At 37.9% G+C, this 72,089-nt stretch overlaps 3 protein-coding genes across 3 annotated transcripts; 1 reads left to right on the forward strand and 2 right to left on the reverse strand.

Moving 5' to 3' along the window:
* Positions 1 to 2,736: 2,736 nt before the first annotated feature.
* LOC139724094 (uncharacterized) lies at positions 2,737 to 30,905 on the forward strand. The gene is made up of 10 exons (XM_071635293.1): positions 2,737 to 2,796; positions 11,877 to 12,032; positions 13,087 to 13,166; positions 21,301 to 21,533; positions 21,878 to 22,091; positions 22,491 to 22,560; positions 24,596 to 24,709; positions 25,257 to 25,325; positions 26,781 to 26,879; positions 30,483 to 30,905. The coding sequence occupies exons 1-10, from the start codon at positions 2,758 to 2,760 to the stop codon at positions 30,609 to 30,611; spliced, it is 1,203 nt and encodes a 400-aa protein (XP_071491394.1). The 5' UTR covers positions 2,737 to 2,757; the 3' UTR covers positions 30,612 to 30,905.
* An 8,424-nt stretch (positions 30,906 to 39,329) lies between these two features.
* Positions 39,330 to 42,082, reverse strand: LOC139724095 (ubiquitin thioesterase OTU1-like). Its single transcript, XM_071635294.1, has 2 exons — positions 42,053 to 42,082; positions 39,330 to 40,323 (listed from the first exon to the last, which is right to left on the reverse strand). Exon 2 carries the CDS (start codon positions 40,284 to 40,286, stop codon positions 39,330 to 39,332), a length of 957 nt encoding a protein of 318 aa, XP_071491395.1. The 5' UTR covers positions 40,287 to 40,323; positions 42,053 to 42,082.
* Positions 42,083 to 44,999: 2,917 nt separating this feature from the next.
* On the reverse strand, positions 45,000 to 70,385 carry LOC139724096 (protein DD3-3-like). Its single transcript, XM_071635295.1, has 13 exons — positions 70,234 to 70,385; positions 68,962 to 69,039; positions 58,098 to 58,275; positions 55,244 to 55,426; positions 54,363 to 54,552; positions 52,484 to 52,647; positions 51,732 to 51,975; positions 51,309 to 51,371; positions 50,439 to 50,596; positions 49,835 to 49,978; positions 48,697 to 48,768; positions 48,003 to 48,174; positions 45,000 to 47,307 (listed from the first exon to the last, which is right to left on the reverse strand). Exons 1-13 carry the CDS (start codon positions 70,381 to 70,383, stop codon positions 47,109 to 47,111), a joined length of 1,995 nt encoding a protein of 664 aa, XP_071491396.1. The 5' UTR covers positions 70,384 to 70,385; the 3' UTR covers positions 45,000 to 47,108.
* Between the last annotated feature and the right edge of the window lie 1,704 nt (positions 70,386 to 72,089).

Here is a 72,089-nt window from a genome sequence, read left to right on the forward strand (position 1 = left end):
GCCATGGCAATAGCAAATTATAGCCCTTTAAGTGCGGTAATGGACTAACAAATTCGACTTAATTTGCCATTTTTTGTTCAATTAGAAATTACCAGATATATGGAACACATAAAAAATTGATATTCAAAGTGCAAGATACATTTTTAAAGAGTAAAGTGTGGTGTCATGGTAACAGCACATTTTTGATGGCCTCGAAATGAGGAATGCCATGCAGGGTCATGAAATTCTTTTCCAATTTGTGCACATTCAATCAGTACATATGGTAAGTGTTATGATATTTTTTTGAGGTCAAATAGGCTTTAATGGAAAACACCAGTACTTTAAGAGGGGGTATAAATCATCTTGACAATGACATTTCTGGTTTTTGTTTATACTCTGGTCTTTAAAGTGCTATTCAGCAAAATTTGAGGTTGTTCTATCTAGATACCAGGATGAGCTCACATCAAACTGGGGCATATAAAATAAGACAAGGTGGAATTTAAAATGCACCTTTGTTTATGCCCTGATAAATGAAATGTGATGAAAATTAGTCATGTCCAGACCCAAAATATGTTGTGAAGAAAGGTGTGACATTGTTTTCTGTGATGAAACTAAGGTTTAGAGAGATCTGGCTGGTTTGATGGACTTTAACGTGGCCTTAGGATAGTGTTACACCGTAACTAATGTGTAGTGAACTATCTGTAACGTCAAACAGTTTTCGCAGGTTTATATATCTTTGGCAAAGACAAAATTTTAAGTACCGTACCATACAGATTTTTTTTTTTTATTATGACCATAATCTTATTTTAAGAAAAAAAAAGTACCTGTGAGTTTGACAGAGAGAGACAATGTAAAATAAAAGTACCTGTGAGTTTGACAGAGAGAGACAATGTAACCTGTATCATGCATATGTAACAAAATGAAATTAAGAATTATACATTTCTGTTTTTCTGACACAACTCTGTCCAGGGCATTAGAATGATGTTCTATGCAGGCCTGGGATGCCCCCCCCCCCCCTCCAACATCCCTCCTTTTTTTTTTCTTAAAAAGGATTAGTTCAGATCATATCAACTACTTCAGAAAAACACTGTCAGAAATCACCGGTATTATAAGTTACAAGTGTTCAAGTGTAAGTTCAAAGATTTTTTTTTTCTTCAAAATAGTATCTTCGGCAAAGACCGAGAGAGAAGTGCGTAGAAAAAAAAATAGAGGATTACATATTTGAAGTTTTCAGACAAGCTAAGACAGCCAGTACCTCATCATGTACTCCCTGTTCTTTTCTTTTTTTTTTTTTTTTTTTTAATGAATGCAAGACATGCAGGGCAATTCTTCTTCTTCTTTTTTTGGCAAAAACAGAAATAAACAAACCAACCACAAAAAAAGTAAAAGAAAAAGAGTGAAAAATTTTATTTCCTTTTTTTGTCACTATCTTTTTTTCCCCATTATTTGTTGACAGTACAGTACAGTACTGGTCCCCATAGTACTGAATCAATATGGAGTCAGGTTCTCCATAGCTTGTTGGTAGTGTCTGTGGTAGTGTACAGAGAATTTGGGCTTGCAAGATAAGACTGGTCGTCATGTTGTTGATGGCTAATACTTATGAATCAATACAGTGCTGGTAAAATTTCAGACACTTTTCAAACCATTTAGTCAGTATAACATCGTTCAAAGTTAAGAGAAAGGTATGAAATAGTTTCATTGACTGGAATTTAGTTCAAATGTCGAAGAAAAGATCACGGTCGACTTCGTAGCTACGCAGCGACACAGCTAGCTCCACCCATCGAGCGAGCTGCACGACTGCCAGCCCTACAGTCCTCGCGGGGCCCGCGGCCGGTATCCCGTTGTGCTGGTATCGGTGGTAGCGTGAGCCACTCTCAGCAGCGTGCCGCGGTGTGGACATCCACCGAACGAAGACGATTCGACATAGATATATTTGTTTCGTTTTTCTTACTGAAATTATTCCTTTGCCCATAAAATGTCACCAAAGATAGAAAACACATGCACCTATATGAAATACTATATTTTATTGTTGGTTAATAGCATTTTATGGAAATTTCTCAACAAATTTCACCTTACCAAACAGGCTGTCGCGTCGTCACAAGTTGGGCTGGTGGTATCGGTGAGAGGGGGGTCTGGTGGCCAGGGAACGAGCGAGCCCCACGCTCAGCCTAGCCTCTCAGCTAACAGCTAGTAGCGCGCGTCCCCCGCGTCCCATGGCCCATGATATGGAAACCGAACAAGTACGAACGAAGACGAATCGACATTCTGTAGACATTTGTTTCATTTTTCATACTGAAATGATTCCTCTGCTCATGAAAATGTCACTAAGGATAGAAAACACATATACCTGTGTAAAATACTATATTTTATTGCTGGTTATAAGCATTTAATGGAAATTTCTCAACAAATGTCACCTTACCATACAGGCTGTCGTCACAAGAAAAAGCTCCGTCACCGAGATTCTCAGAGCAAGGAAGATACCGTGAAATATTGCTTCGCAGCATCAAAAAATAAATAGGAATTGCCTTAAAAATGTGATAAAACATTTGTTCATACATTATTCCGCTAACCTATGCCATTTTAATGACTAAAATGTGTTTTATTCTGCAAAAATCTGGCACAAATAAAGTTGGGTCGAGTTGTCCAATCGCAAACCTGACCCTGGACAACTCGACCCGGTCGAGCTGTCCAGGGGTAGGGACGAGTTGTCCAGGGACGACTTATCCCGCGGTCGAGTTGTCCAGGAACCACACATAAACACACATTCCCACACGAAGAATGGCGAGCGATGTGACAGACGTCTGCGAAAAGTTACAGGTGCGTCTTTTAATTCATTACTTTCCTAATTTTCCTTTATTTCAGCCAAAGCATAATCCATAGGAACATTTTGGAGTACTATCCACATTTTTGTTATGCAGGCAGCGCTGGTGTTAAGTATGTCTGGATATGTTGTTTTGGTTTCGAAAGTTTGCCAAACTCTACTACATGTACTTGTTTTCGCTGTCGTATGGTGTCGACGCACGGTGGTAGCTTCTGTACGTGGCAGGGGCAGTGTGGTCCCATGACAACAACCAACGCTCTCGCTGAGCTGTTCGTGAAGCCCTGTAGTAGCTGTACGGAATTCTCCGTGGATACTAGATCTATACTCAGTAGGAGATGAGCATGAGAGCTGTGGCTATTTGATGATTGTAGTACTTGGGCTCAGGTCCTTGAGTTTATACCAGCTTGAACAGTTGTCTTGCGCCTGATTAATGCCCCAATACTGGACCAGGAAACAATGAAACCCATACTTTGTGTACATGGCAGATGTGGTTTAGTTTACTAAATTTTTGAGTATTGCCTGGTAGTGGTACATGTAGGCTAATCACAATCACATGTGACAGAAAGACCTAACTTACCCTGAACATTTAGTAGTTTTTGACTTGGGGGTAAAGGGGAAATTGGATCTACATTTATGAAAATCAAGTCTCCTTATGTTCATTCATTGCAATTCATACCAATATTAGATTGCTGAGAAGAGGGAATTAGTAAATGTGGTAGATCATTACTACACCAGCAAAATGAATGAATTTATGACCAAGGCAAATCATCTTGACCTGGCATTTGACCTTTTGTTTGTTTGTTTGTTTTTTTTTCTTGTTGGTTTAGGTTACTTTTCTCTTCTCTTCTCTTCTCTTCAGAGAACATACAAGTGTATGCCTGACATATGACATGTTATTAAGTTACAGTATTTCATTTGAAGGGAAACTAATTTGCATTGCATTTGCAATATTGATGACAGTTTGATCAAGTCAGAATTAGTTTTTTTTTTCTTTTCTATGATATTCTACTGTACTTCTACGTTATGATTGCGTTTTAAATTTCTAAATAACATACTTGTACACATGTCATGTACAATGTACATGTATGATTGCAATCGTATTGTACATGCGATACAAGATGTGTACAATATTCCACCCGTGTACAACTGTACAATATTACACTCATGTGTTGCATTATTAAAATGTCAAACAAAACAAAGATATTTTAAAGGTCCATCTAGAACTTTTTTACCAAAGAGTAATGTTTGGCATCACCACATGCAATGAATGTACTGTAAAAGTGAAAATTTTCGCGGTGTTGAAATTTTCGCGCATTTCGCGCAACCAGAAACTAACGCGAAAATTAAAGCCCGCGAATATTTTTGCTTGCCATAATAATGTTCCTGTGCGTGATGTCTTGATTCGGCGGAATTAAAAACTTGCCAAAATATTCTGACCCAGCCAAGCGCGAAAAATTAGTCGCGCGAAAATATCCACTTTTACAGTACTTTATGTGAAAGTAGACGAAGCAGTTCAATCACCTCACATCTCTTCTATTTGTTCTAAAACAAGGGACTCAGCAGTTGGGTGGGTGGGTGGGGGGGGGGTATGGACAATTGTATGCTCCTCCCGAGTCCCATGGTATTAGAAGCTTTGGCATTTTTATGCTGTAAATTGTCCATTTTTTTTTTTTGCATTCAAAATACACAACAATGTATTTGGGGTTATTCTGATAGAGAAGATATTTTCTCAAAATATGACTTTTTGAGTGAGTGGAATCCATGTTGTGAGATATGAGTCAAAGCTTGTTGGGTGTGTGAGCATGAAAAAAAAAAAAACACCCTGAGGCATGAGGTACATTGTAGGTACAGTGTAAAGCCTCAGGTGGAGACTTGGCATGATATACACTTGTACAGTACAAAAAATAAAGTATAACAATTCTTTGCATCAATTAATGTCATCAATTTTTTTAATGCAACATATGAGGAGGAACACTGTATTTTTCCCCCAATCTAACAAGAAAAATCTATGGACAAGTAAACCCAGATTAATATACTTGTCAAACAGGTTGTGCATTAGTAGAAATAGCATTGTGCACACTGTGCAGTGGCAGATCCAGAGGGGGTTATATACTGGGTGTGCACCCCCTCTTTATTTTTTTTGTCAAAACAAAAGAAATAAAAAGAAAAAAATGGATTGAGGGCACCTGCGCCCCCTTTAATTTTGTAAAGGTGCCTCCCCTTAAATGAAATTCGTAAATCCACCCCTGGTGTGTATCATACGATTACAACAGGCAGTATTTCATTCCTTTTGGATGCATTCATTTTCATGAAATCAACATTTCTGTGAAACAATTTCAGCATTTAATGAATACAATGTAAGTTTTTACTGGCTTCAATAATGAATATCTTCTTGAATGCCGAATAAATAATGATTACAATAATAATTATATTAATAATACTACTTATGATGATGATAATAATAATAATAATAATAATAATAATAATAATAATAATGATAATAATAATAATAATAATAATAATAATAATAATAATAACAATAATAATGAGAATGTTGCCTTCATTCAGCTACCATTTTTCAAAAGTGCATTCAAAATCTAAGTTCTGTGTACATTTGACACATGCACTGTAGCATGCTTGGTAATTTCAGCTGCGTGTGAAAATAAAATGCCAATATTTAGCAGGGTTGCCAAGATACCCAGCGTGCTTGCATGTAAATATCGGTTAACAACCTCGCAGAGTGTAGCGTCGAAGCAGAAATAATTTCAATGGTGCGGTTGTTAGCAAATATTCATTACAGACAAGTGTCATCTAGTGCCGCTTGCCTCGGCGTGCTATTGTTTGCTTGAAGTGCAGTACATGTAGGTCAAACTTTGTGCATGCCTCCAAGCCTTTGAATTTTGATACATCTTCCATTCCCATCTGATGTGTCCTTGAGCTGTATTGTATGATTTGGACTACATGTAGATGAAGATTAAATAGTACACGTTTCAGTTTTTTTTGTGTATGAAATTGTAAAACTTTGCATCAGACTGCCCTTTGAAATAACAAACTTGAGGTGTTGTATGTTTCATTTGCCAGTGATTCATATAATGAAAATCTGTGTATTCTGTGCTTTGTTTTATTTTGTTCATAAAACACGAAGGAAATAAATGCTGGCATTCAAAGAATAATATTTGTCATCGATCTGGCAAGATAGGACACAGCAAATTTGCCCAGAAACTAGGCAAACCAAAACAAGGGGAAAACACTGCCTATCAATGTAAATTGTACTGACCAGACAAGAGTTGAATACTTCTGTAAGAATTTTAGTTATTTCCAATGATAACTTTATTTTGAGGAAAAAAAAAGAAGAAGTAAGAAACTTCAAACAAAAACAAATTAAACAATCAGGTATAAAGTAACCTGATGTGAGTTTTAAAGTAAATACTGGACGAATAATGACAGTTGTACTGTGTTGATCATCATCAGGAGGGAATTTCATTAAGCGTTTTATCTGATATTTTTCTCTTTTTAACAAATTTGCTCTCGGCCAATCGGGTTCAAGAATTTCAGTAGCTTGTAATAACTTGTGTGAAATGGAGCTACGTATGTATTATGGATCATGTTTTGTCCAAAAAAAAAACAACAAAAAAACACACAGCTTGCCTGGAATCTGGTAGAGATAATTCAAGGATATTAGAAACTTCATAAATAAACATCCTCTATGAAGAAACACAAGATAAAGCAAGACAGTTAAATTAATATAATTTGTACGAATCTGACAGTTATATAGGACTTGTACATGTACAATTTAGGTTAAAGGCATAATTTACCATTTGCACATGAAACAAAAACCCAGCTTAAGTGCTTCAAAATAGTTCTAAAGTGTGAGTTAGGTATGGAAACAACAAATGTAAAAATTGTGATTAGTACTGTATATATCCATCGTTAAATATACAAAATGTGAACTATAGTTATAATAAAAATGTTCCTCGACTGAACCATCTACAGTTACGGTTTATTGAGAAAAATAGTGATATCTCCTTATATATTTGGCTTAATTGCAAAATGTTTTACATGGTACACTTGTGTGATGTTTCAATACAACTGACATACAAGTACACATAGACAATGTGACATCAAATGTGACATCTCGAACATTTAAAAAAAAAAAAATTACAGCTCCCAATGTTAAACAGTACCTTTAGGATTGCTTCTCAATTAACATTAGTGACACATAACCAGGACTGGTATTTCAATATAGAATGTAAGATATGGTATTCATATAGAGTGGAAACAGCAAATGGATCTATAGCTAAAATTTGTGCAGTCAAAACTCAGAATTTTGCTCAAACTCAGATTAATGAGCTGCTTTGAAGTCACTATATACTGTACTGTACACTCAACTACTTCCTCACCGGGATTTAAAAGAAAAGAAAGAAAAATCCCCTTCCATAGGTGTGCCAAATCAAGTTAAGACTTTTGTATTGTAAGTTTGCCTACAGCTGTCTGCAGAGAGAGAGAGAGAGAGAGAGGAGAAAATCTTTGAATTCAATGAATCGCATGAGTAATGATGATAATAGACCTCATTTAAACTCACATGTAGGGCTGCATATTACCAGCAATTTTCATGTATAATGTTAGTCTGTCCTTGGTACTGTACATTGTATGAGTCAATGCATTGAATATGAAATCAAATGGCAAGGTACTGCTTTGTGTCACACAAGTATGTACAAGATGTTAATGAAGCATATTCTTTGATTTTGTTTCTTGATTTAGTTCCTATGATACCTTCAAGTTTTCTCTATTTTTACCTTCATACTTATCACATTTTGTTCGTAGCCATTCAAAACTAATAAAGTGGACAAAGAGTTTCTGTTTTTGCAGTTGGGTGCATACCTGTACCTTGTACACAATTCATGTCTATGCTGAAGACATGCAATGTGATTGTACTACTGTCTATGCCGAATATTTTGCGAATTTCACGAGTAGGGTTCAATTCGCAAATTAAAAACACATGAAAAAATTCGCTTTGATCACGATGTGGATGTGACGTACATTTCTCTCTTCAGTACACGACTCCACGATCGCAAATTTAAAGGAGACCTCCGGATGATTTCCAGATTTTTACATGTGGACAACTATAAATTAGTTATACTGAGGACAGAGTTTCATAATTTGTAATAATTGGGATGAAGAATAAGAATATTTTCAAAATTTAGAACAAATTGCAATGAACAGGGATGATGACATGGCAGAGTCACCATAAGAATGCACGAGTTGGGGCTCAAGGAAGCAGAACAAAAGGAGAAGGCATGCATAGATTATACACAGGTGAACTCGCAAGCAAGCGGTATTGTAATGGAATTAAACTGCTACATTTCTGAAATATGTGAACCTCATATGTCATCATCCTTGTTCAGTGTAATTGTCCCCGCCGAACGAGTTCGAGCAGGGGACTATGAAACGGGCTCCGTACGTGTGTGTGTCCGTGTGCCCGTCTGTCTGTCCGTCCGTCCGTCTGTCTGTCTGTCTGTGCGTCTGTGTGTGATCAAAATGTTCAATTTGCTACTTCTCTGTCATTTATGAGCCAATGTTGATTCTGTTTGCTTTATATGATAGCACTACATGGGAGCTTTGAAACTTGTACACAGAATTTCAGTTGTGACCTTTGACCTTGACCTTTGACCTATATTGTACATTTTGCTTCAAAATGCTACTCCTTCGCCATTTCTAACCCAATTTCGATTCCGTTTGCTTTATGTGATGGCACTAGGTGAGGGCTTCAAAACTTCTACACAGAATTTTGACCTTTGACTTCTTTGACCTTTGACCTTGATTTTTGACCTATATTGTACATTGGCTACAAAATGCTACTCCTTCGCCATTTCTAACCCGATTTCGATTCCGTTTGCTTTATGTGATGGCACTAGGTGAGGGCTTCAAAACTTCTACACAGAATTTTGACCTTTGACTTCTTTGACCTTTGACCTTGATTTTTTACCTGCATTGTACATATGCTACAAAATGCTACTCCTTTGCCATAACCCAATTTCATTTCCGTTTGCTTTATGTGATGGCACTACAGTCTGTAGGTGAGGGCTTCAAAACTTCTACACAGAATTTTGACCCTTGACTTCTTTGTGAACCTCATATGTCATCATCCTTGTTCAGTGTAATTGTCCCCGCCGAACGAGTTCGAGCAGGGGACTATGAAACGGGCTCCGTACGTGTGTGTGTCCGTGTGTCCGTCTGTCTGTCCGTCCGTCCGTCTGTCTGTCTGTCTGTGCGTCTGTGTGTGATCAAAATGTTCAATTTGCTACTTCTCTGTCATTTATGAGCCAGTTTTGATTCTGTTTGCTTTATATGATAGCACTACATGGGAGCTTTGAAACTTGTACACAGAATTTCAGTTGTGACCTTTGACCTTGACCTTTGACCTATATTGTACATTTTGCTTCAAAATGCTACTCCTTCGCCATTTCTAACACAATTTCGATTCCGTTTGCTTTATGTGATGGCACTAGGTGAGGGCTTCAAAACTTCTACACAGAATTTTGACCTTTGACTTCTTTGACCTTTGACCTTGATTTTTGACCTATATTGTACATTGGCTACAAAATGCTACTCCTTCGCCATTTCTAACCCGATTTCGATTCCGTCTGCTTTATGTGATGGCACTAGGTGAGGGCTTCAAAACTTCTACACAGAATTTTGACCTTTGACTTCTTTGACCTTTGACCTTGATTTTTTACCTGCATTGTACATTTGCTACAAAATGCTACTCCTTTGCCATAACCCAATTTCATTTCCATTTGCTTTATGTGATGGCACTACAGTCTGTAGGTGAGGGCTTCAAAACTTCTACACAGAATTTTGACCCTTGACTTCTTTGTGAACCTCATATGTCATCATCCTTGTTCAGTGTAATTGTCCCCGCCGAACGAGTTCGAGCAGGGGACTATGAAACGGGCTCCGTACGTGTGTGTGTCCGTCTGTCTGTCCGTCCGTCCGTCTGTCTGTCTGTCTGTGCGTCTGTGTGTGATCAAAATGTTCAATTTGCTACTTCTCTGTCATTTATGAGCCAATTTTGATTCTGTTTGCTTTATATGATAGCACTACATGGGAGCTTTGAAACTTGTACACAGAATTTCAGTTGTGACCTTTGACCTTGACCTTTGACCTATATTGTACATTTTGCTTCAAAATGCTACTCCTTCGCCATTTCTAACCCAATTTCGATTCTGTTTGCTTTATGTGATGGCACTAGGTGAGGGCTTCAAAACTTCTACACAGAATTTTGACCTTTGACTTCTTTGACCTTTGACCTTGATTTTTGACCTATATTGTACATTGGCTACAAAATGCTACTCCTTCGCCATTTCTAACCCGATTTCGATTCCGTTTGCTTTATGTGATGGCACTAGGTGAGGGCTTCAAAACTTCTACACAGAATTTTGACCTTTGACTTCTTTGACCTTTGACCTTGATTTTTTACCTGCATTGTACATTTGCTACAAAATGCTACTCCTTTGCCATAACCCAATTTCATTTCCGTTTGCTTTATGTGATGGCACTACAGTCTGTAGGTGAGGGCTTCAAAACTTCTACACAGAATTTTGACCCTTGACTTCTTTGACCTTTGACCTTGATTTTTGACCTATATTGTACATTGGCTACAAAATGCTCCTCCTTTGCCATTTCTAACCCGATTTCGATTCCGTTTTCTTTATGTGATGGCACTAGGTGAGGGCTTCAAAACTTCTACGCAGAATTTTGACCTTTGACTTCTTTGACCTTTGACCTTGATTTTTGACCTTTATTGTACATTGGCTACAAAATGCTACTCCTTCCCCATTTCTAACCCGATTTCGATTCCGTTTGCTTTATGTGATGGCACTAGGTGAGGGCTTCAAAACTTCCACACAGAATTTTGACCTTTGACTTCTTTGACCTTTGACCTTGATTTTTTACCTATATTGTACATTTTGCTACAAAATGCTACTCCTTCGCCATTTCTAACCCGATTTCGATTCCGTTTGCATTATGTGATGGCACTAGGTGAGGGCTTCAAAACTTCTACACAGAATTTTGACCTTTGACTTCTTTGACCTTTGACCTTGATTTTTTACCTGCATTGTACATTTTGCTACAAAACGCTACTCCTTTGCCATTTCTAACCCAATTTCATTTCCGTTTGCTTTATGTGATGGCACTACAGTCTGTAGGTGAGGGCTTCAAAACTTCTACATAGAATTTTGACCTTTGACTTCTTTGACCTTTGACCTTGATTTTTTACCTATATTGTACATTGGCTACAAAATGCTACTCCTTCGCCATTTCTAACCAGATTTCGATTCCGTTTGCTTTTTGTGATGGCACTAGGTGAGGGCTTCAAAACTTCTACACAGAATTTTGATCTTTGACTTCTTTGACCTTTGACCTTGATTTTTTACCTATATTGTACATTGGCTACAAAATGCTACTCCTTTGCCATTTCTCACCCGATTTCGATTCCATTTGCTTTTTGTGATGGCACTAGGTGAGGGCTTCAAAACTTCTACACAGAATTTTGACCTTTGACTTCTTTGACCTTTGACCTTGATTTTTTACCGATATTGTACATTTTGCTACTAAATGCTACTTCCGGCGGGGACATATTTTACGCACCGCGTAATTTCTACTTTTCCTTGTTTGTTTAAGGTTTTTCAAAGTATTGTTTCTCTGCTCAAGAACCACAATAAATTCCACAAATCTATACATGGAGTTGGAGATTTATGTACTACATGATGTGAAATTATGAAAATCGTCTGGAATGTCCCTTTAACCACTCGCGAAATTGTCGGGAATTCCTGATTCGCAAAAATTTTGACTCGCGAAATATATGGGGTATACAGTATTTGAACAGGTGCAATAACAAAACATCTGTACATGTATTGCACCCCTGTGGTGTTGATGTGGGAAGCAGTTTTGCAGATTCTCATTGCTGATGTTGTTTCTCTCATACCACCTTGTACATTGTACAGTAATTCCAGTGTTTCATCAAATTTAAATCATGTCATCAAATTGTGGTCTATTGTGCTGCTTTCTGCAGGGGGTGCAGCTCCAGCTCTCCTTGACCTTGACGAGGAATTTGGAAGTCCTCAAGCATCTTGAAGAGGCCGAGAAAATTGTGGAGAGCAATGGATCTGCTGTCGACAAGGAGCGCTTCAAGAAAAACATGGAGCTCTCGAGAGCAGTCAGCAAAAAGGTACAGTGTAGTTATACACTCTTCTGGACTAATGTCAAATATGAAACCGAAAATTATTTAATAATAATTTGTCAGAGATGCTTAAAGCCAAAACATAGCTCTGGTACGCCTGCAAAACTTGTCAAATTTCGCTCCCAAATGTCAACATATGCCTAAGAAATGTGCGGAATAACGCTGTAATAACAAGATATTTGATGGGTAACGACGAAAATGCGAAATATTAACCAAAAAGGTTCAGTCTCAGAACTGACCCAAACGGGGTCAGGCTAAACTTGGACTCGGGGACAACTCAACCTCGCTTTGACGGCGGGCTGAGTTGTCTTGGTTGTCCCTCTGGATTGTACAGTGTTGTACTATGCGAGCGGCCTGTATAGCGCTTCGCGTTCTGGCTACTCGTAGTAATGGTCCGAGTTGATACAACGCACGCATCAAAAAAAAAACAACACATCTTTGGCGCGCATGCAAAATTAGTGTGCACCTATCAAGCACCTCTAAAAACAATCAAAGACGCTTGATAAACAACAAGAACTTCAAAGACAACGCATCTCAGCAACTCTGGTGATGTTCGTAATACGCTTAGACGAGGACTGAGGACTGTAGACTCTTTCAATATATTTTAAGCAAATATGAAATGGTGCCAGACGGGTTCTCAAACCCTTACCAAAATTATATTTTCAGTTTAAGTCAACAAATGTATATAGTGGAAAGGTAAATGAAATTTAATATCAGAAGTTTCTGTTATCACATGCCCTGAAACCTGCACTTTTTCCTGTGCTGTACCTTTGTTTCTTTTGTTTAATCATTTTAGTATTCTTTTAGCAAATGCCTTAATATCTCATTATAAATACAATTTGTAGAATGGATTCGATAAATTTAAAGTGTATTTTACATTTTATACAGTAGTGACAGTATTGTATCTCTGTTGCATACTGCTGAACTTCTACAAAGTAGGATAATTTACAGAGCCTTTTATGCATACTTTTATATTTGCCCACACATTTAAGCTTGTTTTCACTGTATTTATTCTTTTTTGTTGTTGTTTATGTCACCATAGCTGGAGGAAAATATACGTTTGCAGTGTGAGTCTTTGAGCCAAGCTGTCACAGAACTGGAGACGAGGACAGCAGAAAACCAGTGAGTACCAAAAAACACCCTTCTGGCAAAACAAAGTTTTGAGAAGTTTCAGCTGAATGCATTTTAACCAATAAGCAAGATGGTTCAATGGTTTGAGCATCTAACTGTTTAATCAGTTGCAATTGAGTACTTACAGCTGTAGTATGCCCATTCACATGCAAGAGTTACCGGCTTTTGGATTGCCTTGCAAAGTTAGATTTTGTTTGTCAATTGTTCACACATGGTAAGAAAGAAAAAAATACCATTTGTTTGCAAGCGATTCAATTCAAATCTTTGAATTGTGAATGCATAACCAGTGACCTGAGTGTGACCCCAGGCGCCCTGATGTGTTGCAATATAGGACATTTTTTTTTTCTCACTTGTATTTCACACACACTATGCAAGGAAAATGATTATGAGGGTACCAAGAAAAAAAGAAGAAAATCAAGACAGACTGATTTTTCACATCACAATTTGGATTGTGAGTTAAATGTTTTGTATGTCCATACACAAGAAATATTAAACAGTTTTGTGTGTCACATTGCAGAAGTTGATTTTTCAGAGTCTGTTTGTGTACAAGTATGTGTGAATGGGAATGATAATGACTGTTGACCCTGACATTTTTTAGCGGTGCAAAGTATGATTCCCGTATCTCCAAATTTTGATGTGCTGTGTGATTCAGTGCCCTGGCTCCCTGGCTAATCGGCTGAAAAGAACTTGTCTGTATTTAAACAGACTCACATTCCTTTCAGTGGGTAGTTTACCTGTTCTCAGCCTGTTGCTTTTACAGATATAGAAAAGTTTTTGTGGCCCAAAAGGTTTTTGATGGACAAATAAAATTTTACTGTCTTCATGGGCCCATGTTCTCGGGTATTTTGGCTGGTGTAGTTGGGTTCAGTCAGATTTCTGTAAGCGTAATGTATTGATATTGCAGCTGCAGTGCTTACAAAGTTGCTTTTGTACATGTAGCTGCGCATTTATCCTTTCTTACACCTGATTATGCCATACATCCAAGAACTGAGTTTAAAGTGATCTTTTATTGATGCATTCTCAATTCTGGTACTGGAGGAGTGAACGAATATGGAGCATGCCTTTCTGCATTCTTATTACGGTCATGTTGCTGTCCACTATGTGGATATGCAACTCAAAGTCCTTGGTGGTAGATTGAGTTCACATGCTTTATAGTCAGTCACCTCTTCATAAATTGTTGAATATGATCTATTTCAATGTAATGGAAGTAAAGATAATAAGTCATAAAATATATGATTGTAAGAAACACTACAGGTCATTTCAAGCAAATTCATGTCTCTTTGTTATAGGGATTATTATGAGGTGTGATTATATCTTGTCATCAAGTTTGCTAATTGCTGGTTAAGCTGGTAACGAATTCTCGTGTACACCTGTATATTTGTCATGACTGCTCTAAAAGTTTAATGAAAAAGGATGAAAAGAAAAGTATTTGTGGTATTAGGTGATCATATTCTTATGTACAATTGTATTTTTCCAGTCTGCATGTCCAGCAAAATAAGTCTCAATACTGTATGACAGTGCTGCACATACATGTACATTGTACCGGGTACTTAGCATTGGGGTTAACTCATGAATTTAAAGCATTGTTGATGAATTGTTAATTTTCTAAGTGCTATTTTGCTTTTGTTTGTTCTTATGATACATTGTATTCACTCAGTTCTGCATTGTGGACTGTAGTGGGTTTTCTTTGTGTGTGTGTGTGTGTGTGTGTGTGTGTGTGTGTGAGTGTGTGTTTAACAGGGATTAGTTTTCTGGGAGCTTTGCTCAGTTTGTGAGAATTTACAATACACAAGTCTTAAGCCATGTCTCGGCTGTATTGATTTTAGTAGGGGGAATTAAGCTTGCAAAGTTGAACAATAGGTGTGCCCTAGTTTTCACCAAAGAAGGTGCATATCCAGTAATAGATTTGGAGGGAATTCGCTCAAAGATGTCGTTGATCCGTATTGAGCACGCAGTGGTTTGGGGAGACAACAAGGTTTTCTTGGATGGACAAAATCAATAGGTGGTCGAATGTGTAGCAGAAAAGGCTAACTGCACATCATAGGATAGATGCCTTGTGTGTTTTTAGGCCTACAGCGTGTACATATGTTTGCAATGTACAAGTGTATTTGGGGTGTCTGATAGGGGGTAAGATGTGTTTGTACGTGTTTACAATGTATATGGGGGGGGGGGGGAGTGAATTGTAACAACACTCACACATTGCATACAAAAACAATATTGACATTTGGAAACTCATTCATTCCAGGAGTATAGGGCAAGAGTTTCAATGAAATGTTGCGCTACACTTGACAGTATGTTGTGTGAGCAAATGAAACACAATGGCACATCCTTCTCAGCAAGTTTAATTTCATTGTAAGTTTGGAAGCTTGTATTTTAAGAGTGTGTAAAAATATACACCATTTGTATTGAATATAAAGATTCTGACATGCTATGGAGTTCTCTTCCCCCATGTTGAAGGGAGACCCCAGTGGTATCCCCACAACTCTGCTATTAAAGGGTGCAGTCAAAGGATCTGATTCCATAGGCATAAACAGTAGGCCTAGTCCTTTAAATCTTGTAGGAATCTGAAATTTCATATCCAGGTCCTGTTCTGTACCTCGCTGTAACCTCTTTGATTTTGAAATCATAGACATATGTCTAGTCTGACACCAATTGCTACTGCTAGAATACTGAACTTGATCGATATAAGGGAGGCTTGCCAAAGAGGGGCTGTCAGCGTCGATCCTTGGTGTATATTAACCTACTGAGCCCTGGGGGAATTGCTGTCACAGGAATTCTTGTGATCTCATGAATTTGTACCTCTGAATTTCACTGCATATTAATATCTTACACACATTGTAGGATTTAGAGATATCAATTTGAAGTGCTAGTAGCTTAATTCATTAACTTTACACACAGTCAGACAGAAATGTTATAGAAAAACTATGCCAGTTTGAGAGAGATATTGGAACTTTCCACAATATCCATTCAAAAGTCGTTGAAACCTTAGGAATTAGGTCTGAAATTAGTTTGGAAACTAAGCTTTTGAAGTCACTTTTAGCAAGATGGTATAAACAAGAAAAGGCTTAAAAGAAAGGATTTGATAACTCTATTTTATTGAATACCAACAATGAATAATAAAACTCAGTGAAAAGACTGAACAGAGGTAGCAGTTGGAATGAGGTTTCTGGTGATGAAAGATTGCTCTTGCCTTGTGCCATGTGTGTCATCATTTAGAAAGGAAACATGGTCTTGCTTGAAATAGTAGGATGAACTCTGAAAATATGAGTTTCATTTTCTTGGCTGAACCCTTTTCTGACATGAGATGGAAAAGCAGTACCCTTACTGCACCAGACACAGAGACTAGACACATGGCTGAGGGGAGACAGGAATGAATGTACTGTAAATGTCAGTCTCAATGTTAAACACAAAATTGAGGGGTTTTTTTTGGCCTTGGAGTAGTGAGTCAGGGCCTTCCACGCCTGGTTTGCTGTGGAGTCACACTTTAACCCATTGAGGGCAGGCTGATTTTGCTATATTAACATGCATTTCCCATAGCAACCTGTCCGAGTACTCTCAGAACTACACTGGTCTTTAACGGGTTAATGTAATAGCGAAGTTATGAGAAATCAAGTCTCATGAGTGAGTGGATGGTGTAAAGATGTTATCAGTACACATGCACTATACACTGTAGACAGTGTCTAGAAATTTAAAGGACCTGAAGACTGAGTCATTTCAAGGTGCTTGCACAATTCTGAGTTTATGTACAGTGTGTACATTGTACAAAACTGTAGCTCACACTTTTTCATAAAAAAGCAAAATATGTATACATTTGAGTACTGACTTTGTTTTAGGGGTAGCTCAAGCTCTGCGTCACAGTTTCACGTTCCCAAATCACACAGGTCAGTCAGGACAGTTTGACAATTTCTGGAATTGAGGCACTACAGTCGTACAGTTTGATGATAAACAGTGTTTTTAACCCGTTGAGGATGGTTTGATTTTGCTACAACACACATTTCCCATAGACACCCGCCTGAGTATACTCAGGACTCGTCAGATGTACAGTGGGATGTATGTGCATTATAGTATCGTTTGCGCAATAATGCTGGTATGCATTTAATTGTTTGAGCTGTCTGAATAATGGAGGCCCATTGAAATGGAACATTGAAATGTATGTTGTAGTGTATGTGCATGTTCTGAAATACGGTGTTAAAATTATATAAGCAAATGTATGATAGAATTTTTCTTAAATCTAGTACACATGCAAATTGAAAATTTTGCTCAGCCACTACTGCAGTTTCTTTTGAGTTGTAACAGAATTTCATTGTAATGTGTTCACAGTAACAGGGATGCCCTGTATCTGCATAATGTTGCATTATCGTACCAATGCAAACCTGTGCATACTCAGCAAACTTTTACTGACCATTCATGACACATACAGGTACAAATGTGTACATGTACATTTGTATGTACACCGTAGGCCTGTTTGCTGTGATACCCATATTGTAGATGCCTACTACAGATATACAAGATAAATTTGGTGTGTATAAGAAGTGTACACATGTACAGATATGTACAGTACCATTGGCAATTTATACTCGTGACACAGCATGAATTGAATTCGTGACATACATACTGTACCTGTAATTTTATGCTTCCTTACCCTTGCATTTAGTAGCAAAGGAAGGCCATAAGAGCCATTTATACAGTCTATGTATTGTACACGTACAACTGTACGTATATCTGTAAACACTGTAAACACAGTGGATCATTATTGGTTTATTTTTAATGCTTTTAAACAATGGGATTCCCACCTCTTACATACCAGGTACTTTGTGTACCCTTGCACACATTGTGCAGTGTGAATTAAAGGCAAACTGTTTTACACTGTGATGATTCAATTTCAGATTTGTCAAATGTTGCCGAGTACAAAATTGTATGTGAGATGATGTTCAAATCCATTAAAAGAAAAAAGAAAAGAAAAACTAGCTAGAATGTAGCCAGCAAAGTAAAGGTTTATTTTCAGCCGTCTTCATTTCATATACAGTTGTATGTAGGGCCTATACAATTTGTACCTTGATAATGACACAATATTAGACATTGGTTGCATACTGGGACCATGCAGCCCAGATTTTCCAAACTGGAAACATCGCTTTTAAACAGTGCCTTTAATACTGAGAGTTCAGTGAGGTAAGTAAATTCCATTATGTGAATTGAGACCACCTTGAGGCTATAACCATCTGTTGAAGCTTAATAGAAATTAATGCAATTGCCAGTGTAATTCAGGAGGCCATTTTTTTTTATTTATTTATTTATTTTTTTCTTGGGGGGGGGGGTATTTATCATCTACTTTGTATTCTCACATATTTCATTTGATGTTTACAAAAAAAAAATCCTTGATTTGAGTGACCTGAAAATGCTTACAACGTGTTGAGCAGGAAAACCTCAATAGTATCAACTCTTGCATGTGATTCTGACAGGTTGTGCTGTTTAAAGGCCAAATCATTTAGAGCATTTCATGAAGGACAGGAAGCTCTTTCAATCTAGTGTTTAGAGGTTTCTTTCCTGAAGACCATCATCTTGAGTGCCTACATTTTATGACTTATTCGTGATCAGTTGCCCATTATATGACCTCAAAGTTTTGCCTCTGCCAGTCAGAGGGTAAAAAAGCATGGAAAGGATTACAATAATGATCAATTGCTCATAAATCTCTCCATTCTGCCATTCAAAGGAAAGTTGTCAGGAAAAATAGCAGGTATTGTTGTTTTCATACTGGAGTTTTGGTTTGTTCATTTTGATTCCTTTTGTTTGTTTGTTTATTTGTTTGTTTTTGTGGTAAATCAAGCCACTTGCTGTGACAAGCAGCACCGCACCAAGTATCTGTCCCCTTTCAAGTTTCACCACTAACCAGTAACAAGCGCTCCTACATGTACATCCGACATGATAAAATAGCACTGTTTGCCTGATGAGTAACATCAAGGTTTGATTGTAAACCTTTTTTTTTTACTTACATTTTATCATCCATTAATTTCAACTATGATGGAGCAGCTTCCAATTCTGTTTAAACTACTACACTGAATATGTTGGGAAAAATATATAAATAAGAATGAAATTAGTCACTGCCAAGTTTGTCAGTACTGATACAAGCTGAATAATTTCCCTCTGCAATGTTTCATTTCATACTATACGTACCAGAACATCAACATATTGATGTTTTCATAGCTGCTGTTGATAATTGTGCACGACAGTCATCTGGTTACTTGCCTGTAGCATGACTTTAGTTCTCACATTTGCACTTCAGTGTTTTTCTGATAAATTTTCTTCACTGCTCTACTCACTTATAAGTACATGAGTGATTTTTGCACATTGATAAAAGAATGCCAGGGTGGGGGTTGCATCAGATGACAAGAGTCAACTCCCTTGAGCGGAATTCAGCTGAAAAGCAGAAAAGTAGGTCTTCAAATATTCATATACAAATGCACAATAATCTCTTCTTTTTTTGTGTGATGTGATTATGATAACACAGCAAACAAACTCTTCACACCCTAAAGAATTTCAGCTTTTCAGCAAGCTTTTATACTTTGTAGATGGACTTCTGCATACCAGCAGTTGTATCCAAAATGTCTCATTTGACTGTGCATACCTAATTTAGCTTGGCAATCTGTTGATGTGAGATTTTTCATCTTGGCTACTTCAAATAGCAACAAAACAAAATGAAATGATGCAAAAATCTATATGTTGTAGCAGCAAATAAATGGATTGTAAATGACCAATATTTTGTGTGTACAATGTTGAGGATCTGACTATCAACATGGCACTCTTTGAAGCACGCACTGTTTATGCAGCCAGATGTTTTGTTTATCTCCCGTCAGGGTTCGTGTCTTTGTCATTGACAAACAACTGGTACTACCAGCACTCTCAAAAGAGTGTGCTGGTTGACTGCAGTGGAATTTGGTGCACATAAACGTCATGGTGACAGCACACAATTTGTCACACATATATGATATACCATTATATTACATGTATATGTGTTCATGTGTGTGTGTGTATGATGTGTGTCTCTAACAAATACACTGTAAGTTATCGAGAGGCTGACAGAATTTTGCTTTAGCTTGAATTCATTTTTTTTCAAAGTATGTAATTGGTGCTACAATTTGTAAATGCCCCTTTTGCAATCCTATCATCTGCCCTTACAATGTTCTGGACAAGATTAACCACCTTGCACCAGATCGAAATTTGGAAGCCATTCCATAAGCAATGAAGGCAAGAATTCATTTTCTGATTGGAACTTTAGCCAGTGCCCTTCATGATGAGTTTCGTGTCAGTTCTTCCATCTCCTGTTCACAGTTATGGAATGGTATGCATTTCCCATTAAGAACCACTGAAACTCGGCCCGCATTCTGACATATGTGTTGATTTCAACTGAACATATTTGAATATAAGAATGCATGCTTATGTATTATGTTCTGCTTTCTCGATATGATTGCTTAAGTGAAATGAATTGGTAACAAACATAATATTTCATATTTGTTCTGTCAGATTTTGCAAGAACCATCAGATTTATATTCTTTTCTGTCATACACATTGACCAGAAAAAAAGAAGCTCAGTAGGAAGAACTACAGTAAATTTTTGTATTGTTTATGATTATACCACAACTGCCAAATCAATAGAAGTTCTTGAAACAGAATCCATTGCAAAGATTACAGTTTTTCATTCTCAAAATGCCAAAAATAAATAAGCTATTATAATTGTCTACATGTGTACAATATGGTCAAGGCATGTTTCAGCAAAACTCTACAAATAAGCCCTAAACTTTGATTATAAAGAAGTTTGTTATCTTATATATCCATGATTATTTCCATCCACGAGTAAATTGTTTGAGGATAATGAACAGGTGATATTTCATGCAATCACAAGAATCTTGTGAATACTGTGTTACTCATTTTCAGATGCCTCTAAAGTTGCCGTGGAGTCCCCTTCTTGGTGAGAGTGCAAGCATTTTTGTTTTTGTTTTTGTTTTTTTGTCTTTTGTCTTTGAGTTGCCCAAGTCGCAGCAACTGGCCAGCCCTGGCATTCATGGAGAAGTCTCCTCCAGTGAGATAGGCCCTTAAATGTCGAGACTTCACATTTCTCCCCTTGCCACAGGTCCAGCTCGCTGTCGGAGCAGAAGTCCACACTGGAGTTCCAGCTGCGGTCGCAGCTGAATCACAATGTGGCACTCCATGAGGAGAAGGCAGAGCTAGAGACGCGGCTGAAGGAGCACATGACCACCCTGAAGGAGTCCGGTAGACAGGCCGACAAACTGGAGGAGGAGCTGGTGGAGACCAAGAGGCAGATCAAGGACCTCCTCGACCTCTTCGAGGGAAAGGCACTGGAAGGTGAGGGGTCAGTCTTGTGACCTAGTGGGTCAAAGTTCAAGGGTCACATTGGAAGAAAATGTAGGTGGTCAGAGGAAAGTGTCTTTGTAATCAGCTATCTGGTTGTAGGATAGAAGCTTGCTTTTGGAAAAATTTCAGTTTCCTTGAAAATCCTCTGAAAGATGACCTTTCAGCATATCTGTTTAGTGCAACAGTTTAATTGAACTGACAATACTCTTGATTTTAGCTGTGATAGCAGCAAATTAAATGCATTTGACATTTTCTGTCCATGAACATAATCATTTTCAAGTGGAGCTCATTGCATTTCTCATCTTTTGCCCAACATTTGAAATCACGTCGGACAGCTGAGAAGAGGATAAGTGAGCTGCATGTGGCGATGAACGGCACACAGGAGCGGGCCCAGAAGTTTCAGGCCATGTATGAGGCTGAGAAGGAGGCTAACCTTCGACGGGAGAGGGCCGAGAAGGAGAGGATGCAGGCACGAATGTCACTGGTAGAGGAGGGCAATGAAGGGGACAGTGAGGATGGAGGGCTGGGTCCAGTACTGGTCAGTAGCAGGTTAGTATCCCTCAGGCTGACCATTCCTTAAACTTCTAGCCTGGATGATAATGTGTTGAATTCCACCACGTCATTGGTTTGTAGCTGATTCTGATTCTGGTGACTGACTACAAGAAAAAGGATTTTGAAATATGTAAATCAATCAGTGATTTCTGCTATCATTGATGATTTGTTGTTGTTCATCCCTTTCTTATCTCATTATTATCATCATTATTATCATAATCATCATCATTTCAGAGGATTGAAGCCTTTTCTGAATAAGTATTGGATTAGAATGACTTATAAAGTTAAAACTGACCCTATCAGTCATAAAATACCTCCTATCGGAAATTGAACATGTAATTCTTCAATTTATTTCTCATTTTGTTTCAATTTCTGTTTATTTTGTGATCCAAATAGGCCCCAGACTTCAGTGAAGAGAGCAAAGTCAGCACCAATCAATCCACAGAATGTTGATCCTCTGTATCTGGTAAGTCATGTTGCACCTCTTTCATGTGCACATGCTGTGATTGCTCAAGATTGTATCCTCACACTCAAAACTCATCACACTGTTGTTCAGGACAACGATGACCTATATAGCTCCGGTCATTTGTGTGATATATGAAATTTTGTGTAGAATATTGTTTTTGACTTGCAAGAAGATTCTAAGGGAGTTTGAACTTTTAAACTGCTAGGAATGCCCTGACATATTTACAAAGTAGAATGTTCTCATTCTGTAGATGTAACCTGTGATAATTTCTCTCCTAGAGATTTGTGACCTGCTACAGATTAGAGTAGTACTGTACTTTTCAAAAAGTCAGTTAACCCATTCCTTACAAGAACCTGATATACCGGGTTCCCATGGCATCAACTGATATATGGGAACCTGGTAAAAATGTAGACAAGAGTGCCTGCATTTGTGGCCTGAATTCATGTTTATTTGTGTTTGACTTAATGTGCTGCCCAGAAAAATGATATGGGTTTGATAGAAAGATTTTAGAGTTTCTTCTATCAATAAGGCCTGTCTGTTTTCTTTCTGTATGAAAACTACATGTATCACAGTATACTCTATTTGCCCCTTTTCCAATGTAGTGTGTGCTCGTTTTGCTATAATACTTGTGTGAAGATGTACATAGTGATCAAGGCTGAGCTCAGTAGATTCTGACTTCGCTGTCCCTATTAGGTGCTTCTTTTGTGTATAACAAAAGAGTTTGTGAGCCCATCAGTGTACGCTCTACTTATACCTCACACCCAATCAATATTTTCATTATTCGATGACACATGTACACTGTAGTTGACCATGGAAAGGAGATGCATGTACCGCTTGACTGCTTCCACACAGGTGGATTAGCAACCTGTCCATTCAATGTTGACCTGCATAAAGAATCTCATTTGGGAGCGTTGAAGGCTCTTGGAGAATTGTGGGAGGAATGGGTCAAGGGTATTTGCAACTGCCATGGTTGATGTGGAGTCATTGTGTAATACTCTTCCAAAGTAAAATAGATTTAGCTGATTTGCATTTTTAGGTGTAATTTCAGCAATGTAAATGCAGAAGTCATCAGTTTGTCAGCAAAATTGTAATGGATTCTCAAATTCGAGTTGAGTGAGATGTATCTGAAAAATCTCTTTGCTTATATCAAAGGGAACATGAGGGAGAAAACAAATGGCAAGGTTGTGATGAATATCTAATTATGATAGAAGAGCTGCAACATCTTTTAACCCTTGCTGTGCTTGGTTTGCTGATGGTCATTCACATTGGAGTGCTGTCTTTGCTAATTTGGCATGGAGTCTGGAAACTAATTGTCAGTGAATAGAAACTGTGTAATCCCCCCCTAATGAAATCTCTATTCATGATGGCCTGTCTGGCATACTGAGCAGGGGCGGATCCAGGAATTCCGTAAAGGGGAGGCGCCTTTACAAAAATTAAAGGGGGGGGGGGGGCGCACACATGCCTCTCCCCATTTTTTCACATTTTTTTTTTCTTTTGTTGCAACAAAAAATAAAGAGGGGGCACCCCCCTCTGGATCCACCACTGTTGAGGCACAATGTTACACTAGAGTGGGGCTGCTAAACTTCACAACTAGGTCAAGTTTAGAGGGATGACTGAATGATGATGAAAAAACTTAAGTTAATCTAAGTGCCTGGCTATGTGCAGAGTTAAGAGATGTGAAGTGTGAAAGGAAAGGGCAGTGTAAAGCACTAGGGCAGTGTAAAGCACTGGAGAATAGTCAAAATTAAATTGTTGGGCGTCATCTTTGGGGGCGCTGTGGCATAGTGGATAAGACTATTGACTCCTAGTCGGAGGACCTGAATTTGATTCCCGCCCAGTGCTTAGGCCTACATCCTTTGACAAGACATTTTTACCCACCATGTCCCTCTCGACCCATGTGTATAATTGTGTACCTGACAATGCTAGGGTAGTAATAATTATGGCAATGCCCTCTGGTAGAGCAGTGGCAATACTGAAGAGGCTACCCTGGATAAAGAATACCTTATATTTATTACCATTTTTTTTTACTTTGCAGAGCGTCATCGAAGAGAACAAGAGGCTGAAGGCAGAGGTCGAAAGGTTACGAGTGGACAATGCAGACCTCATGATCAAAAGTAAACGATCTCAGAGAGATATCGAGACAATTCAGGTGAGTTGAATAGACCATCTTGTTATCCTCGCAAGTGCAAGTGTATGATTTCAGGGATGTCATTAACATGCTTTCATTTCACCTAAGAATATTATTTATTTGTTTCCTTCTCTTCACCAAATGGTGTTCATTTACAAAAATATTGGAGTGCATTTAACTTTGAATAATTATTTTTTTTAATTCTGTATGTAGTGTATTGCACTAAAGGCTATCTGCACATTTTTGCTTATGTTTATAGACAGCAAAAGTTATTTTGAGTTAAAAGACATAGAGGGAAGTGACAAATAATGTCCTTGTTTCTCTGTGTGTGAGTGAGTGTGTTTTCATGTCTCATAATGATGTTAGTCAACAAAACATGATACCTTTTTAATAGAAGGACTTGACAGTTGTCACAAGTTGTAATGGGGTATGCTGGTCACCACTGCCTCAAGAATGATGTGTTTATAGCAGCAGTGGCAACTACAAACATGCTAATGACTTTTATGCCAGGATAAAACAGTAAAATATCCCAATGTCGCTGATGGCCACCGCACCATTTCCATTTCAGAATCACGTTGCAACCTGTTCTACCCAGAGAGAGGAATTGAGGAGAAGATTAAGGAAGGAACAAGATGAGGTAAACATATAATTCACATAAGAGATTTCACGTGTGCTTTGTACTTGTAATTATCTCTTTGTGTGCCACGTTGGCATGCCCGACCCAGTCAATGGCTAGCAAACTTTGCATGCAATGTATTTTGCTCAAATGTACCATCTCTCACAAACCAATTGATTGAGTGCAATGTGTCATGATACATTGAAAGCGCTAAGCTCAATTCCATTCCTGGCACATATAGCTTGCAGTGATAGGTGATTGAATGGCAATGTTTTGTTGAAAAATTCTGATAAATCATTGGGGTTGTGTCTTCTAAACTCAAGCCTCTTAGATTAAGTCATGTAAGTATGTGTAACTGGGACCAAGAATACAAATTTGCAGTATGTTTTGTTTGTTTGTTTGTTTGTTTGTTTGTTTGTTTTGTTTTGTTTTGTTTTTGTTTTTGTTTTTGTTTTTGTTTTTGTTTTTGTTTTTGTTTTTGTTGTTTTTTTTGGGGGGGGGTATGCTTTGAATCCTGTTATGAATTTATATTTACATTTTTGGTATATGTAGTACCAGCACAAATCATTACTGCCACTTTAAAACCTTTTCTATTTTTCTCCTATTAAGATTTGAAGTCTGTAATGTAGAGACACAATGATGACAAGTGTACTACCTGCAAGGTGTTGTGTGTGCTACAGTAGATATCTACCAGCAGAATATTTCTATGATATTATGTGCAGTAAAAGATATGGTTAAATATAGCATATCCATTGGGAATAATGGATGGATTAACGTACTTGTACAGTTGTACATTGCCTGTTTTCCCCCGTTGATTGTGGGTTTAGATGCAGTACACGCAAGCACACTCTAGTTCTTGTATTTTTTTTTCACTCTGTGTTTTTCTTTCTTTTAAAAGGTGTTATTTTCGTGAGGGTTCAATGTTCGTGAATTTCACTAATCACTGTTGAGGTGTGAATTTAGCAACACAAAAAAATTTTGCCACCTGATCTTGACTGCATTATTTAACCCATTGAGGAGGAGTCCTGAGTATACTCAGGCAAGGGTCTATGGGAAATGCGTGTTGTAGCAAAATCAAACCATCCCCCAATGGGTTAAATTTGTGGCATATGAATATCAACATGCTCATTTCATGGCCCATTTCTCGAGCAGGGGCAAAGCTATGACCAATGCTGGCTGGATACATGCTTGCTAGTTTGTATTGGATGAGCGCATCCCTCATTAAAAGTTGGTGCATGAACAGACAGGCATTGGTACACCTATGATAGCCTTAGTGTGAAATCACGAAAACAACATGTCACGAAAATGTCTCTGACCTCCTCATTCACAAATTTATATGACCACGAAAATAACAACTTTTGCACTATACCAAAACAGTCCTACACAGTTAGAACAAGCACCCTTTACCAGAAGCATACCAGCATGTTTATCAAGCTAATGATGTAACAGAGCATGACATTGGTATTTTTTTTTCAGCACCGCAAGCTGTCGACATCCATGACAAGGCAAGCGTCTGACTGGATAATGCAAAAGAAGATGGTGAAAGAAATCGACCACCACACCAAAGTTAGCAAGGTGAAGTATCATTAAAATGTTTTAAAGCAAAACAAGCAAAATGTAACTCCTTTGCTGTCAGAGCAGATGCTGAAGATTCATTGTAGATTATTTCTACAATGAATTTCCTGGTCATAATATTTCAGTCATTTACGGACGACTTTTACACTCAGCCTTTCTCCTTAGTCTCAACAGCCATGTCAGTCTTCTTTTGTTTTGTGTGTTTATGTTAGACGCATTTCTTGATTAAGGTTGCAGTAGCACTAGATGTAGTGAATCTGTAATTGCGCATGCTTGATTTTACTGCCGTTGCTTTCTTTGTTCCTGTTTGGTGATGCACGAATTGTATTCTCCTCTAGACCGATGCTAATGTAGAGAAGCAAGCTGCAGAATGAAAAGGAAGTCTTTGCTCATTTTATTTTTCAACTCTTTGTTCAGTTTACTGAGATGCAGAATCCCACATTACTATTATACAGGAATGCCTTTGTAAGCCAGAGAAGTTTGTTTTGTGTGCAGTGAGAATTCCAGCCCTTTCTGAATGCTCAATCAAAAAACACCTTTTTGAGCTGAGAGTTTCATAATTTTATACGCTGGAACAATCCATCAAATCTGAAGTTATGAATTAAGTCCAATTGTAGTATTAATTGGTGTAAGGGATTGAAATGAATTGGAAAATATTTCCTTCCATGCAGAAATGGTTAAAGGTTATTCCTTAGTTAGTGGTCAGGATGAGTGAACTTTATAAGAATGTAAATGGATGCCCATGTAGACATACATAGCACATACAGCTATTGGTTGAGAAGTTGAGGTACACTATTCAACTGCATGGCAGTTAGAATTGCTTGTTTTGAATTTGTGTTCTGTATTTTCCTTGCAGCTGCAATATGTTGTCTAATTACACAGAGTAATGTCTACATACTGTATTTTCCAGCTATCCATTTTCTGATACACTTCTCAGTTTGACGTCCAATTTTGTCTGTACCCAAGTAGAGATTTACTCATACAAACTAGTTTTATGGCAAACTTATGCCTGCACTTTCAAATGTGTGGGATGGCGAAGTTCTGACAAATTACAGAAACATTTCAAGACAAATTATGACATTAGATGCCAAGAGGGTGAATGCTATAGTATGCAATATTAGAATGGTAAGGTGTTACTTTTTATTTTCCTTTGTAATTTGATCTTAAAGTAGTTTATTGCGTGAGTGATATTTAAGCAGATAATGCATAAATTATGCACTCTCATGCTCGTGAAAGGAAAGCAAACATACAAAGACATGTGCGGTATTCCAGGCTTTTTGCTGAAAGGTCTATTTGGCTTCGCCTATTAGAAAACATTGTGTGTCTTACGTTAACTTCATATTTTTTCGTCTGTATCTATTTCTTTGAAGGGATGCTTTTTGCAGTGAATAGTGTAGGTATATTCCAAACTTTCAAGAATACTTTGCTGAAACATCCATTTATGAGAAAAGCCATATCACAAATGTTTTGTATTTTCATAATTCAGATATGTCACTGTCAATCAGGGGTGTGATATTTAGAACCATTTTGGAAGGAAGGGCTGGACACAATGTGTATTTATCAAATTCGGTGGAATAAGTATTATTTGTTATCATCATATTACCTCAGCTTCTATTTGTTTGTTTTTTTTTTTTTATTACTGAAACAGATTTCCTACTTTCGGTTTTTCATTTGTCGTTATATCCATCATCATTGTTGACCTCACTTTTACTTTATCTTTTTTATCATTGGGTGCACTTTGTCAGGAGTAAACATGATATTTGACATATAGATATGACAAAATGTCAATTTTGTTGTGCCTAAGGAGATTTACATGGTGGGTAGCCACGTTGATATTGTGCACTGTATATGTGTATAGATATAACTACACTATAGATGCACATTTTTATTTTTGGGTGTCGGGATGGGAAAAACTGCAATAATTACTCAGCACTTAGATGGGTCATGTGAAAAATCAAGTATAAAACAGTCTAAAAGTAATATAACAATAAAAGAAAACAGATACATGCACAAAGGTCCATCCATTGAAGAAACTTGTGACTGCACCCCTTTCAGAAAATTTCAGCATTGACTGTATGTGTTATGAGTCATGGCAGTGTAAAGATTTTAATTTTTGTTTGTTGTATCAATCATATGGCGTCACATTATATATTTGAGATCCGTAATATCATCTTTATTTATATTGTTTGTGTGTGCATTGTACGTTTCATCATTGATTTTGCTCGAGCTTATTTAAAGGGGATGGCTAGTAACTGATCAGTGGGAATTAGTGGGAATGCTGGGAGATGATTGTTCCAATCCTTGTGGGATTCATTTAATAGTACATTATGTATAGCTTATTGTTGTGTGAAAATTATTTGCTTCAGAACGGTCTCATTTTCAAGAAATGTGCAGATTAATGCCCCGTCACTGACCAGGCACGCTAACCTGGAAACATTAAACTGCACATTACGTGAATATGAAACCATTCTGAAGCAAATAATTTTCACACAACAATAGATATATAATGTACTCTTAAATGAATCCCACAAGAATTGGAACAATCATCCCCCAGCATTCCCACTGATTCCCACTGATCAGGTACTAGCCATCCCCTTTAACAGAACATACGCTTTTTTGTTTTGTTTTTGTTAATCTAAAAGTCAGAAGCTTTTGCTGACATGACATTTACAATCTACATCATCTCATTAAGTCTCTCACTACCATGTGTCCCCCCCCCCCCAAAAAAAAATAATAAAATAAATGTCCCTCTTCCAAGAGAAAACAGTGAGGACACTATTTTTTTTTTCCATAATACAATGGTCAAATAGTTCATTTGCATTATCACTTTTGTGTAGTTAAAATGTGGTTGTTTCATTGTGTCTATAAGCTGGCTGGTGCTATGTTAGGATTGAATACTGAGCACATGTGTGTAATATGTGCTATATAAATATTGCAATGTTTCATGAATGATTTTCAGTGAGGATTTTTTTTGTCTTTTTTGGTGAGATCATGCATCTGCATTACTAAAATATCAGCCTGACAGTTTGATTACTGTATAAGTGGTTTCTTTCGCGGTGGTTTTATTTTCGCGCTTTTCGCGTTTTGAGGTTGAACCACGAATTTAACATCACGCGAAAATGTTTTGAACTCGTGGGTTGTTACAATGCTATCATTACCGACCGCGAATTTAAACACATGCGAAAAAGTCGGCACCGATGGAAACCGCGAAAGTTTCTGTACGCGAAAGAAACCAATTTTACAGTACCGGTAGGCCTACTGGTAAGTAGGAATTTCAGATAATGATTTTCTCCCAGTTATGTACATGTATTTCCTGGTATGCCATTTCCTAGCAAGTTTCTGTAAGTTTACTATCACATTACTCATCCAGACAATATTGCAATCTGTAGATTTTGTGTTAATTTGGTGATAAATAATTTATAGCAGATTAAAAAGAATATCACTTAAAGTGTATGAAATGTAACGTCTACCATAAAAATTCCACATAGCCTCTGTAAAAAAAAAAAAAAAAAATCTTTCTTTGTTGGAAATGACCATTGCTGCAACTTTTAGGAAGGTTTTATTAATTTCTTCGTTTGCATCATCTCCCCTAAAATGATCCAGGTCCTTCCAGAATCCACATTGACGGCCAGCACGAGATATCGCAGCCACCCAATCAAAGCCAATGAGGACAAGCCCAGGAACATTCCCGTCGAGAGCTGGTCATCTGACAACCCACTGAGGGCGGTATGAGAGGGAGAGGGGTGGGTGATTCGTCTGTTCCCGTGCAGCTGTGTATCCGTTCAATCTCTGCTGTGTCAAGGCACATGCTTGTACATGTAGAGTAACCTTTGCGTGGAAGTTAGCGATATGAGAATGTCTGTAACAAGGAGATCAAGATCAATGTACATCACTGGGTTACAGTTTATCAAATTTGTCACTTTCTTAATGTTGAGAAAAAAATAAATTTGAGCGTGTTCACCAGAGTATCGGTAATACACCTGTGATCATCAAAATATGCATTTAAGGAAAGTCAGGTTAGCAGAGATACCAACTGTTACTTTTTTGCAGTATTTAATACTGGGTTGTTGTTTTTTTGCCAAATATACCACAGATTTCTTGGAAAATACTGTTTCCCCAAATTGTATTTAATATTACACATGTATGTATTGCAGGAAAGGTAAAAATAATGTTTTGCACCAAAATTTGCCTTTTCAGCCCTCATAATACTGCAATATTGATTACAAGGTTGGCATCCCTGGGTTAGATACACTTGTTTGTGAGTTCAAGAATCTTTTAGATGCCCTGGTGAAATGAAAAATCAAGGAGCAGTTGGTTATCTTGTGTAAATTTGCTTGACATGATGTTCCATGTGATTCACTTTTAATCAGACATCACAAGATATTGGTCACTTTCCATGCACCTGTGTGTACACACACAATGTTTCATGATCAAATGCAATCTGGAGCAGTTTCGTACTAGCAAATTCTTGTTTTGCAAAGGAATATATTTTCTAGAGGCTGTGTTATTTCTTTTTGTCTCATTTATGCTCTTTTAGGAGAAATTCCCTTAAATGAAAGGAGCATTATAGAATTCTGTCAATTGTTCTTGACATAATTCCAAGAATTTGAATCTTTGACTTTGTACATGCAAGCTTTTTGTTACAGTCATAGATGTGGCTTACATTGGCTACTTTATGACATTTTGGATGGATTATATGTGAGTTTATTGAAGGAAGACCATTTTGCATCCTTTATTAGATGCAAATGATATACAATGTAGCACTTGCTGTTATTGCCTTTATCATATGTATATATGAATAAAAGAATACTGTTATATTTATAATCTTTGTTCGATATGTGTGCATATTTCACAATGTGCTGGCTGTTTCCACCTCTGAGATATGTGGCTTCATCAGTATTAGGAATCATTATCTCTTACTCTGACAAAAATCTATCGATGTGCATCATACCCTCATAGGTCAACTTCTAAGCAAAAGCACAAAATCTGCTGATAACACTTTGTCTTCCATTTTCAGAGTGATATATCTATATTTCCATATATTTTTAACTTTAACCTTTTGCTGACATCAAACAATGTTTTTGAATTCACTAGTGATTCATATTCATCGATGCATTTATTTATTGTGATCTCTAGAGTTTGTTGTTAGTCATTACCATGTGAGTTTTATTCTTCTTCTTTTTTCTCCTCCTCCTCCTTTTCTTCTTCTTCTTCTTCTTCTTCTTCTCCTTCTTCTTCTTCTTCTTCTTCTTCTTCTTCTCCTTCTTCTTCTTCTCCTTCTTCTTCTTCTTTTTCTTCTTCGTCTTCTTTGTCTTTTTCTTCTTCGTCATCATCCACAGTACAGTTTTCAAATTTTATGTCATGTCCAGATTTGGTGGATTATTCTTGAAAAGTCTTAAGGGCTGCATATTTCAGAGCTGATGTTGACACAGAAATTTGCATATTGCTGTCAAGAGTTGAATCCCCCATTTGCCAAATGTTCCAGCACACTTGATGCACAAAATGGTTTGATACCAATTTTTTTTTTTTTTTTGCTTTTATTTCCAAGGCAAAATGTGTACTGACATGATCTTAGAAATTGATCTTGGCTAGGAATGGGAGAGGGTAGCCCATTTCTTGTGAAGAAGAAATGACACCAAATTAAGTGCCTTTTTGTAGTTGCAAAATAGTTGTATGATTGTGCTTTGCTTTTATGTGCAATTTTGTTTGTTTTTGAAACACACAATGCACATTTGCTGGAGAGAAGCTTCCTTTTCATGCTGAAAATATGTCTTTCCTCTCTACCTACTGCAAATGATGATTTTGCAGCACAGTCTTGCAACCCGTCTTTTTTTTTTCCAATAGATGGTCATGATATCGTGGTAAATTGAGCACATCCCAGCACTTCAAATTTAAAAAAAAAAACAAACAAAAAACAAACAAACCCCCCTTGTTTTATGCACTGTTGTGAACATTGTTCACATTCACCATCGTTATAAAGCATACAATGAATATATTTGTTTAGATTAATAATGTCCAGTGTGGTGTCAATTATGTCATAGCCATGTTACTTCAGTCCAGTCCTACCGAAACTGTGTATTTGCTTTGATTTAATATAGCCATCATGCCGTCCTTTTCGTTGAGTAACTTTGAAAGATTCTATTTTTATGGATAGGCTGTGCATTGTTTTGCTTTCGTACTTGTACCTACTGGATATACATGTATGTTCTGAAAGCAAACTGCTTTTCCTCAGTTTTAGATGATAATTTGGTTATCCGTAAAGTGTTATGTGTTTACTGCAAATTGGTTTACAGTTGTTAAACTTCCGCTAAAAAGAGTGATTTCCCTTTCAAAACACAAAAACACCAGTCAGTGCTGTGTTCATGCTTTTTTATGTGCTGTTATAAAACCCATCGGTATTGTATAATGGGCATAGTAATTTTTCCTGTTTGTGGAGGTATACAATTTCTTGTATGCCAGTCCTTCATACGACAAGAGGAAGGAAATCGCCGATGACTAAAATGTTTTGCCCACTGGTATCATTAAGATACCATCTGTATCAACGCTGTGCTATTTACATTTCTTTTCCAGTCACATTTCATTGTGTGATGTTTCTTCTTTCCATATACATGCATTGCTCAGTGCTGTATAAATTTGTTGTACTGTACCTCACTTTGTATAATTGTTATGTTCATCCTTTATGTTTATGTCAGTCATGAAATGTTAATGTATAGGAATTTGATGTATAGGAATTGTGAAATGCTGATTCATGTACATACCTTGCCCTTTTCTCTACTTCATGTGTGCCCCCTTATAATATATCAAAACAGGAGAGACTCTCATTCAATCCTGGAAATAACTTTATTTTCCTGTATTCTGTTTTTCGTTTTTTTATTGTTTGTAACTACAGCTGTATTTGTTTATCACAACTATGTATTGCAAGTGTCATGAAAGACAAAATAAAGAAGTCACAGTTTTTGTGCACTGAAGGATCTGGAACTCTGTTATTTCGTTGTTGCCTACCTGTTGTGTTGAGTTAGCTTTATTCTAAAACTTAGGCTTCTTAGAATTGAGGATGGATATCCCTGTACAGGAAAATGCAACTGAATAATTTGAGTCGACTTCGTTTAAGAGAATTGTACAGTTAGTCTCTGCATAATCAGATACTGCTTGGTCGAGAACTGTGCCGAATCGATGTACAGGGTGAACAACCAATTGATGCATGTTATGTATTAACTTTTTTTTTTTGTTATGAGTACATTGTAGTAATTTTCCAGACAAACTACTTATTTTCATATTTTCCTGCAGAAAGTATTTAAAATGAGTGGAAATACAAATCTTAAAAATAAAATTGTGAGGAGCTGAGAGGCTACGAGAGGGTTTGATCTATGTTTTATAGAAGTGTGAACTATGTGATATGCAATGTACAACTGATTTGACGGATCGCTACACATAAGACACATCGTGCCCACCATCGACAAACCCTCACACCAGTTACACACACTACGCGAACTCCACACACAGGGACACACTACTCACTACATGTGTCTTGACAGTTCTAGAGAAAATAGATCTGATATGGTCACTCTACTGAGACTCTAAACTTTCTTTGCTGAACACCACACTGATTTTTACTATGGCACAAAGTCAGCAGTCCCACCATGCTTGAACTCTCAACAGTTGATTTTTCAATGTGTGGAATAAAGATATCAATTTTGTGTTTGATATAAAACAACCACAGGAGACTTTTACACATTTGTTTATTATTGCTATTAAAACAATCCATGCAGGTTTTATTACATTCCAAGTTAGCAACTGGTACAATACATATCAGAATGCTTGTAAAACACTGGACACCTGTACTGCACACGTACATGTAGGTACTACAGATCTCAGAAATACTCATTTTGCATAAATTTCATATTAGATTGCACTATCTACACATTTCATTGACATGAAATGACCAATTGCGATGCATTACAGAAAAATAACACAAAGAACATGAACACTAATGAGAACATTTTTATTTGCAAAAATCTGTTCGGAGATGGAAAAGTCAAACTTGCACATAAATTGATTAAATCTGTAAATTGATCACACTTGGAATAGCAAAAATGTCCATGCCACTACCAGTATTCTTTATTTATTTATTCATTATCATTATTACTCCTCTATTAGCCATTTTATTTTCCAACATGCTCTCATACAGGAACTGAAGATTCAAGGGGAAATTTGGGAACGGACAGTTTTGGTTTGAATTCTTACGGTCATTTTGATTCCAGTTATTCAATTTTATAATGAAAATCACATGTCCAAAGAATGATATGCCAAGATGGGAAGAATACAAATCTCTTGATATTCTATGTGATTCCATAAACATTTTCTTTTAAATTTCACTGATATAGACTGAAAGAATATATGACCAAACGGTGCACAACATGGACTAGGGGGGCCCCTAGGGCTTATCTCCATGCACAGATGTCTATCCAGTGTGCAATGCTTTATGAATGTACAAAAAAAAGAACAACAATTCTGAAGCAACAGGAAAAAGTACAGGTTAGACTTGTTTGTGTGTGTGTGTGTCTATGTGTGTATTCGTATAAAATGTATGTTAGAGCCTGACCTATGCATGTGAAAGTACCTGTACACTGTTGCACTAGTGATAACAATAATAACAATTCTTGTAGAGTATGAAACACTTGTAGCATTCTTTGCACTTGAGAATTAAAGACAAGAAAGTAGAAATAACAGGCAGAGGATATTATCTGGGATAGCTTATATTGGAAAAGACCTAAGATGTGATTTAAGTGTTCAGTTGAGTTTGTCACATTCAAATGATGGAACAGGAGTTCTACAGGCATGGATGACTTTAGTAGAGAGAGGGCTCATCCATGTCCAATAAAAGGGCATTGAAGTACAGTCAGTAGATTTTTCCTTTGTGATCACAAATTTATAGTTAGAGCATACAACAAACAATTCCTGTAAAAATGATGGGACATCAGTTCGTAGGTATTGATAGATTCATTTGGAGCATTTTGAATGAGAGCCGAGATTGAATTGCCAACCAGCGTAGCCGTTTCAACCTGTTGCTGATATATAATCAATGTCACATTGATATAATCTCTCTTCTTCACCATGCATAAATCATAATCAAAAACAACTTTAACTTTTTCTAAATTTGCTTTAAATATTTCTGTATTTTCATATCTATTTCAAAGTGCAAAAACATATCATAATTATGTAAGTACTACAACACACTGCATGCATCAATAATACTTTACATGAACATCACAGTCTTGTTGACAGCATCATCTGCATGCATGTCTCTCTATAAAATGTTCACAAGGAAATAAATATACATATATTTTTGGATGAAACATGAACAACCTGAATTTCCACATGAAATAGTCAATCAACATCACTAAAATCAGACATATTGTAATTACGTTGAATGCACATTACATAGTATTGCTGTGGTGGCAGAACCTACGAGCAACAGTTCTTTTGCATTAGTTAACAGACATCCATATTTGCAGTGTCTTAATTTTTTTTTCTTTTTTAAAACAAACAAACCAATTGAATATAAACTAACAACAAAGGATACAATTAGAGACAGCAGTTTATTTCTTTGTTGAAGGAAATATCAAAGACATCTTCTTGTGGCTTATATGTAACCACATTCTATATTTCCTACACAGTGTGTATATAAAACCACACATATTATACACATTAATGTGCACATGTAATAGTTATCAATGAAGAGATATGTATTCATCTTCACATTTCTTCCAGTGTTATTTGAGTAGAAGCAGGTTATGTTATATCTAGATAATAATAATGATTAATGAAAAAAAGGTCTCAAAAAGATGCAACTTCAATGTGATTCATGCATCCAATGAAATAACATTGCGGAGTTGTGACAAATTCACACTTAGTCATTTGTGTGTGTGTGTGTGAGTGTGTGCCTTAGAAAAGGTCTGAAATCACTACCACACAGGCATCACATTATTGGCCTTTTAAAAGGTTGCTAACACAGCAATACAGACTGGCAGAAAATGCATATTTTTGCATAGACAAAAGATTCAGAGCAGCAAATAATTACGGATTAATAAATGCTGACTTCTATAGCCCTTGAATCATAAAATTTGAATTAATAAAAGTATGTCTACAACACCTCATGACAGTAGACCTACAGTATTTCCTGATATAAAGTCTGATATGAATACTTAATAACAGGCAATGAATTATTGACATATTGGCATGCAAATGAAAAATTAATGCTTTCTGCTATTCAAGGGTGGGGAGGCCCCCTCCCCCCTTCAGATCTAGGGCATGGATCGCACGATCCTCGCGAAAACTTGCACTAAGGTAGAGGCTAATGTAGTATACAAGACTGTGTAGTTAGATTTTGCAAATTTTAATCTGTGTATTTTATATTAATTAATTTATTCTAATTTATGCAAAAAGATTTTTTTTTTTGCCTATGAATAAAAAAATAAAGCTCCAAGACTTCTAATTTTTGGTGAACATATTCTTTTTAATATCTTCAACAATAATATTGAAGCAAAAATTCAGCTCCATATTTATTTCTTATGTATTTTATTGTTTATTGAATTGCTTATGTATTTCTTTGTTTTTACTCTTTGTTTTGTTGTTTTTTTCATCAAAATTCGTCGCAGAAACTTTTAAAAGCATAATCAGGCTAAAATACATCATTATCAGCCATTGAAAGTAAAAATATCTATCTTTAAGTGAATTAATTGCAAAACACAATTTACTTTGGATTTGTACACAAAATCATGTTTTTGAGCAATTTTTGGGTCGACAAATTTTTTCAAAGGGGCGTGGCTTCAAAACGTTACGCCTAGTAGCAACAAATTTGGTCCAAAAAGTTACGCGATACTTGAAAGAAAAAAGTCCTTGAAAATGTCACGGCAAGAGCATCACTCGTTGCAGAATAATCACGCGAAACGTCGGGGGAGGGGGCCAAAATGGCCCCCCACCGTCTGGTGGGAATAGGATTAAAGCTTGGCAGACAACTGTGAGTATGGCAGTGTCTTACAAGAAATGTTGAGAAAGACCATAATGGTGTGGATTTGATGTCTTCTGTCAGCAGTAAATGTTAAAACCAGTCTGTCCTGCATGTAGTGACACAGTTCAGTGAGCAGTTTGCTGCTGTATAAAGGCAAAGTCTAAAAAGAGGGGGTGGAGCTGGAAGTCAATGTGTGTGGTGCAGGGCCAGGGGTGGGGGCAGCAGGAAACCTCCAAGAGGTTGTTGAAGCTTGACCAGGCCCCTGTTGCATAAAAGTTATGATCAAACGCAAGTCAAGAAAATCATACGCAACTTGATTTTCAACCAATCAGAATGGAGTATTTGGGACTTACGTTTGATCTTCTTGACTTGCGTTTGATCATAACTTTTATGCAACGGGGCCCAGATACTGTAAAATGAGGAATGTTCGTGTGCATTTTAATTTTGCGACTTTCGCGAGAGCCAAGATTTGTGAAATTAAAATGCACACGAAATTTCTTGCCTACACTATATGCATTGAATGATAGAGGCAACTCACAAAAATGTCATGCTGCGAAAAAGGCCATTGGCTCCAATTCACGAAAAAATTTCATGCCACAAAAATATCATGTTTTAAGGTATCTCTGCACTTCCAGAGTATGTTGACAAAGGGATAGATTGTTGTGCGACCACTGAGATACTGGAAACTGTGAGACACTTCAAGAGGGCTGCCCCATCACACAGATTGCACAAAGAGATCGTGTATGGTTCTATCAATGTTTTTATATGGAATAGTTTTAGCATCACTATTTTGAATGAAGAAGACTATCAAATATAGCCATCTTGCTCTTGCTCAAGTTTTGGTTCTGGGGCTTTCTAGGACGTTATTTCTCCACAAAGCAAAGTTCAAGGAAATTCCGTAGAGATAGATACCTTATTTAATAAATGCTGATGATAATGTGCCTTTAAAATGAGTTCACAAGAGCGCAACACAAAGTTGTATATGTCGTATGTGTACATGTATGCTTGGTATACTTCTTCTTCTTCCTCTGGCGCAGTTCGTTATACTAACGAATACAATGACATCCTATGAAAAAGAAAAGAAGAAAATAGACATAAACACAAGTTCAAAGCAGAAGCTTCCTTGAACAAAAGTAGACTGGGCAAAATGCTGCCTTTCTACTTGTCATTAAATCACATGTCATTACGGCGCAATATAAAATGATCAGCTTACATAGAACTCTAGAACTCTACTGGAAAGATTGGCTTGGATACACTCATCAGGTTTGATCATTCAAATTTGTCAGCATGCATGGCTTCGGTTGGTTGATTTAAAAAAACAAAAGTCAAATCCCTGAACAATATAAATAGCACACACGTAATTTTTGTGATGATATATATAACATGGCAAACAAAAGGCAACTGAATGCTGACCACACCACTCCAGCCATGAGTTGAGACTAGTACTCGGCAAAGTTTGTGTGCCCAGTGGCCATGGCGTGCTGTTGTGCCTGTCTCTGGCCGCGCAGTCCGTCATTGCACACAAGGCAACGTAATGTGAAACCGGTGAGATCGGTGTACTGCCGGCTGCGTTGCGCCTCTGCGGCCAGCTCCAAGGCCTGTGACAGGACCTCGTCATCATCTGTCAGAAACACAGTCTCCACTTCCTTCCCATCATCCCCCAGCTCGCGGACGAGGGGATCGTAGTGCACATTATCATAGATGAGATAGATACGGTGTCGGTACCCACGATTCTCCCCAAACTTATCAACGCGCACGCTCTGCGTGTCAACAACGGCCATCTCCGTCTCGTAGAATTCGCTCAGGATGGAAATCTCGATGGCCCCGCCCCAAGAGTCAGGGTTTTTGATCCACTGGCAGTATTCCAGGTTAGGTTTGCCCAGAAAGGCCTCGTTGTAGAACTCCGGGTTGCTGCTCACCACGTTAACAATGAGATTCCGCAATTCCAGCGCTCGCGACCGTTCCGTGTGTCCTCCTTCCATCAGCAACGCTATGCTGACGAAGAGGCAAGAATTGTCAGCAGGCACAACTCGACGAGTAAGAATGCCTTTTGGGGGCTTGCTCTTCAGTTCCCTACCCCCACTTGTAATTTTATCAGATTGATTCTTGTCGCTGTTGCTACTGGCAGACAGCACTTCCTTTTTAGTGGGGTCTTCCTCCACAATGACCATGTCTCCCGACTTGAATGGGAGCGACGAGAGCTTGAGGGATTCGTCGGAAGTGTCCAAGGGCTTTGGAGGGTACCCATGTAGGAGCTTCTGCGACTTTCCAGGTATCCTGGTGAACTCAAAGATCTTGTTCAGTAGATGGCTGACTGTGGATTCCGTCGTGAGTCCTTCAAGCTTCTTCCGACCATTCTTGGACTTGATCATGACTGCCATTGACTGGGAACTCATCTTAAGTGCTCTGCCTGATTTCACTTTGTGATTAATCCTGAAGATTAAAGGAAAAGTATTGACGCATTTGTGAAGCCACTACTAACTACTCATCATGAAACTGAAGTGCGGCACATTTATTTACAATTTTCTATTGTGAACTGATGCATTTAAAAAATACATAGAGTTTGGAGCCAATGAATGTTAAAAACTGACTCTCTGTGTATGCAAACATATTTCTGAGTGATTAGAAAAGATTAAATAGAGAGTAGGTCAAATCCCCTCCTAATCCCATGCAGACCGAAGCCTGTACTCCTGGCTCCTGTAGGGGTGCTCTGCCCGGCGTCATGTGCGGATCAAACGTTGCTTAACCCCAATTTCATACAGCCTTTTCACCTTCAAACAATTTTGACAAGACAGGACATATTGGAATGTGCTGCAATACTGTATTTGCCATATATTTTGCGAGTCTAAATTTTTGCGAATTGGGAATTCGTGACGATTTTGCAAGTGGTTAAATTCGCGATCATGGAGTCATGTACTGCACGAAGAAATGTACACATGTACGTCAGATTCACATCAAGATTAGAGTTACTATTTTTGTGTCTTTAATTTCTCGAATAGCGCCCAACTCGCAAAATTCGCGAAAATAAAAACCTCACAAAATATTCGGCGGATACAGTATTTTGGGCAACTTCCCCACATTATACAATCGAAATACTCTGTTAGATTAGATCGTAGAAATTTGTTTCCATATTGGCGATATCGCAACATCGCCATTCGCTAGATGTAAGTCGCCATGTAAGTACGTACATAGGCTGTGCTCTGATTGGCCGAGGGACCATTAGATTCCTGTTGCACATACATCACATGTGATTGGCTTACGGTTTCATATGTTGAAGAGCTGTTGACTGTATCAGTGGGCTAGTAGTTGCATCTTTTTCCATTAAAAATTTCACTCAAGTCTAGGATATTTCAAACAGTTAGTGAGGGCATTATATTAATGAGATGTTGATTTTAGGAATTTTTAGAGTACTACACAAGTTTAAATTTGCATATCTACTGTACCTGATGTTGGACTATGAATCATTAGACGGTAAATTACCTCATTCAGTTCTCCAAAGGGACAGGGGTGAAGAGTCCCTCTAGTCTCTACAGTGATGTATGTATGCGACACTTGCTTCTGTCTGTCAACGAAGCAGAGCCGTAAAAGTAAAAAAAAAAAGAAAAAGACAAAAACACCTCCAGAGAGACACATTTTTTCTGTCTAACGTTAGATCTATTTTTTAGATTTCTAAATCTAGATACTAAGTAAACTTTTTTTAGTCTCAACCTGCATGCGCGGCGTTCTGCCGTTGGCAAGGGCAAGGGCAAGGCGTTGGCGTTGCCGTTGTTGGTAGTTTAATTAAAAGTAAAACATGTCTTCTGTGGTTCTGTAAGCCTAGATTAAATCTAATTATTAGTAGACAACCACTCCCAATTACAACTACTCTTTACGTATTGCGCTATCAACAACTTATTCATATTTCTGGAATCCTTTTTTCAAGTCTAGATCCGGAAGATTCTATTTTGCTAACCTCATCCATGAATGTATAACGCCCTAACGGTACCAACGGTACCAACACAAATTTCCACATATGGGACTAATCAACATTTGTTATTAGAGATTTTGGTTTTCCCCGAATCACTCGATTGACTTTTAAATCGCAACAAAAAGATATACTGTTTGAGGGAACAAAAAGGCCTTCTATATGTACACGGAGGCGAATCAGTCACATTTAGCTTACCTCGTAATTTACCGCAAGGATCCTAGGGAGTAGGTCTACTTTGTTACCGTTTTCACTCTTCTGCTTTACTTTTCTATTGTGCTTATTAAGGGTCAATACACTTTTTAATAGTTCTGTCGCTTTGTTTACTGCTTAGTCTTTGGATCAGGCGGTATATCTAGTTAAATTAGCATGTTACGACTACTAGTACGTTGACTTCTTGTCGGAATGAGGAGGCAGGGAAAAGGAGGAGTAGAAAAAGAAAGAAGAGGAGAGGAAGACGAAGTCAGAGGAGGGAAAAAGGAAAGAAGCCAGAAGAGGAGGAGGAGTAGGAGAAGAGGAAGAAGGAAGAGAAGTTCAAAATTAAGAAAAAGCATTGAAAAGGATGAGGAGGATATGCTGTATATTATAGAGGAGGAGGAGGAGGAGGAGGAGGAGGAGGAGGAGGAGGAGGAGGAGGAATAGATTCCGCATGACACTGGTAGCTCATTCAACATGTAGACCTTGTTTATTATCCAGGGAAATTTGATGTTTTTAATTTCTATATCATTTCCTATCCTGTTACTGCACAATATCCATACATTGGAGAATGGCGTTATCACTTAAAGTGTTTTATATCATACCCTACATCATTTCGCAGCGTTCATTATTCTCAATCAAAGATAAACTTTTCTCTACCGCTTTGAAATTAAACCATCTTGTATCTGCGACATTCCCCATGACAATCATGAATAAGCATGTGTTCCCTGGATAGACAACTGCCTTTGTTTTATTTTCCTTTAATGTTTGACAATGCCATGTATCTATATGCATATTAAGATAGACTAATGGATGGATGGATAGATAGATAGATAGATTGATTGATAGATAGATAGATAGATAGATAGATAGATGGATAGATTGATAGATAAATTGATCAATAGATTGACAGACAGATAAATTCACATATATAAATGTAGATACATATTTTTATGTATACATGTATTCTTGCATGAATGTTTGTGTGCATATTTGTGTTTGTGCATGTTTCATACCTTTCTGGGTTTTTTTAAAGTCACATAAACAACCACCTAACTGTACATCAAACATACTGATGCACATGCGCTATGGGTCAGATGTGAGTAAGCTGTAGGACTAATGTAATTTGCATATTTAACCTTTGATTGCTCTTGAGAAATCAAATAAAAAAAAGGAAAGTTTATCAATACCAAGCACTCAAGGAAGAGTGATGCCGAACCTCTAGAGTGACCTGCCACAGCCAAGTCACTTTAATAGGCATTTCACAAATTACTACGAAAGAGAATATGTCTTGATTGGTGAACACAGTGAAAATATGTTTAACTGAATAACATCAATTATGCACCTAAAAAGAATGTAAATATCAGATTGGTTGATTGCTCATCATATGACATGCAGTTAAAGTTCCATAGCATGGGGTGACTGTCAGCTGTGTAATTCTGTTTGAGCAAAAATGGATATCGCATGGCTAATTTCACCATTCCCATTGACTACCATGTTTAAACGGGTCTAGGGCAATTACCCCCTGGGCAATTACCCCGCACCCTTTCCCTGGCCCTAATCCTAATCCTAATCCTGAACCTAACCCTAACCCTAACCCAAACTCCTAACCCTAAACCTAACCCTAACCCTAATCTTTACTCTAACCTTACCACTAACCAGTATTTGGCCGGGGGGTAATTGCCCTCCGGGGGTAATTGCCCGGATACGGTTTAAACTCATGATTGACTCAGTTTTGGGTTCATTGCACTGTTCTCATGTCACAATAAACAAACACATGCATACACTCAAGAGTTACAAGCCTGCTTACAGGTACATATTTTTTTTTCACCCATTTAACTGTAAACAACTTCACCTAACTGGTTTCGCATAGCTACACATACCCATACGACTTGACTGATTACAACTGTGCTATTCATTTGCCTTTCATGAAAAATGGTTGCCACTTCTGTGTTAAATTCAAGTATCTGTGTGGACCACGTCTGTTGACGTCCTACGTGTTGTATAAAACAAATAGTGTACGGTCTTTACTCATGCCATGGAACAAGATTTTGCACTCGTTGAAAGATGAGGCACACTATTCTACTCGGCTTCGCCTCGTTGAATAGAGCACTTCTATCTTTCACCTTATGCTAAATCTTGTACCATGACACCTGTGACACTTCCCTATTCACATAATACTTCCACCATATCAATAATACCATGCTAATAATCAAAGCTCATGAAGGGACACAAGACTGAGACATAACAAGAAAAGTATACAAAATGTACATTTATTTGTGCAAAGAGTGTTTATTAACTTTCTTTCATGTATCAACCACAGTGACATCCCAAAGCTACATACAATCTTTGTCCGTGCCAGCAGACCGTGTACATAGTGAAATATTGTACTAAAAGGAAAGACAAAATAAAAAATAAAATAGAGTGTGGGAAGAAACAGGCTCTGTCGACCAAATCAAGAGTCAGAGCTGATCACACACTTATTACAAAAGATATGAGGCTATGCCGGGTAGATAAAACTCAGCCTGCACTGCTTCACAGCTGCAGCTTCATGGCATGACAATACAAAGACCACAGCATGACAATCCTTGGACTGAAATCCAGTAATCTCTTTTCATTGTGAGTAGACAAAGTTTAGAGGTGATATGACACCCAGTCGAAGCTGCATCTACATAGTTTCTCTTTTTAATGACCTGCATTATGGAGGTGACATGATATCAGATTTGAACACTCACACATGAATTAGACAACTTAGAAAAGTGAAAGGAAGAAAAAGGAAATAAATCGTTCCAGCAGTCTGGACATGATCAATTTGTTTCCCAGGCTATGAGGATCTCTTCTTCATTCTAATATTCTCGGTGTTAATGATCAGATTACATTATATTAATCAATAACAACAACAACAACAACAACAACAACAACAACAACAACAAAATCAATCCAGATCACATATAAATTCCTTGTCTGCATGGTCATACACTGGACACTTATCAAAAGCACCAGACTGGCTACTGTTAAAACACTCACGACATATCATGAAGAAATATCTGATACTATACTCTTCACACCGGTGGTAGAAACATTCATTTGTTATACATGGTATCATCAAAATGCAATTTACAGATCTAATAATCAATTGTCTGTGGAAAAATATAAATGTGCAAATATATCCTATACAAAAAAATGTATCATCCTTGAAATATAAATCTTGTTGGACATACATATATAAATTACTCCCTAGGCAAACGTACAAACAATTTTCCACCAGCATGATAACATTTCAATCTACCATCAACAGAGAAATAGAGGTATGCATACTGTCCAATTGCTGTTCAAGAGTGTGATGAGAGCGATCAGCTGACACATACTGTATACATATGCACATCTATTGCATGGATGATACACACATAATTCTGCGTATCCTACAGGATATGTTTGCATACATCAACACATGGGAATGAGAAGTCTCATTTCCCGCCTTTTATATCAAGGAAATGAAGGAGAATGATCACACACAATTTACCAAATAAATTTCTATCATCTGAAAGACAGTAATATACATCAATTTGGTTTTATTCTTATATGATGCAGCGATCAAAAATTTAACCTAGTGTGTGGTTTGAGTGCAGATTGGTGCAGAAAACATAATCATGCTGTAAAGTCTCTTTAAAGTCTCTGGCTCAGAGAGGCTTTACTCATTAAATATGGGGATCTGGTAGGCAAAAATCAGTCCATGGGGGTTTCAGAATTTTGGTAGGAAATGGATTAATTGACAGATGCAGAGATTCAAAAATGTTTAAATGTCAAAAGTCATGATTGAATGAAAACTGTTCACTCCACGGCCATCTGGACAGAAATATAATATGCTGTAGAGAATAGGCAATGAAATGCTGGAGAGAATTCTGACATCAAACATCAACTCTTGATATTTTCTTTGTCATTTCTTTTTATCTCTGCCTCCATAAACTTTCTCAGTATTTTTGGGAAATTAAAAATATAAGAAATGCCCAACATGGTGGAATTCTAGATGACAATACTTGATATTAGAATTTCTTTCTGAGGTCATACAAGTAAGAAAAATATGACACTGATCACTTGTACAGCACATCTACAAAGTACTGTGATTAGTGAATATAAAATGTTATGACATCCATACATATTGCAAACCATTTTGAACCCAATATTAGTATTTTGTGCTGTATAGGAGTCCATATCATTATCTTGCCTTTTAAATGTGAAACAGAAGAGTACTTTAAAACATATATATCAAATATAAAACTCTTATTGACATCCCAAAATGGCGCTCCATTCTTTGCCCAAATATCTTCAGTTAACTGAACCATTAGATCTATCAAAACATATCATTTTGCGATTATTTTTGCAATGCATGTGTATTTCATGATACATACTTCACAAGTGTAATTAAACTTTTCAAGATCACAAAAATGCATGCCTTTGCAGTATACACACAGATAACAAATTATCTTTAAAAAGGGGGGAAATCACTTTAATTACTCATCAATATTTCTGCTAAAAAGTTCCTATGAAAGTTTTTTGGTCTTGAAGTGTTAAGGTAAAATATATCTGAGAAGAAAAAACATTAATATAAAGCTGCATACACATTCGTCTGAAGGCATTTAAGGCACTTAACTATTGCAACATCAGTTAACTAACGTAACTCGTTTAAGTGCACTACCCCTTCACTTTACACTGCCCAACTTTGGATTGTGGGTAGACCTTTGGTTTCGCACCACTCTCGATTCAGGCAGCCAATGAGTGGAGGGCACAAGAGATGTTGTCACGTCTTGAGCCATACACTCAATGTGACGAAACGGAATAATACCCAATGACGGTGTCTTGGTAATGGGCAGCGTATCATCATTCTCGACTAATCCCTTTCCGTCGTACAGCACAAATGGAAAAATTGTCTTCACTATCTAAGAAAGAGAGTTGATGGCAGCAAACTGAAATGGGATGCCTTTTCATTTTCTCAGTTTCAATAGCAATTATCCATGTTATCTCTTGTTGTTGACAGGAGCGATTAAAGGAGTCATCCCCTTTATGCTGGGTTGACCTTAAGCATTCCCTTCTGCGAGCGGTTGCTGAAGTTGTTGTTGCGCGTGCTCATGTAGTGGTGCGTCCCGGTCGGGAACTGGATGAGTGCTCCCTCGTAAGATGGTGACGCATTGTTGAGGAGGTTATTCAGCTGGTTCTTGGCCTGGACCGACTCGCCTCCACACGTAGCCTGGGCTTTGCACCTGAGGGAGAATTGTAGAGGCACAACGGATTAACTTTAGTTTAGTACTCAAAGCAAGCTCAAACAAAACACAGAGGCGACATCAAAACAGCTAGAGACATATGTATGTCCCACTTCATATAGCAGCCTATAATACTTGCAGTTTCTAATGCAGCAGCCCGAGCTACATCCAGTGATGCGGAAGTACCGGTATTTCATCTATTCCACCCTATGGTAGCTGCAATTATTTCATTGTTCAATAATCCTGAATGTCTCTAAAAAACAGGACCTCAGAATGAGGCCCATAAATCATGTTTGAAACATTTTTTTTTTTTTTAAATTTCCCCACGATACACGAAACATGGTCTGCCGTTATGCATTGCCTCATAAGTCTAACATGTAAGAATGCCACCTGTGCTATCTTGACTGCATCCATTCTATTTGTAAACATTTACAGGGCAATCACTAACCCCAGTTATGCAATAGAAGAGTAAATTCCAATCCTGGGAAGAAATCTTGTGAATATGGAAGCAGTAGTGCACGAAAAGTAACATGAACATGCACTGAGGGAAAATGGAAAAGGGTAAAAAGAGGAACAGGGATACCCAATAAGAAAGCAATATTTATTTGACGGGTAAAGAGCAAAATACTAGTCAGAATGGGATAAAATGCAGTGATGTGATGGTAGAGATATTTCACTGGAGTTAACAAACTCACTCGTAGTATCCCGAGCTGGCCATATTGATGGCCAGGTCCTCGGCAGTGGGGTTGCCATTCATGTACGTCCAGTGCACCTGTGCCCCCGTCCACATGCTGTTGGCATCGTTGAAAGGCATGGGGTAGTTGTCCAGGGCATTCTGCATCTGCACAAAGTTGCTGCGATCCGTTCCTGCAGGGATAGAGGCAAACAGCAACAAATACTCAGCAATAAATGACATATAGTGTTCAAATTTTGTCCTACTATGACGCACAAAAAGAAGAAATTGAGATGCCACTCTTCTGAAGAGAGTTTACTTGTGACTTAACTGCCTAAAATGATGTTAGTAAAATTTATGTGTTTCCTCACAGAAAAACTGAGAAATTCACTCTTTCCAAGTACTTTTGAGAGGGATTAAAGGTGTACTGCAGGACAAAATCACATCTGGTTTATACCCGAGATGTGTCGTCACGATCTATGTACACTATTGTGTGATTCTCTACAATAAGTTGTACACCTATGGAATTCAGTATTAACAAAAATAAGAAAAAAAAAAAAAACTTTCGCCCAGCGACTGCCATAGTGACAGCATTTAAAGTCAGCTATAATTATTGCAAGGTACAGGCCAGTGAAATTGCCGTATGAAAGACAATCCATAGCCATGACAGTCGGACGACCCTAAGAGGTAAAAGGACGCAAAGTTTTTGGACCTACCTCCTCGTCCTTCCCCAGCATCTCCTGTCTGTCCATCTCCCCCAGGGGCATTGTTATTGTGGCGGTTGGAGCCTGTGAGAAAAGAGAAGCATTCCAGAATGGACATAAATATATTTCTTTCGATCTGTCTTCAATACCTAAACACAGCAAAGCAGCAGTTATTCTGATAAGTCCCTCTCCAGATCTTAAAGGGGATGACTAGTAACTGATCAGTGGGAATCAGTGGGAATGCTGGAGGATGATTGTTGCAATCCTTGTGGGATTCACTTAAGAGCACATTACAAATCTATTGATGTGTGAAAATTGTTTGCTTCAGAATGGTCTCATATTCAAGTAATGTGCAGTTTAATGTTACCAGCTTAGCATGCCTGTACAGTGACGGGGCGATCGCTAACGGTAAACTGGACATTACTTGAATATGAGACCATTCTGAAGCAAATAATTTTCACACAACAAAAGATATATAATGTGCTCTTAAATGAATCCCACAAGGATTGGAACAATCATCCCCCAGCATTCCCACTGATTCCCACTGATCACTTACTAGCCATTCCATTTAAGTTTTTCCCTGAAACACTAATCACATATATATGCATAATTATTAGGAGCTGCTAAGAAGAGTCTTTATTGCACTAAAAAGCAAACCCAATGAAAACTAAATTTTCTCTCAGAATCTTCTTTTATGGTGCTTGTTTTCAAATCACTCTTGAAATTTTCAATGGACTTTTTATAACACAAATACAGAAATATCAACATCACTATATGCAGTGGTATGCCATTACTACCGCTAATATCCATAATCACCAACTAGCTTGTCAATATCAACAAAGTCACCATCATCATCATCATCATCATTGTCATCATCATCGTCACCATCATCCTCACTGTTAAAAGAAGTCAATGTGAGAGTATTATCCACACTATGATCATCACTGTATCAATATTACCAACATCTTTAACTGTGTCATCATCATCAATATTATCCCCATCATCATTATCACCATTGTCACCATCATTGTTATCATCATCAACATCATCATCACTATCAACATCACAACAAATGTCATTATCTTAGGTAAATCACTTTCTGTATCACTGGACCACAGCAAAAGACATGTTTCACGGTGCAAGTACTGACCTGTCCACTGGATGTGCACCATATCATTAGCCGAGACTTCCAGCCTGTTTGGCATGAAATCGTACTCCACTGCTGGGTAAGTCTGTACAATATTGCCTCGTTTCCCTCTCACATTGAGGTTGAAGATTTTGGCATTCTGGACAGCTGCATATCCAAAGAGAAAATGTTCACATAATGTTTCAGTCGTATAAATTAAATTGGAAAACTTTATCGGACTGTTGATATAATTCATACATTAATGAAAGATATAATTTTCTTTTAAGCTTCATACTCAAGGGACAACACTATAAGCAACATTCCCACAGGAAAAGAGGTGATTAGAATGGCTCACATTCATGTCATAGTATAAGCTGGCAATATACGAACCACCTAAAAATCGTGAACATCAAACTGCATTACAAACTTGTGACGGCAATGTATCGAGCACTCATTGTCTCATAAAAACTATTGACGAAAAGAAAAATGTCTCCGCTAGTCTTTTATGAATAGCAAACATCACTTGCAGGTGAAATCTCATGCAGCTTGGGGGGGGGGGGGGTTTCACAAGCATTATGCACAGCCGTCATAATGATGTTATGAGAAAAAAAACTGAGAAATATCTCACCCTGGGTGTTTGCGCGTGGCATGATGAGGAAGGCATGAGACCGGTCCTGGAATACACGTCCAAACTGGGCGGTGTTGATGGCCAGACGTAAGGGGGTGTTGTCAGCACCGATGTTCACGTAGGGGTTCTGCTGGACAGGACTCTGAACATTGTTTGCCCTATATCATGGTGGGAACAGGAATGAAAGGGGAGAACAATAAACTCTCAATATCACTCCGAGATTATACCACATACCTGCTTCAGGTTTTTTTTTTTTTTTTTTGAGGGGGGGGGGTGAGGATAGCGCTGAAAGGAATTTATAAACTTTGTACATTTTTGCACACATCAAAAATATGTGGAGAATATTAACATTTCCCTGTGCATGCCTATTTTATATATCTGTTAGAAAAGAACAAAATAGAAAGTCTGAGGTTATGCGGGGTAGACTACTATGATTCATCTGAATGCCTACTTTCTTTATTCATAGATATTTCTTGAAAGATAGTCAGCATGGTTTCATAGCATGACTGCATTTTCACATTCTGAAACTGCCTACTGAATGACTAGCAAATGCTAATGAAATTAAAAGAAAAGCTGACAATGTCCTGTTAAACCAAATGTGCTGTATTTCTACTGACAATTTTTTTGAGGTTACCACCAGATGAATAAGGTGTCTATGAGGGTATAACCAGTGGGATTCTCACTCTGAATACTCTTCTTGGCTGACATTTAAGGCCCGATTCCTGGACCATGGACAGTTTCATGACCATGTGACAAGCTTGGATCAGTAATTCATTCCAGGATCAGGTTCAGATTTGTCTTGGAGCCACCCTGTCCTTTTTTTTTTTCTTTCTTTTTTTTAAGAGGTTAGATATGCTGTTTTATACTTACGTATCTTGGTTTTGTGCAGATGTGGTGTTCCATGGATCATAATCATCAGTTGAGATGTTATACCTAGAATGTGGTGGAAAAAAGAAGAAGACAGGATTATGTTTATATATATATATATATATATATATATATATATATATATATATATATACATATATATATATATTTTTTTTTTTTTTTGGGGGGGGGGGGGGGGGAGAAGTATCATATCAATATCACCTGCATATAGTAGAATTAAGCTGGAACAAACTTTTTAATTAAAGAAAAACAATAATCCAGAGATATTCAATGTACAAACACCTTAAAATGAGAACCTCCCCACTATAAAACCAATTGTGAAATTCATGATAGTTTCACGCACACTATACTTCTTAGTGAAAGTGAGAGAGGTCATGAAGATGAAAAGGCGAAGGAAACACTTACCTGAGACGCATGGCACACCTCTGTGTTGTGGCTGATGGGAAGAAAGGCAGTGTCATCGTGTAGCGGCTGGCTTCTCCGCCCCGCGCATTGCCGTTGTGGTTGACCCTGGTCCAGGGGGCCTGCTGGCAGTCAGGGGCCGTCAGGGCCACCAGACACTGCATGTTCTGCTCATTCCAGGGACGGCCCCACTTGTAGGTGACTCCGTTGCCCGTGGCTGCGTTGCACTGGGCCTCTGTGTTGAATTCTAGGAGGGAGAAGGCAGTTGAAGCGTATCAGAAATGAACACCATCCACCATGACAAGGAAAGATTGTGAAGTAACAAAAACGCAAAAACAATGGAACTGAAAACATTTGTAGTATTGATAGTCTGCTGGAAACCAGAAGGCCATTAACACAATTTTTGGGGGTATTGAATTATTGGTATCACATTGTAGAGCTTGATCTCCTCTACATTATGGCGTCAATTTTATATTATTTTTATTTTCAGCAAAATGTTAAAAATCAAAACCACAAGGACACTCTTTTACCCGATATTTGGAACAATGCTTATATTCTACCCACTTGATTAAATAAACTTTTCATTTCACGAAAATTTACTGTTTCATTTTTGTTTATGCTCAAATCTTAGATCCCGATAGCAACCTTCTGGTTTTCAGCTGACAATATGTACCACATTCAATGGCTTTCAATGTTAGATCAATGCTATTCATAATGATCCTCTCTGCAAAATCCTTGGAGGTAAATCGACTTACGGGGTGCCTTCTCGAGGTAGTTGGTGAACGCCAGCCACTGACCATCATTAGCTGTACAGTCGGCCTCATTATTGTACCTCGAGGCGTGCTTGCGCTGTCCGTTGCCATAGAACTCCACACACTCGTATTTCTCCTGGACGTTGAAACTCTCCGCTTGGTAGTACCTTTGGGTCGGGATAGGTGAATAATTGATACACGTGAGGAAAGCATAGTGATAACAGGTAATGCCAAATACTGATGAGAAAGTGATAGATGATCTAGCTTAGAACTCCTTTAAGTTGGTTGGAGGAGGCATTCCATTCACCTTCAAGTTTTTCCAAAAAGCATTCATCATTTCCATCTTTTAAATGGCTCATTAATCTCACTGATTCAATTTCATTTTTTTTTTCTTCTGTCTCTCGCTCTCTGAATCTGACCAAAGCCCAAAGACAAAGAGTTGAAAAGTCTGATTATTTGGACAACATATCATCAGTATGCTGTCACTGTACATGGAGTGCTGAAATGTATGTTCCACTTGAGTTGTGATCCCAAGGGCCCTGCAATAAGGACATGGCTATTTCAGATCTCCCAAAATGATAATTTGCACAACGAGAGACTTGCACCTTTAACCACTGAAATATCTCCTCACTTTAATAGATATGCTTCGCCAAAATATTCTTTTGGCATGCGGTGAGTTACTCCTCGACGCTTGGCAGCAATGCCAGTTATGCCCACCCATTCTGTCGCAATCCAACATGAACAGTAGTGCATTAAAAAAGGGATTACCTAGATCATGTGACCCCTATTCACTGATGGTCAGTCCAAGGACATTTGGCCAGTAGCTGAAGAATGCAAGCAGCTGAATCAGCCTTTATTTTTTTCTCTTTTTCAAACAAGCTTAAGGCAAGCCTACTGGTTGCAAACAATGATCACTTTGCCAATGCTTTCACCTATTCTTGTTAAAAATATTGTTTGACCCACATATTGGGTAAAATTTAGAATATCGTTTTACTTTGCTGACTGTGCTGTGCAATGTTCAAATGAATCCAGAAATAATCAAGCATATGAGAGTTGCTAAAATCATGGTATGCCATTATCAGGATTACCTATGGACAAATGTCAGCTTTGAGAGTAAACTCATTTGTAAAATGAATTATTTAGCATTGCTGTCCACAAAAGAATTTAGCGTGGCACAAATTCCTCTGAGCACTGACTATTCAAATATTTTCACCTCTACAATGCTTAAAAAAACCCCACACATTATTGAAGAATCGCATCATCTTTACTGTGGTTTCATTTTCTCACAATACCAGACACACTGCCACTATGCAGCACAATACAGCTTGTTTTGTTTTTTAACTGGAAACATTGTTAAACAAAGTCCATAACATATACAATGTATCTAGCTTTCTTGACAATCAAGAGTAACCTCTTGACATCCTCTCAGATATCCATTAGCATGAAGGTCTTCCACTCATGTACTGAATAGAATCAAGACCAAGATAAACGAGACTTCCCTGGCTTCAACACATTGATTTTTTTTTTCAACCAGGTTTGAAACGAGTTTATAAAGCTCAACAAGGCTAACATTTTTCTCCCTGTGCACACACTTGCTAAAAAAAACAGTGATTTATTGTGTTTTTTCTTTGTTGCATGAATTAATATACAGTTGTAAAGTCTCCCTGATTTCTGCTACAGGCTCTCAACAAATCATAAATCTCTTCATATTATGACAATGACAAGAGAAGAGGATACGTACATGAGCCCCAAACCCTGATGACTTGGGAATGATTGTCAACCTCTTGAGATGCCTGTAACATGTAAGTGTTTCCTCATTGCATTATTAGCACCTCCCTGACTTTGGTGTAGGGATTTTGGCAGCCATGCTCTCTGTACTCACTCGCACTCGGACATGTTTCCGACCAAGATGGCAGCATCCCTCCACTGGTTGGGGTGCCAGTACGGGTAGTAGTCGCGCTCCTCGGGACACTCGTAGCCCCTGCGCTGGCCGTTGGGGTTCTGGCGAGTGAAGATGGCCGAGCTGTAGCCCTGGTTGTTGTTCTTCAGCTTCTGGTCAGCGGTAAACAGGCCTGGACATGGGGGAAGGAATCACGGACAATTGTTCTGAGTGGTCTTGTCAGGTTGACCCCAGTGGTTGTGGCAATACATTCATAAAAATGTCTTTCTTTGTTGTATGTATTGTATGTATAACAAAATGCAAAGTGTCACTAACCATGCTATTGATATTTGTTAATGTTATGGAGACATGGTGTTATGTAGATACTAATCTGTTCTACAATTTTTGAGATATTTTGTAAACAGACAGACAGACAGACAAACAAATAAATCAATGCTGACAAAATAAACCTCCTTTTAGTGGAGGTAAACTTATTCCACTGTACTACAAGGGTTGATGCAATGTGGAAGGAGAGAGTGAAATGTAAGAAAAGAGTCAGGATATTCTTAGTTAATGATCGATTAGTATAGTTCAATTATATATATTATCATAAGTCCATGCACCATAAAGGTGCCATTGACCCGTTGACAGACTGATTTTGCTACAACACGCATTTCCTATAGACACCTGCCTGAGTATACTTTGAACTCATCCTCAACAGGTTAAGCATGAACAATACGATACCTACAATTGTTGAAGTCTCGGGTAACTTTAAGTGTAAGTAATATAGAGAGTATCGAGAGATGAGGATGGTGACAAAGAGAAGAAGATGAGAGGGAAGAGTTTCCTTGACAACCAGCTAGGATGGGGATGGCATCACTCACCGGCGTTTCTCTCTCGGATGTAGCAGGCATCATAATTTTCCCACTGCTCTTGCAGGAAGCGGTTGGCCTGCACATTGTTGTTCTTGCGGTTGGCTGCCTGGTTCTGGTTCTCGTTGGCGTTGTTGCGTGGAGTGTGGTTCTGCGTGTTCGTGTTCTCGCCATTGCGGATAGTATCGTCATCACCTGAACAAACGTGCAATAGGTAAAGGAGATAGGAAAGCGATGAGCATGATTTATACACCCAAGGCAAAGTCTGCATTTTCATTTTAAACATGCTGACCAATACTTTGTTGCAGGATTTTTAAAGTCTGTCACTAAAAGTGACAGTGCACTTTTAAAGCCTTCAACATTTAAAAAAAAGAGTAGAAGAGGGTGTGTGTGGGGGGGGGGGGGAACTCTGGTTAAAATTTGAGCATCGAGCATGGTTACCTTCCACACTCATACCGCAATTTCTTTTTTTTTTTCCTTATTATCTAATTATATAATTTTCACTGAATTTCATCATTTTTGGTTTTGAATGTGGGCAGAGAAATACAAGGGTGACCAAAAAGTGTTTAGTCTAGAAAGTTATTAGTCATATCACATGCAAAAATTACACTCCACGCTAGTCAAAGTCAAACTACATGTATATGTGTATATCCTTACAAAGGCGCAGCTCACCAAACACAGTATTTTTTTGTCACGCATTAACAGACACGTTCAAACACATAAAGTATAAAGCCATGCATCAATGCATGACCACAGACTGTACCATAAAATATGTGTTTGATTTTTTTGCAAGAACAAATAGATCGTTCTGCCAGCCTCGCCCAAACTGGTGCTGCCGAAATGAGTGCTTGAAAGCAAGTGCTATGAAAAGTAATGGACACAGACTGTAGATTCTGAGCGTCAGTGTCTAAATACCACCTTTTCTTGGAAACCAGTTCTTTTGATGGTGCACATATAGATATTATGCACATTCCTCTCGAGCGTACGCATAAAAGCATAAAGGTCTTGTGATGAATAATCAGACATACTGTATATATGATTCAATACAATTTCCTATTCAGTCTAAAAAGCTCAATGCAATCTATGATTGATTCAAACATGTTTCTCAAAAAGATAAAATTCTTCACTGGTAATTTAACCCTGTACTGAATGCATACTTGTCAATCTCTATCTTGCCTCTCTGAATTTTATCATCTATCTATGAACAAACAACAAAAGCAAATAAGAGGAGACACATAAACCGTTAAAACTGGGCTGATGACGTCTACCAAGTTTGCCAGCAAAAAGGGTAAAGGTCACCTACTATCTGCATGTTCTGTTTGGTAACAGACACTTAAGCAGGCTCTCAAAACAAAGCTCAAACTCTGACGCGGTATCTTATCACATACTATACAATCAGTGGAAGAGATTTCAAGATTGACTGAAACAGGATACCATACCTTCAAAACATGATAGCATTGCACTTTACAACATATTTCATATTATACAGTCCTAACATTTTTCACACTGTTTCTAAGAATAAAATGAATCAACAGGAGAAAAATTTATCAGAAATCAGACAGGAAAATGAATAAAATAATTTGTCTGGATTATACTTATAAAGAGAAACCACCGGTAAGCACTCAGCACTGATGAGTGAAGCTGCTCTGTGCAGTTTTTGCTGTTTTCCTCAAATACTTAGTATCTAATATCCATTGGTGACAAAGAAGTCAAATTTATCCACAAATCTTAATTTTTTGTTTCATTCCTGAAATCAACATTGAGATATGTCAGTCTTTTTCACAAGAAATGTAAATGGTTTCAGACATCTTCTACTTACAGTAATAATGTGGCTATTTCAACATAGTCTTGAATGATGTTAACAGACAAATGTTAACCACAGTGACTATGCTTTGTTTACTGATAGACATGCCTGTTCTGAGCACTTTTTTCGTCACCAAATAGACCCACATGCATGGAAACCGATAAGAAAGATTATCTAATCATCCCAATTCCTATTCTGTCATCTTGACCTTCCTGCTGGGCAGGAAATTGTTGCTATACCTAGGTGGGCTAGCTTACTTTTATGCAGGTTTGGGTTGGGAGATCAACTGCCTGGCAGGTTTCTATAGCAAAGCACCCAAGTACACACAGGGTTCAGATGAACTATCTCCAAATTAGAGGGAACCCAAACCCAAAGAGCAATGTGGATTGAGTGAAAGCAGCAACATTAGTAGAATACAATATGTGATCAGTGAAAAATTGAGGAAAATTGGACAATTGATGCAATTTTTAAAGTTTTGATGATGGAACTGCTGGATGAGGAGACTACTAGAGGTTATAAAAACAATATGTGTGGACAACAATGTAAGGAAAATATTTTTTAAAAATCCACAAAAATTCACTTTTCCAGCATAATGAAAGAGTACTTGACTAAATGAAAGAAAGTGCGGGGGGGGGGGGGGGGGGGGATTACTACACTTATGTCAGTTACCAAGTTGATGGAATGTCTAATTTTCATGAAAAATGGACTTTTGTGGAATTCCCTTCATTATTTTCTTTATATTGTTGTCCACACATGCATCATAATCTCTAATAGTCTCCTCATCAAGTGGTTCCAACAACAAAACTTTAGAAATTCATAACTTTTGCATTGATTGTGTGATTTTTCTCAAACTTTCACTGATGTGTTCTACCAATGTTGCTGCTTTCACTCAATCCACATTGCTCTTTGGGTTTGGGTTTCCTTTATCTATCAAAACTAAAAGCGAGGTTATTAAGTGCCATAGCAAAAGAAATGATTAGAATAGCGGTGCTGAGTGCGTTAACTGCGAGCCTGGTGCACTCTTGACAGAGCTGCGCTGCACTGAGCACGTGCAGTACGTACCTTGGGCGGTGTTCGCGTTGGGCTGGCACATGTACTGGATGACGATATTGCAGTTGAGCTTGTGTGGGTCTGCATCCTCATCACCACCGCAGCCGTGCTGGTTGGTCCACTCCACTGTGTAGAAGCTCTTTCCCTGGTCATTCTGCATCGTCTCAAAGTTGGCACTGGCAAAGAATTGCTGTGGAAGAATGCAAAGGCACACTTACTCATTAGATATTTTTAAATATCAAAACCTCTAAAATAGAATTCCAAATATGTTAAAAGTTATAGTCTGATACAAAAGAGTAAAATTTCATTAGCACGATATTGAAAATTTGATTAAAATTGGACAAGAATTACAGAAGTTATGAAAATGAAGCAGGTTTCCTTAATCTTAACAAAACACTTCTCAAAAAGTTGATATGAATATGAGTGACTTGATGATACCATCCCTTCACAACTTGTCATCTAGTTTTAAGCTTTTTCAAAGGTTTTTTTTTTTTTTTTTTGTTCAAATGCACAAATCTATGCCCCAGCCTCAAATCCTGATCAATATTCTGAAATTAGTCAGCTCCATAAACATTTGTTTCACACTTTTGAGCAGAAAAACTGAATATTTTCATATAAGAGGCCGTAGATGGAAAATTGTGACATGAAGACATCATCAACTTACTCAGTTTAAAATGCATTCTATTCATATTGACTAAAGAATATCTGAGATTTTTTTTTTTGTGCACAAATTAACATCATTTCATAACTTTCTTAATTGTCATCTGATTTTGACCAAATTTTCACTGTTGTACCAATAAAGTTCCACTCTTTCTTTTCAGACTAACATGGTCTGACACATTTGATATCATCACAAACAGTCCGGCACTCTTTGTTCCTTTCAAGGATCAAGATCTGCACACAAAATTTACTCTGAAACACAATTCCTACTGTCATTTCTTCTTAGATGATTAGGAACAGAAATTCTCATGTACAGCTAAATAATATTCTCAGTCTTATACAGAGGAATTTGAGATAAACAAATTAACATAGCAACATACACACACACACACACAAAAGATGTGCTGACTGGCTGTTAACCTGTTGAGGACGAGTCTCGAGTATACTCGGGTAAGTGTCTGTGGGAAGTGTGTGTTTTACATAGCAAAATCAGCCCGTCCTCAATGGGTTAAGCATAAAATTAGGCATATTGGAGGAGTACGGGTATCTCCTGTGAAGAAGATTATCATCACAAATAGTTCAACGTCAAATGATTCATTCTGAATAGCAGTCTTTCCAGTCTAAAACTTGTTTATGAAACAAAACTCTACTTCAGCTTAAAGTAAGATGGCATGATTCCTCTGGAAGTTCCTAAACACAAACAGAATTTAAAAAAAAAGGCAGTTAGACTTTTCTGGTGCAAAACACCAAATGATAAACTTGCTTGCAGCTTATACTTGCTCTATTGCCACATGATGTAATTCTGGTTTTCACAAACATCTGCAATGATTACATCAAAATGAACAGATGCCGTCAACATAAGTTTAAATGTAGACACATTGAGAACCAATTCGATAAAAAGACGTCACAGATGACATAGTCACACCTCAATATGATATAAATTTAGACGTGAAATTTATTGACAAAGGATATAATGTATTATGATGTGATTTCTTCAATGAGGTACTGTGTTTGGGGAAAAAACAACTTCTATTTTTGATATCATTTTTCAATTGAAGATAATTTTCCCTTTGCATGATTCACTACCCATGGCAGACTGCCAGAGCAAATTGAAAGAAAAGTACCAAACCAACAAAGGAAGTGAAATCCGCAGAACAACCCCCAAAATAACTATACAAACATGGAAATTTCATATAATCTCTTGTGGTTTTATGCCCCAATGATGATAATTTAAGGAACAAATTTAGATAAGATCTCATAAAATGAGTGGCAGGGTCAACAGGGATTGCAATTCAGGTACACGTAAAGAAATATAAAGCAAAATCACATAAACAAGATTAAATTCTCCAGGTAAAACAATATCAACAGGCACATCTTAATGAAAGTGCACCAAACTACAAGAGTCATATTTCTTTCCATACACTTTCAAACTCTTTATCTGATTTTAACAGACTTTCTTTTCACACATTCCCTTCCATTACAAAGTGATTTCTCTTTCACTTGACTTGTAAAGTATGTTAGTAACATCTACAATATTGTGAATAAGAATCACCAGAACTATGAAATATCTTAATAGGGAACTTTCCTTCACTTATTCAAATAAAATCACATCTTTTCCACGTTTAATTTTCATTATCTGTTTTGTTGTTGTTGATGTTGTTTTAAATCAAGAGTACATGTGCTGGAAAGCTCTTCATGGTTGTTTAAAGTTTAAAATTACAAATTCAGGTGGGATGCATTTAGAATGGCATTGAGAGCTCCATGGCTAGGACTGACTACATGAATGTTGGGCTTTAAATTTGAGCAAAAATACAAACTATTGACATCTTCTTCTTTTTTTTTTTTGTTTTTTTTTTAAAGGGGATGGCTAGTAACTGATCAGTGGGAATCAGTGGGAATGCTGGGAGATGATTGAGGGATGCAGAGTACATTATCTATATTTGTGACCCGCGACAACGGTTTCAGGCAAAAGTCGCAAGAGCAAATTTCCTCCTAGGCGGGGTACAAAGATCTTCACCATTATTTTTGTCGATTTGGGTTTTTTGCAGAAATCGAATCTTTGATATGTTTTCTACATCTACACTAAATTTCATAGCATAAGACTACGTTTTTCCTATCGAAAATTGAATTTTAAGCACCCTATGTTGGATCGCACTCGTCAGTTTCGAGCTTCTTTCGAACGCCGCGCCAATATCCCCAGCGTTGCTACGGCGCAAGGTCTCGCATGCGATTGGCTGGTGCGTCGCACACATTTACATAATTCGGCTTTCGGAGACACCATACCAGTTGCAGCGTTTGGGGAATGCTTTGTCCACGCGTGCATGATTACATGCTCCATTGTTCTTGCTATAGTGGTTTATACGCTGTATAGTGCGTGCTCTTCGTTTGGCTTTCTATCCAAACTATTCTACCGCAATGTTCGACAACGGAAGTGAAACAAATAGAACGACATAATCGTGTGAAAAGAAACAACAACAGTCTACTTGTACATGTAGTAAAAATTATGACAGCAGACTGACTCAAGGGAAGGTAGATGAGAGGAAAGGAGAGGTCACATGATACCAGTTATATTCAAATACTACACATCAAGATCGCACGAAACTAACGAGTCATGTTTGTTTGTTTTAATATAATCAACACCATCGAACAAGGCAACATAATTATGCACGGCTTGTAAAAGCAAAACAAACACGAAGCGTAACCTTTGCCAGCAATGGCATTTTTCTGCCTACAAAAGGGTCGCCAATGATAAAGTCAAATCAACGACAATGAAAACGCGATTTGTAAATGTGTGGATTCGCCACCCGCTCCTGTTACATGCACATGGTCATGGCGTGTGGATGCCATTGCGTAATGTGTGCACCCATACACATGTACACCATACGTGCAATTATCGTATCCGCCATCTTGAAAGACGTAATGGTAAAACCAACCCGAGCGAACCGCATTGTTTTTCGGCTCCATACGCTGAGCTCCTAGGAAGGGTGCCCGGGAAATTTGACTCTCTCAGTGAGCCAATCAGAAGGCGATGTGGTTGCTAGAGGCGGAGCTTAACATCGATTGGCACCATCGTACGGATGGGTGATTCTCACCTCGCATCGCCGCTCGGACATTGTCTTTGAGAAAGAGGTGAATCTTCAAAGCCCGTTTTCTCGTAATTTTGTCAGGCTAACAACTTAAATAGTGCATATTATTTTACTTTCCATGCCCACTTCTGGTGCCAAAGAATGCAAGTGTTTTATATCAATGCAAAGCTTAGGAAATGGGCAATGTGATTCAGTGAAAAAACGAATTTTCAAAATGCCCGACTTTTGCCTGAAACCGTTGTCGCCGGTCACATTTATTGTTGTGTGAAAATTATTTGCTTCAGAATTGTCTCATATTCAAGTAATGTGCAGTTTAATGTTTCAAGTTTAGCGTGCCTCTACAGTGACGGGGAGATCGCTAACGGCTCATTAACGATTGCCCCGTCACTCTACAGGTGTGCTAACCTGGAAACATTAGACTGCCCATTACTTGAATATGAGACCATTCTGAAGCAAATAATTTTCACACAACAATGTACTCTTAAATGAATCCCACAAGGATTGGAACAATCATCCTCAGCATTCCCAGCACTGATTCCCACTGACCAGTTACTAGCCATCCCTTTTAAAGCAGTATTTGTTCCGACATTTACAGGAAATACTCTTTCCTGATTTTTTTTTTCTATAATGGTTTTCCATCATAAGATGAAATCATCTCCTGTGGCTACAGTATGACTTTCATTTAAAAAGTTTATATTGCATTGGATGTGGTTAGATAAAAATGGAAACATAAGACTAACAGAATCCAACAATCAATGAACATTATACGATGTACATTGTACACTGAATTAATTTACAACTGCATCAAGGTGGAATCACATTGAATCACCTTCCGCAAAGCTGTGCATATCATCCGCACACATTTCCCACTACCTGCCCTTTGGAACAAACACATATCGACCCTCGACATCCTGTGCGACATCCAGTGAAGGCAGGCGGATACAAAACAATCGATCAAACATTAGAATTCCTGGCCATGCAATGACTAACAACTTCCTATTTCACCCACCACAGCGTAAACTAGGGATTAAATAATAGATGAGAAATTAGAAATTGCTTGAAATCAAGCTGAGCAGATGAGGAAACTACCGATTATATTTCACACCCCCTTGGTACCAGTATCTACCACCATACGTGTGGCTTCCCTTGTTCTCTTAATCACTTTAACTCACAAATATTTGCATTAAACACACTGCTTCAACACTGCTACCCTTTGAGTGCATTTCAAATTATGGTGAAAGCAAAACAACGTCCCTTGATTTCTGTAAGCAAAGAAGCAGAATACTTCTATTCATTGCATATCTCTGGAGCAGACATGCGCAAGATCCTTTTTTCTTTGTTGCTTCTTTAGTTGGAGAACATACTTTGCAGTTATTTTGAATTTGAGGAGGTTTTTTTTTTGGGGGGGGGGGGTTTGGTTTTTTTTTTTACTCACTTGTTACGTAATCATAAGTAAATTGCTGGTAGTCTGAGGGGTATCTCTTTCTTATCATGCTAGATGCAATTTGGGCCATTAGTACTGCTACTGCAAGGTGACTTCAACCTGAGATTTAATCACAGGTAGAGGTAAGAAGGATGTTCCCCAAAGAGATTTTGCAGGAATGGGCAGCAAACAGCTCTGTTCTTTCCGCTTAAATTCCTCTACATGGTAAACTGATGGGGGGAAGAATAGAGACGGTGTATGTGTACCGCATGCACGAATTTAGAGCTAGGAAAATACTTGATTGGGTCACCACATGTGAACAATGTTAATGCAGTTCTTCAAACTTTATTCCCAGCATTTTTTCTGAACTGCGTAGTTTGCAACGATTGAACCCCTCGCATAAATCAGGTCACAGTGGCCTTTGATGCTGAACGAGGATTGTGTTTAAACACCCTATGACTGAAACGTAATAATCTGCTGCTGAGTTTTACAGTTGTACTTGAATTGTCTGCTTTCCACATTTTGATCACATTCATTAGGTTTGGTTGCAATTTAGTCAAGCATACTATAGGCCTATAGAATGGATATGACTCTATTCAACCATCCTCGGATAAGACGACATAACAACACACACACACAAACAAAAATGAAGGTTATTTTAGTGTATGACGTGTACTTAATCACCTGTAAAATACATTGGAATTGCGTAGTTTGTATTGAAGTATCAACACTGCTGTTCTGTATTCATTCCACTCAAACTGATGCATTTATTGGCATATCTCTCTAAAGTTATAATGATAACAGCACTTTTATGGACTAAAAATTGAGGCAAAAATTCCCAATTTCTACTATCATGTACAATTCAATTGAGAGAACTTCAACAGGAGTTGAAAAAGACACGATGCGAGTGTGAATAATTTTGAGTTGAATGGTTGAATGCACAGCATACACACATTATGTGGAAAAGAAAAAAAAAATGAAGACTTGAGATGAGGATGTTCAATAACAAGATAATGACAACACTTTAAGCTCCTCCCTTATTTTATTTTTCCAGGAATGCTATTCCAGCAAAAATAAAATAAATAAATTTAATTCAAATAAAGCTGTTGATAATGAAATGTGAGTTTGTGTAATTCCAAGAGTAGTTTGGATTGACATTCTGGCATGAGCAGCAGCATGATATTCCCTGCAAGAAAGTTGTTTCTCTGAAAGTCATTTTCTAAGCATAAGCAGGCAATTTTGGCATATCAGAGGCTTCATCTTGGTGCACGTGCAAAGATCTGTAATTCATATTAGCAACCAATAACTTAAAGAAATAAATTGCTATTCTAAGCACTAATTTGTAGCCCTACCCCATCCCCCTCCACTTGAAGCCACATATTAAGCTGCCAATTTTATTCTAACAAATACATACCTTACTTAACGAGTCACACAAGGAAGTAAGACCTTCATGTACTGAGAAGGATATAACACATGAGTGACCAGGGACTGACCCTCTACCTCAAAGCACAAAAGGCTATTGTCCAGTAATGGTCACATCCAAAAGGGGGGGGGGGGTGGGTTGGGGGAAAGAAATCAAAAGGAGATCTAATGTTCTCTTCATAAAGATCTGTCAAACTCCAGTACACCCTTGTCAGACATGAATGGGTGACAGGTTAGGGGTGGGTGGATGGAATGGTGTGGGTGAGTAGGTGAGGATGAATGCCTAATTGTTTTGTGTCATTTCAGAGGGGTCCCCTGTAGGTCTAGTTAAAGCCCAAATAAGGCTAAACCTTTGGTTTGTATCCAAGGCAGCTGAGCAAGTACTTCCTGCTTTACTGTCCTCCGTAATGAATTGGGGCCCCTGTGAGTGATGGCAACTGCTGTCTATACATCCTGGCTCTATTCAAGCAATCTACGCACTATGAAAGCCCTATTTGTTGTTCTTGTTTCTTTATGGCGGTGTTTTCAGGCTTTGTTAATCTGTTAAACTGAGGGTTAGTTCCTGGGGCTGTTGTGAATGTCTGTGACGTAATTGATGGCATTTTGGAAATAAACTGATGTCTCTTTCTCTGGCCAAGCTCTAAATTATTTCCTGGTTCGGCACAATGTGAGGCCCCTTGAGGGAAACCTCCACTTCACCTTATGCAGAATAGTCTGTTTTCAGCTTCCATCTTTGGTTGTTGTTGGGCTTTTTGTAAAGAGGGGGGGGGGGGGTACGAATCTGGTGTTAGTCCTCTTTACAGCACGTGGTTATCCTTGCGTAAACTAGTGAGATACGATCACCACCTGACTTCTAGAAACACATGTTGGACAGCGCAAAGTGCATTCTATCCCTAAAAGAATATTAGTGACGTAAATATATAAAGTTCTACATATTCTGGGCACCTTTTTGACGCAAGGATGATGATGACGAGTGAAAAGGAGGTAAAATAAAAGAAAAGAAAAATGTAAGCAAGAAGAAATCAAGGAAAAGCAGATGAAGGTGAGGGAAAAGACCAGGAAGAAAAATGAGAATGAGAATAAAAAAGGGAAGAGAGAAAGGACAAGTTTGAGAGAAGAAAAAAACAAACAAAGTTTGAAAAGGAAAGAAGAAAGAAAGAGAGTCCAATAATGAAGCAAAAAGCAAGAGCATATTTAGTTTCTATGCACACTATGCACAGGAGGAAGATAAGGATACGAGCAGCAGATCATCTGTACATGGCATTAACACTGACTGAACAAGACTTCACTTATCATACTCTAGGACAATTGATGAGCATTCACTATGAAAACAATAATAGCATGACATATATCTAGCTCCAAGGTTAAGCACACCAAAGAGCATATGTTTATGGAAGGCATCAATATGTTCCCAGAAAAACATCAAGCATTTTGCCCCAAAAGGTGATAGTGTGCTAGTACTTGATTTACTTTAATTTTGATTGTGATTAAAGAAACAAGATTGTGCTGTCACCAATTCTCAATGCCAAGACATCAGGGCCTCCCAAATTCATGTTCAGAAAAGTGTTTAAAGTATGGTGAACGAGACATTAAAATCGAGAAAATCATATAAAATAAGGTGTCAAAGCAGAGGGAAATGTCTCCTACAAAGAGATTTTTAATGCGACTTATTAATAGATATTCGCGCCACTGAGAAATCGCGAGTTAAAACTGACTGATTTGCTTCACCGATATTCGCTTCGGAACAGCCGTCTTTTTCGAGCCCTAAAATATGACGTCACGAAATGAACAAAACCCTTTACGAGTGCAGAGGGACATCGAGGCCACCATTCATAAAGCACGTATTTCTTGGTGAACGGATGCAATATCTGGCCTGTCTTTAGTTGCATTTGCTTTCTCGGCTGAGACATTAAAATGTCCAATTTTTACCTTATATTGTACGGGAAGACTTTGAGTTTGACATCGAGAGTTTTGAGTGATGACAGTGACAATAACATTGTTAGTGACAGTGGCAAAGTCGGGGTGGTGCGAGGGCGAGGCGACGGATATGGAAGGCCGCTTCGGACACAACTCGTTTGGGGCATACATGGAAACGGGCATACGTATGCAACTGCCGCGCCCCTCCATACGTATGCCCCAAACGAACTACGTCCGCAACGGCCCTCCATAGACGGAGCCCACTGTGTGGATGGAGTGCTTAGGACAGCGCACATTTCGTGACGTCATAATTTTGGTCACCAAAATTTCACCGTCAGATCGGGTTCAGGTGGTCTGAAAAGGGTCTCAAAACACCATCTCTCCATCGTTCTGGAGATGTTTCTACCTTCTGAAAGTTAATTATTCATATTCCTAGAGACTTAAGCTTTCCAGAAATGTATAAAACACCTTGTTTATGAATATCATCCTTTTTTTCTCATTCACCATACTTTAATAGTGCTAATAATACCCTTTAAAGGTAATCTTGACTCTGCCCCCGCTGTACTTCCCTCCCATATGCCAAAGCCCTCCTCATTCTTTTCTGATGCTTTTATTTTAGCCTTGTTTGTCAGTGGTCTGTCCTTCCAGCAAGGGTACAGCAATGATATAGTTTAAATTGTTGGTGTCGCATGAAACTATTATCACAAACTCACAGAAAGCAATAAATGTGGTATCTTTGGGCACTAATCACCATGAAAGCAAGATCCAGTATCCATTTTGAGTCTACTTTCCACTTTTGTTCTGTGTTATGAAAGGATAATTTGACACACAACTCTTTCAACTCTGAAGGTCCTCTCTTCATATTGACAAAACCTTGTTGAATGTACTGAAATGACATTCAAAGGAGTAAAATTTATCCTTTTTGAACCAATAAGGATATTTTCACAAGATTTTATTCTGTTTACACTAAAGAGCGAGAGAGAGAGAGAGAGAGAGAGAAGACAATAATATGGATAGATCATACATGTGAAAGCTATGTGTTGTGATTGAAAACAAACTTAATGATGCAATTTGGTTGTGTATGTTTTTATGGGGTGGGGGATGGGGGAATGTTACGTACACAAGTATGTAGTTGAAATGCTCATGATGTTAATTCTGTCCACGTTTATTATAGGTTTCAGTTCCTCATCAACATAAACTGTATTAAACCAGCAAATAAATGTACATTGTAAGAGGTAACTTTTCATTTTCAACATTGTTTACAAGTATCATTACATCATCACCAATATTTTCTATGTCACAGCAACATGTATACAAAAAAAGCTCATCAGCAGTGGTAATGCCATCATTAACTTGCAACTCTAATGGATTGCATAATTGATATTTTACATTGATCAGTGATTTGGCAAACACCAACTCTTCCCCTGTAAAAGACATCAGTAACAATAGCATCAGGCATCTCGGAAATGCAATTTTCCCATCTTATTGCCCCCATTTTAATAAGCAATCAAATCTGCGGGCTAAAATATTGTTTATTGTCCACTGAAGAATATCAATGGGACTTAGCATGTAAAACAGCAGGCAATAAACGTGAGTACTAGTACTTTGCCTCATCTGTTGCATGAATGCTTGATATACATTAAACTCTGGCTACAAGGCCACAAACTCTTGCTCCAAGTGCAAGTGGGCAATGTTGGTAAATTGCCCCATAGTCTACTTGTTTTCCCCCTGATTAAAATGCAATTTAAGATATGATCACATCAACTGTCCATATTTTCAAGTTTGCTCTTTCTGTATGTTATTTCATTTATCATTTTGTTATATCATTTGACTTGGGCAATGAGATTCTACTTCAGACAATAAATGCGCTAAGTTATCCCCCTCAAGGCCAGTCAATTATTGACTGGTCATTCAAGCACAATATTTCAATACGACAAAGTTGTTGATCACATGCAATGGATACAAGTTATCATTTCAAGGAAAGAGATTCTTTCAGCGTTCATGTGTAAGTCAATGGGAGACTTGTGAGGTCATGACATCGTCATCTTATTTGCATATTAATGCTGGGTTGCTATGGGAATCCTTGCTTCACCAAAACTTACTCAGAACTTTCAAAGTCCATAACTATGTATTCTTAATTAGATTATTTCAGAAACCTCTCACAGTACTTTACAGTACAGTACTTTATAGTTAGAATCTGACGCACAGCACAACAATCTTGCCACAGTAACAGAAATTTGATATTGAATACAATACTATGTATACACCCACAATACCTGGTAATCTAAAAACATAAAATATTCTAATTTTTAAAAAAAATTCTAGTCCATTCTTGATCAGTACTAACAAGACAAAGTGCTTGACTTACCATTCGGTACTGGTTTTCTTCTTGGGTATTGGCATTCTGTTGCGTTTCTCCTACATTGTATCCACCCCTGTTGTTATTCTGTAGTACACATGGATACAAAAGGGTAGAAAAATTAAATAGAACAAATGTAATAATTAACAAAGAAAGTAGGTCAAAGTGATAACTCTAAGCACATTTATTTTGCAGAGGAATAGTAAATCATCAAGATCAAAATTATGCAGGAAGCACCACAATCTGACAAAAAGATGAAGATAAAAGCTGGCAAAACAGGCCTTGCTGAGTACTGTTCCCTTTTATCATACGAGGACAAGGATATAAATTGGTACAATACCTCTGTAGGCATTACTCTGCATGTATCTAGCCAAGTGATTTTAAATAAAAAAAAGACTGCTTTTAAACTTCCATGTGACTTTTGACACTAATTACAACTGGTTTATAATTTGAGCTCATTACTAGTTCTTCTACAGGTGCACTGATCAGTTTACACTGTCATCAAGAGACCTGCGATTTGACCAAATAATTATACACATAATATAGTGTATAAAGTGACCACCCAGCTCCATCGCAGATTAGGATTCTCTGAACGATGAACCAAAACATAATTTGGGTTGACAAACTCAAATTTTTGATGTTTGTCTTACCTGGGAGAGTAATTTCAGTAAAACTGAAATTTGGATATTTTAGCCATTTTTCTGTAACATATATTTTCAGACAGGCACTGTTTTCACTGAGAAATAGACAACATTTCCACCGCTACTTCTGCACAGAACACCTGAGTGATCCTAATATTTAAATACTCTTTTTCTCCTTTGTCTATGAAACTACACCTCCACGCTCTCTTATTTCAATCACTTTTTGAATGGGTTTCGATGATCCCATTTAAAGTTTTATCATTTTAACGCTTACAGCTTTGCACTCTTTTAAATATGTAGACAGTGGAAATTCATTTTGACCAACTTTTTTGCAGGTTTTGTCCAGGGCAGTCACACAAATTCAGCCTGGCATGTACCATGAAGCTGAGTAAGGTGTGTAACACAACATAAAACACAAACCGAAAAATTAACACAATTGGTTGTGATACGTAATACTTCTCCCTCCACAATGCTGAGAAGAAAACAAAGAACAAAGCTGACCACCCAATCTCATAGAAAAGCATTAGAAATCATGCTAAAGTATCTTTCTCGCTTGGCACGAGAAATCTCAAATCTTTATGTTAAATTACTTTACTGTTTTTCATTTCCCCTTTCAAATACGAAAGCTCAGGAGACCTACCTGAGAGTCAAAGGCCCTGTTTGCATTCTGTCTGTTGGCTGATTGTTCATTGAGTCTGTTGTTGGATCCCCTAGGGTTGTGGAGGTAGACATCGGCTTGTACCCTCAACATGAGGGTAGCCACCAGTAAGGAGGTAAACCGGAAAATCATTGTGATACTGGGCGGGGAGAGAGAAGTAAAATGTGGTTAACATTTCTAAATGTCATCACTCATTAAAGGCATCATGAAGAGAAAAGAAAATGCAAGAAACAAAAACAAAAAAACAAATTAAACGCAAACATTTGATAAACGCATAAATGAATAGTGCAAATCTTGGAGTAAGCATCAGCATGTTTGTATGTGCAGGGGGGGGGGGTCTACAACTTAAGCTCAATGACTAAACATTCACAATCCTCTATGTGTCATGATCATCTATCTCAGAATTTAGATCCTTGATTATACAAGATAGCTCTACAAATACATAATCAATGTAAATATGAATTCTGTAGGCCTGTTATCATCACTCAAAAACCAGCAACAAAGTTTGACCTCCCATGCACAAATCTGACTGTGTGCAAAAGCATGATGTAGCCAGCAGTTGAATTTTTGACAACATATGTTCAGTTGATTTATGGACGAATTGCTTTACTGCTTCACATCAGCTTTGGCATATTGACTTGAAAATCCATCATCCATCATAGACTACTACTACTACGAAGGGCCTTTTTAATGATACCGGTATGTTCTTTTTATGAAAACATCTGGCCCTCTCCTTTATATCTGTCACAAAGATCAACTTCATCTCACATCTGTACGCTTTGGTATCCTTTAGTGCATTTGTTAGTGAAAGTGGAAGAAAGCTAGATTGAATACCGGTACCGGTAGTAGATCAGAGATACATAAAATTTACACTAACTTACACTAATTTTGGCGCATCACTTATTGAAACATGGATACATTCAAGCCGAAAGTTAATGCAAATGAATGACCACTAAGAACTACAATACTGCGTATACTACATTATCTTGTTTGAGCTGCAGATCCCATTCCGTCTAACCTACGGTTAACTTTATTACTAGTACCTGATCACTAACACTAAATTTACAGGTTAAAATTTGCGAGAATTGTTACGGTGAATTGAGCCGAACAGTACATCTTAATCAGGGTGTGGGACTGAGCTCTAGGGACGCTGGCATCACCACACTTGTCAACATACCACCCATAAAGTATAGACTTTCACAGTTTTACTACTATAACGTTAAATTTGATTTGATTACTTGCATAAGACCTTTAACATACAAAGTTATAAGTTGTATCACACTTACCAATACTGCGAGTTCTCTCTGCTTTGGCAAGTTTAGGTTTGCTTCTAACTCACAGTACGTGATTGTTGTCGTTCTTTATCTTGGCTACGATGTCATGAAAGTAGTCCCAGTCGAATGGGCGGAGCCTAGTTCGCCACTAGCTCAAAGTTCTGAGATGAAAGGAACAGGTTGTTGAATCGGGGGTGGGGTGGCTACACTGATCTCTCTGTTGTACTCCAGTACATAGAAATCATCAGTTTATTATGTACAAGGTAATTCCTCTTCTTTTTTCGACCTTCTTTGCTCCTAAAAGGCGAGTTATAACGTCTCCTTTTCTCAACCTATCTGCTGAAGAAGGCAAAACGCCAGATGCGAGATTTCGTCTTTTACACTACTTGTCGAGGATAAAGAAAATAGAATGACGTAAGCGAGGGCATTCAAGCTGGCTCCATTTCCTTATACGGCAAATAAGTTCGCCCCACAGGGAGGGGCGTCGAGTCGCATTGGCGTTTTGCTGTCTCTACGTAAGATGACTATTAGATAGCGTCATATCAAATTCATGAGGATTTTTTA

The sequence above is a fragment of the Diadema antillarum genome, unplaced genomic scaffold (genome assembly GCF_040938485.1).
Source record: "Diadema antillarum isolate AM-2024a unplaced genomic scaffold, OU_Dant_1.0 scf00000207, whole genome shotgun sequence".
Lineage (NCBI taxonomy): Eukaryota > Metazoa > Echinodermata > Echinoidea > Diadematoida > Diadematidae > Diadema > Diadema antillarum.

What these genes read in the sequence shown, in the direction of transcription:
- LOC139724096 (XM_071635295.1), bottom strand. Translation starts at nt 70,383, where the DNA reads ATGATTTTCCGGTTTACCTCCTTACTGGTGGCTACCCTCATGTTGAGG. An exon ending in CAACGCGAACACCGCCCAAG is followed by an intron (nt 55,427 to 58,097) that starts GTACGTACTGCA and finishes ACGTTTGTTCAG; the next exon opens with GTGATGACGATACTATCCGC. An exon ending in GCCAGCTCGGGATACTACGA is followed by an intron (nt 47,308 to 48,002) that starts GTGAGTTTGTTA and finishes ATTCTCCCTCAG; the next exon opens with GTGCAAAGCCCAGGCTACGT.
- LOC139724094 (XM_071635293.1), top strand. Translation starts at nt 2,758, where the DNA reads ATGGCGAGCGATGTGACAGACGTCTGCGAAAAGTTACAG. An exon ending in ACGAGGACAGCAGAAAACCA is followed by an intron (nt 13,167 to 21,300) that starts GTGAGTACCAAA and finishes CCCTTGCCACAG; the next exon opens with GTCCAGCTCGCTGTCGGAGC. An exon ending in CCAGTACTGGTCAGTAGCAG is followed by an intron (nt 22,092 to 22,490) that starts GTTAGTATCCCT and finishes TGATCCAAATAG; the next exon opens with GCCCCAGACTTCAGTGAAGA.
- LOC139724095 (XM_071635294.1), bottom strand. Translation starts at nt 40,286, where the DNA reads ATGAGTTCCCAGTCAATGGCAGTCATGATCAAGTCCAAGAATGGTCGG.